The 72,089-nt window shown below is 42.7% G+C and overlaps 1 protein-coding gene across 1 annotated transcript; it reads right to left on the reverse strand.

The window, feature by feature from the left end:
• Positions 1-46,307: 46,307 nt before the first annotated feature.
• Positions 46,308-59,125, reverse strand: MGST1 (microsomal glutathione S-transferase 1). Its single transcript, XM_027822999.3, has 4 exons — positions 58,975-59,125; positions 51,190-51,337; positions 49,886-49,980; positions 46,308-46,725 (listed from the first exon to the last, which is right to left on the reverse strand). The coding sequence occupies exons 2-4, from the start codon at positions 51,313-51,315 to the stop codon at positions 46,479-46,481; spliced, it is 468 nt and encodes a 155-aa protein (XP_027678800.1). The 5' UTR covers positions 51,316-51,337; positions 58,975-59,125; the 3' UTR covers positions 46,308-46,478.
• Positions 59,126-72,089: the final 12,964 nt, after the last annotated feature.

The raw sequence follows: 72,089 nt of genomic DNA on the forward strand, positions 1-72,089 counted from the left end.
AAAAAAAGGGGGGGGGGGTGAACAGCTGGGTGAAAATCTTTCCACAGACATTTGCTGGACTTGTTAGATGAATTCACATCAGCCATGCTTGCACCTTTCTATGTTCAATTTCTGCAAACCACCAAGAAATGAATACTGCTCTTCTATAGTGAATTTCAAACTGGACTTCCCTGAATAGTCATGCAAAATGCATTTTGAATTCATGCCTGATTTGTTCATGCCAGAACGGCTTGCATGATCATCCAATTATTTACGAGAAGCTATACCAAGTCACTTATCTGACCATCAGACCTAAACACAGATCTCATTTCAAATTTTCAGTCTCAAATATTCTCTGTGAACTGTTTGTAATAGGTAGAAAAAGTCAAGAAAAATTCATTGTCAGACCAACTTAAATGATGAATACACATTTGAGGAAATCCTCATCTATTTATGGGTATACCAGGTAGTGCTAGACTCCTCAAGAGATGGTGGAGTGGAATTCTAAGGGCTTGTCTTCACTACCGGGAAGACTGATGCTGCTACAATCAATGCAGCGGGTATTGATTTAGCAGGTCTAGTGAAGACTGACTAAATGACAGCAGAACGCTTTTCGGTTGACTCCATCGGAACGAGAGGATAAGGTAAGTCAACGGGAGAGCGTCTGCTGTCGATGCAGCACAGTGAAGCCACTGGGGTAAGTTGACTTAAGCTACGTTGACTCCAGCTACGTTATTCACTTAGTTGGAGTAGCGTAACTTAAGTCAACTTACCCTGGTAGTGAAGACAAGCCCTAAGTGTAGCACACGCTGCTTCCTATGAAAAGGATTATTAGAGGCTGCTCTTCTCTGCATTACCTCAGAGGCACTTTGACTACCTGAATGCCAAGGCAACCAGAATGCTTTTAGCTGCTGCAAAGCAGCTCCTCAATTCACCACCCCAATGCCCACCATGGTTTGTATAGCTATGTGATAAATCCACAAGGGTCAGATTTTTCCCTCATGCCCCTTTCCTACTGTGGAAGCTACTTCTTAGCACAAGGCAGCAGAATCTGGCCCATAATTAGCATCATATCCTTTTTTTAGCTGTTCATTTGTGAAATCCATCACATACCCTTACCTTCAGGCACAAGGGAAAGACACCTTCTGCGAGTTCCTTTTGCTACTCTGAGCCATCCGTGTAACATTATCGTATCCTTTGTTTCACCTTAAGCCAGAAACTACTCAAACTAAATGCCAGCCTTTACAGTGTTTCAAATTTAGAATCTTTTGGAGGCGGTTGCTCTCACAGTGCATTAGCCTGCTGCATGGCTTGATTAGCAATGCTCTTTCTGAGTGGTATATTTACTCCCATGAGCACTTTATCATTTATCATACTTATGTTCATTTTACTCTTATCCCAATTGTGGCAGCTTTCATGTAAAACGAGGTGGGGGGGATAAAACAAGATTAATTCCTACTTAGTACACCTTTAATGCCACACACGCACTTCAGAGGCAAACACGTGCTCTGTATCCTTTTTATATTTGGCCTTTTTGGTTTCCTCATCAGAATTAGCTGACTGCAAATACTAGACAGAGCTGTGGGAAAATAGAAAGCAATCTAGAAATCAGCATATTCACCAGAGAACAGAGAGGAACAATGGAAATTCAGGCCAACCATCTGGCGTAAAGCAATGTTCCATTTCAAAGGCACCCACTGGAAAAACCCACTGGCGAGATGTATTGTAATTTTGGGGCACAGTAATTTTGACATTCTGTTTTGTAGGTTATCTATTCTCAGCTCGGACAGATCATTGGAATGTAATCCAGCAAAGACATACACATTCTTTTCAATTCATCTGACAGGAAGAACTCACACAGGCTGCCTTTATGCAAAACTGCTTTTCTTGGCCTCCCATGGGTCAGATTGGTCTTCCCCAAGGATGCAGAAGGGAATGCAGAAGAACCACACTGGTTCTATAATACGAGAAAACAGGATTCAGAAAGATTGTTGGGCATTAAGGAGCACAGTTCTAGGGAGACTCCCTGCACCCCTTCATGCAGATGGAGTTGTCAGAGCAGGCTGGGGAAGAGATAGATACACTGATCTGCCAAGCAACTTTGCCTAGAATAAGGAAGACTAACAGATGTGAAGACTGCTGCAGACCACAGGCAACAGTAATACCCTGACAGTAATTTTGCACTGTGGAGGAAAAGTCTGTTCCCCATTCACGCAGCTCCACCCCACTGAGTTCCGTCGGGAGTATGTGGTGCCCTGGTTGCAGAGACACAGCTCTTCAGAACCTAACAGCAAGAAATGAGCAACTAGAACTGAAAAAATTATTTGGAACAAAATGTGGTGTTTCACTCCCCCACCCCCCACCTCCTTCCTCATTTGGGAACTATCTGCAGCTTGTGAAATTCTCAAACAGAACTGTTATTTCAAATGTATGATTTTTTTTTCCAGGGAGCATTTCTTGGCCAGTAGATTGCTCACATGCAGATCATTGCGAATCTTCTCAATTCACATGGTGCTGGTTAGTTACATAAATCCCCTGCCTGGTACTGTTTCTGGTCCCTGACTTATAACAAACCCACCCCTGCACATTTTGCTGCCAAATACACTAGTGTGAGATGGTGCCATTTCATTTATAAGAAAGGAAAACAGTAACAAGCCCTTACCAGGTGGAAGGAGGAATACAGCCAGTGGCAACAGCAGCAAACAGTTACAGTATGGCCACTTCAGGGCTGCAGCTTTTTGGCTCTGCCAGATTTAAAGGGCTAGACTAGCAAAGGATGATGGGAACATATTTCCTACAAGAGAGCAGCCCTGTCCTCAGCAAAGTTAGAAGGGACCACTAACTTACCATTTTGTTCTTATGGTACCACTACTATGTTACAACCAGCAGTATTCCAAATTGTGGTTTGCAGCTACTTAAAGGGATCTGGCTCCTTGCCTTGTTTCCAGCTGTTCCCTCAGATGTGCAGCCTCTTCATTGAAAAGAAGAGCCAGAAGACTGTAAAAACAGCTGGAAATAAAGAAAAGGGCCAATTTAGCTGCCTCCTTTGGAGGCTGCTGGTAGATAAGAGGAGGATGAATGGGTGAAGAGTTGGTCTGTAAGGGCAGGGGCAGATTCTCACTGGGTGTAAATTGAGATATTCCACTGAAGTCAATGGAACTGACACCAATTTACACCAGTGGAGAATTGGGCCCAATATCTCTATTAAGTAGTGGTTCCCACTATGGAGAAAAAATTGAGACCCTTACAACATACACGTGAAATTTATTTCAAAAATATTCAGATAGTTGAGCTTAATATTCACCTTTTATGAATAATTGTGCTACCAAACTTGAAGAACCAGAATGCTGATGGAAAGTGAGCATGAAAGGGTTGTGAACATGGTCAAATTAATATTTACTTTGGGATTCAAAGAAATATTCTGAAATGCTTACACACACACACACACTTTTCTTTTCACTGTATGAATAACCTCATTGTGTTTTTGCCGAGCAAGTTACAGTACTTTCATTTTTAAGCCATCTCATTTCTTCTCATTCTTTGTCTCTTTCCCATTGGCTCCATACTGTTCTCCTACTCAAGTCCTTTTCTTCTGTTCTTTGTGTCCTCTTTGTGCCCCCCCTCATTCTGTTGTGCCTCCGGGGTTTTCCCAGTTGCTTTTTCTTCCCTCAGCCCATCACCCTGGAATCCCCATCTTTCTTCCATTCCCCCCGTTCCTAGGCCCATGGCCCCAGGCTGCCTTCTTTCTCTTCCTTTCAGTTGGGGTTCCCATTCATCTCACTTCCCTCTCCTCAAGAGGGGCTGCTACTGTTGAAGGTGGTGGTAGTGGATACCCCATGTTGCCTCTTCCCTTCCTGAAGGGGAGGTGCTACTCTTGAGCATCTAAATGAGGCCATTTCTACTCTTTCTCTCTTCCTTAAGTTCCATAAGCCTCTTCCTAAAATACCACAAGCCAAGCCAGCTCCTACAATAAGCTGCCCAAACTTGTGGCCAAAGGCTGTGTTGGCAGCTTGAAGGATGAGCCTCTGAAGGGCGTTATGTGGCCAATGGGCAATGAGTGCCCAGCAGAAAAAGTGGGCACATCTTGGAAAAAAAATTGAAACTGGCAGCCTCAACAGAGAAGGTGCAGACTGATTTTGTGTGGAAACTCAACTAGGTTCCCATTCCTAGGGGTCAGGATCAAGGGATGTATGGAGAGCCCTACATGGCTGCTGCCTGCACTGTATGATGCTACATATTCTGATGGAGGGGAAGGGACCTCCATCTCCTGCACCATCCATCTGGCACCTTTCAAAAAAGTATTACATTCACTTCGTTTCTTTATATCTTGACCTGCTATTAAGCACACAAGACTCAAGGCCGGATCCTCAGTGTAGCACCATGGAAGTCAAAGCAGCTTTGCCAGTTTACACCAGCTGGCAGGATCCTGACCCTCAGCATTTAAATAAACTCAACCTTTCATTCTCAGAATTTGTGATGAATGGTCATTGTCAGCTGCCTTCATATTCACATAAGGGTATTTGCAGGTTATCAGTCAAGGACAGCATACCATTTTAGCAGGTATGTGTCTTAACCTTTCCATATACAAACAAGAACTTTCTAAGCAACGTATCTGAAGGTAATGCAACAAAGGCACAAAGATGCTTAAAAAACTTTTACCTGATGCACATTCCAGCTCTCAGAAACATTTATCTTAATAACGTTCAGATCACAACAGCAAAAATGCTTTGCTGAAGTTTTATAAGAAACATTTTGATATTTTGTAATACTGTGAATGAAACTACTTCTGATGCCAGATTATTTAATCTGGCAACTTCTGAGCCATCAAGTATAGCACCAGTGTTTACTTTATAATGGTTTGTAGGAGAAATAAAGACAAGAAGCAGGGGTCGATATTGGGATGAGTGTTATAATGCTTTTCTGTGAAATGGGCCTGCGATGCAAAATTGTGTGGATCTGGATTTCAGATCACATCCCCATTACAGCTACTGTGTTCTGAATGTACCATAGCCAAGGTTTTGGTTCTGCTCATTATAAAGAGAGGGGCTAGCTGAACATTTTTGATTCAGATCTGGCTTCAGACACTGAACCCCACCCAAAAACATGAGGAGCCTCTTTTTAAAGGCACTTATATAATCCTCATTGACATATTATCTGATCACCTCACCATCTGTGACGTATTTATCCTCACTGTGAGGTACGGAAGTACTGTTCTCTCCAATTTACAAAAAGGAAACTGAGGCCCAAAGACTAAGGGTCAGATTTGGAAAGGTATTTAGGCACCTACAGATACAGATAGGTGCCTAGTGGGATTTTCAAAAGTGCCAATGCACCTAATTCCCATTGATTCCAATGTGTGTTAGGCACTTGGCACTTTAAAAAAATCCCACTAGGCACCTATCTGTATCCATAGGTGTCTAAATACTTTTACAAATCTGACCCTAGCTGATTTGTCCAAAACCACAAAAGAAATCTGTGACAGAGCCGAGAAATTGAACCTGACTTTCCCAGACCCTAAGTGAGCACCTGAAAGACTGTCCTTCCACTCAGCCTGGGCTCTGGATCTTGACTTTTTGTTTTGGTCTGACATTTATTAAAGTTTTAGAAGAAAAAATTAATAATGAGCCAGTGACGTTTGCTGATGAAACCAAGTAAAATGATAAGGGGTTCTGAGAAACCCCACATGAGGGAGGAGTGGGGGGAACACACAAGGTGGTTGAGCAACACAACAGCAGACAAAATTTAACACGGACAAATGTAAGACAAGGCCTGTTGACCAAAACTAGCATTAGCTCATCCTCTGATGGACAATGACTATTACAGTACCTCTGGGGGTGGGGGGGAAAGGATGTAGAAGTTCATTTGGATAGCCTAGTGAAGATATCTACCCAGTCTCCAGCATCAGTTAAAAAAGAAAACTGGAGGCTTGGCCCATGAAGAAAGGAAGATAGAACAATATAGAAATCATCATCATTACCATTTAATAACGATATTGTAGCAGACAATGATACGTCCCTATCTGGAGTATTGTGTCCAGTTTTGGTTGTGTCAAAGAAAGACTGGAGATTGCTAAAGGGCCAAATAAGGGTAACTAATATGGGTGAATAAGCAGCTGGGTTAATACTTTGCAGCAAATAATTTATTAAATTCAATTTCACCTCCTTTTTGTTCACCAAGTCTACGATGTCCTCAGATTTATTCATTATTCAAAATAATCTGCCAAATAATTGATAAATAAATCCTAAACTGCAGATAACTCACAAAGAACACTTCAGGAACATTCAGCATGCGGAAGTCAAGTTGTGTTCACTAGTTTTAATTGGATACAGAGGTCACAGGTATGTTTTTCTTTCCTAGTTAGATGAGTTGGTGGAACACTGAGAATCAGCTTTCCAGTGCAAAGAATCACTTTTGCAAAGTCAAAATTTGCTTTTGAGAATATTCTCCAATATTTGACTACAATTTGCAATTTCCATGAACACTCCTGCCAGAAAACACTGTCACTGGAATATCTTTGGAAAGCAACACAGAAGGAATGCAAGCTCAGAGAAAGTGAATCCACTGAAAAAGTCAAATGAATATTTGTAGAAATTGTTTTGCAATTTTCATTTAATTCTAGTCAAATAAAGGTTGGTGAGAGACAGCAAAATTTAGGAATAAAAGTTAGAAAGATGTGGATTAAGGTATCCACACTGATGAAGGGTATAGTGGAAACTAATCAACCCCTTTTTTCCTCCTGGATGCTCTTAATATAGACAGGGCTATTTAAAATGAAAGGGCAGTAACAACAGAATAAATAAAAGAAAATACTGCTTTATGCAGTGTATACTCAATGCCTGGAATTCACTAACACAAGAGGTGGCAGAGTCAGATAATATGGCTGGATTTGAAGAAAAGCAAGGTGAATTTTATAGTTACAATAGATGGGCCAAAAACTGCAAATTCCTGGATCTGATTCTCTTGCTCTGGTTTTTGTTCTACATTGGATCCAAACCAACGGATTTCTGGTTACCAACAGTGATGCAGCCAAAAATCTCATTGGTAAAGCTGTTCTGATGAGATATTCTGCTCAAGATGCTAGACATTTTGCAAGGACAGGTGATATTGTAAGAATTCTGCTGTTGAAGAAGTCTCCTGAGAACGACTCACAAAATGATGGAACTGTCATCAAACCCAAATTCTACCCTAGATCAAAATTTAGCCTAAACCTAATTCGGAGCCATAAACAACTTCCTTTGCTTATCTCTAGTAACAAAACACGTAGCACTGGCAGCTTTAGACTTAATGCAAACTATGCAGTCTCAGGGGGTCCTGCTTTTCCAGGTATCCTGCACCACGCACCTGCCAGTTTGATTGCTAACCTCAGTTCTCAACTTATAGTTCCAAACCATGGAAAATTGAATTCCCAAACTGCCCTGTCCTAATCCAGGTTTGCACTTTGCGTCCCTGGTCAATAAAAGAGGATCAACAGAACAGACTGAGTCTCACACACAAATCAGATGGGGGTAGTTCATAGCCTGAGGGCAATTGCAGGCATAGAGGAGGTAGCCAAGGCAGGGAGGAAGTGTCATCACAAACACGTGGTCTTATTTTTGTCAACCTTGTCCTTCCTTCCTCTTCCATCCCCAAATCTGGTGTTCTCACCACCCTTGTTATTTATTGCCTTATGCTAATAATTCTCTCTTCATGATAGGGACTACAGCCCAGATCCTCAAAGGTATTTAGGTGCCTAACTCCCATTGATTTCAATAGGTGTTGGGCACCTATATACCTTTGAGGATCTAGCCTTCATCTTTAGTTGTCTTTAAAGTGTTCGGCAACCTTATGGGACTAAATAAATACCGAGTAAGTATATAGGCAGGAAGACAGCCGTAGGTAGGGAGGAGACTCAGAGTAGGATTTGCAGGTGATATGCCTCAGAGGATAACTTCAAAAACTAGTTTCGACTTTGTATGCAAACTAACATACCCAAAACATACCCATATTTTCACTGCACAGCTAACCCACGTGCTTGTCAACCAGGTCTGAGCACCTGGGTTAGCCTAGCCCACGTGTGAGCTTCCCCACAGAAAAACCTTACCCACGTTAATGTGTCCTTACTGTGCTGCACTTGCCGATGTGTGTCTGGGGACATGTTCTATGTGCTGTTTCACTCTAGGAGTCTTTCCCAGTCAGTTGTGTCAGTTGTCTGTCCTGTAGGGGTAATTGTTGGAATCACTTGTATGATTTTACCTGCATCCTCTCTGCAACATGATTGTTCCAAAATGACTTAAACCACAGCTCTAATCTATACCCCCAGTTAGGTCAGCTAGCCTGGGCTTAAAGCACTTCCAAACTTGGATCAGAGGGTTTCCTGTGTGGATGGTAGGGTGTGGGAGTTGGGCTAAAACCCAGGTAAGAGCCTGGGTTAACTGTATAGAGAAAACATTCCCTCAGTGTAATCCAATCCTGCTTTGGGGTTTAAAATAGTTATCTAAAGGGGAAAGAAGGCTTTTTTTCTTTCAGCCTAGGAGTAGCACAAATAGACCTATTCATTAGGTATGCATGGAGGAGTAGAGGTAGAAGAAAAGGAGTACTTGTGGCACCTTAGAGACTAACCAATTTATTTGAGCATAAGCTTTCGTGAGCTACAGCTCACTTCATCGGATGTATACTGTGGAAACTGCAGAAAACATTATGTACACAGAGACCATGAAACAATACCTCCTCCCATCCCACTCTCCTGCTGGTAATAGCTTATCTAAAGTGATCACTCTTTCACCTTGTTCTGAATGATCTAGGTATTGGCCACTGTTAGGGGCAGAAAGCCAGGCTAGACAAAGCAATGATCCATTATGGCAAATTCTATTTTCCTGTACTGGAATGACAGCAATTACTGTATGTATTTTTTACTATACTCTTCCATTATGGCAATAAATGGTTATTTAAATACCATCAGGTACAAACTACTCCACTGGAAAATGCAGCAGGGAAAAGTAACAAAGACATAGAACTTTTAAATCAATCTCATCTTTCCACCTGCCATATGAAGCAATTTCCATGCCAGATGGCAGATGTTTATGATGGTGCTTAAAACAAGTAAAATTTAAATGAATCTCAGAACTTAATTGTTTTAGTGTAAAGGGCTCTCAATTAAAAGGTTTTCAAAAATATTTTTGTGGTTAGAATTCCTGGTGGAAGCTACCTGAAAACCCTCATGCTCCTTGACATAAAAGAAAGGATAAAGAGATCAGAATCTCCAGAATTAAAAGAGACTTTTCTTACCCCAATGTACTTTGATATATAGTCTCTTAATCATGCTATCATATCAGAGAATTCTTCACTCCTTCAATATAACACTTAAACTGTACAGGTGGAATTTTCCTGATACCAAGGCATGAGATTTTATAAGTGGTATAGATCTATCAGGTGCATTTTCTCCCATTTACTGTTAGAAATGGACCTGAATTGGAACCCAAGAGCTAAACAAACTTGGTTGAAATCTGAACTTGGCTCTGCCTTTGAGTTTTGCAAAAGACCGTATTTCTTTTTAAATGGCCAAGTCTTCTTCATGCAGCGGTTTCCACAAACTGAGGGTAAAAGCTCATCAGAACTAAGCAGAAAGGATTATTGCAGTTTGGTCTCATTCCTAGCACGTATGAACAGAGGTGGGCCTGAACTGGAACCTCTAACACAATACCCCACTTGAATTTTTGAGAGGAACATGGAATTCTTCAGACTAATGGAGATGACCTTGCTCCTGGGGATTTGTCTCACAGTAGATCAAAAACAGGAAGTAGCCTGTTTTCCAGATCTGTTCAGATGTGTCCCATAGTGGCAGAGATCATGAGAAAACAACTGAACCTGTTAAACTACCACTACTAAGGAAGGCAGAAATCTCATAGGATCATCTGATCTCACTAAAGGCCAGACTGTGCTATTAAGGCATTATCTTGTGTTGGGGGGCAATGGGGAGCAACAGGAGAGGCTGTGTGAAGCATTGTACACTGAAAACCAGTCCTTGCCAATATTCTGGGGAAACACACCTCTGGAAGGGTGCATTCCCCTTCATGACGGGTCAGCTCCCAGGGAGCTCAGCTCAAGCTCAACTTGAATCTATGTCCAAACCCACAGATAATGGATCACTGCCAATCTCTAGAGAACAAACTTCTTCACAAACCTACCCCTGAAGGGTTTGCATAACTGTACTTTAAGGATTTTTGGATGTTGGGTGCCTGTGTGAATGGAACCTCCAAACCTCTAGGAGGTTTGCCCATCTCTACTGAAAACTACCTTAAAAAAGGGGGCATCTGCCCAGCTATGGATTTTACTCGTGCTTATACCAGAGCCACTGTACCAAGTTTCTACCTTTCACTTTTTCCTGAGCAAACTGAAATCATAAGCCCTAAACACCTGATGCCCCTCCACTCCATTTTATATCATCATAACATTTTTATCTACTTCCTGCCTCTTACTCTTTTCCAGATCACTGGTATTGTAACCCTCACCTATTCAGTATATGCTCTGTTCCCCTCTAGTGGTGGCTCAACCACATATAGAGGTAGATGATCCTGCTACAGTGAGCACGTCCTTTTAGCTCAGACAGTAGAGACTCGGGCATTCAGATGCAGAACGCCCAGGTTGGATTGCTGCTGTCAACTACCCATTTGGGAGTGTTACAATATAAAGAGCAAAGGTAGCGCCAATGGACCCTCAGCAGTGGCAGCGGGTGGGATTGAATCTGGGACCTTTGGAGCTAAATGCATAAGCCTCTACTACATGAGCTAAAAGCCGCATGGCTCTTAGCTGGGGCTGTAGCACACTCATTAATCTCTAATTGGTCTCGGTGCCACGAGAGGGAACAGAACATCACACCCATGAGGTGTGCAGGTTGCATAAAGAATCAATGATAATGCTGATTCTTCTACTAGTCACCTCCCATCATACTGAAACTTCACTATCACCAAGTATCCTCTTCTTCTAGCCAGGTTTTTATTCATTCAAGTGGCTCCAATTTAACGATTCATGAATTAGATTCTTTTGCTGTACAATATCACGAACTTTCCTAAAGTCATGGTAATAGTACCCATAGCTAGTCAATGTAAATGTACCCACTGATCGATAACAGGCATAGGGATATTAGCTCCCCTTATCTTGTGAAATTCCAGTTGGGTAATTGCCCCAACAGCTTCAGTTAAATGTGGTATTTTTCCTGTTCTGAGTGTGTAATTTTGCCATGTTCCACTCCCAAGAGCCATGATGGAAAACTCCTCTGGAACTTAATAGAAGATGGTGATCATTTCTATATAATGTTCTTTAAACATAGTCTGTGTGTGTGTTCACATATGTGTGCGTGTGTATATATACACACACAAAGAGAGACCATGTTAAAAGAACATTATCAAGCATTCCAAAGTTAGGAAATGCCAGAATTAAGGTTTCTGGTTTAACCCCCTATGCACATGCATTATGATACAGACTTTAATTTTATGATCACATACTATTTTTTTCCACAAGACTCTTGCCTCTTTCATGCACAGGATGAACAGTGCTTACCCAATATTTTGTTGTACCCTCATTGTTCAATGTGTGGTTCCATACACTACTAGCCCTGTCTGTAATTAACCATCTATACATTTTAATAGAGAAATATATTTCCTCTCTGTAGGAATATATAGGACAGTTTAAAAAAGCCTATGGAAGGGTTATAATTTTCTACGTAGTTTTATAGGATATTAAAGTAATTTCTACTAATGTCTATTCAATTGCTATAGAATCCTATTGGTTTTATTCCTATCAATTTGTATACGATTTTTTTCATAAGGGATGGCCATATTGCTACGAGCAAAGTAATTTATATATAGGTTTTGAAAGTCAGTTTTGTTCAGTTGCACACATATTTATGCATACTTTTTTCCATGTGGAAATGCCTGTTTTGCTCCCATTCTTCACATCTTTGCACGCACAAGTTAGAAGCACACAAAAAGTATGAATGCAAGCACGTGCATGTTATGGATGAAATCCTGCCCCCTGTTGACATAAACAGAAACTTTCCCATTGACTTCCCAATGGAGTCAGGATTTCAACCACATTTTACAATCTAGCCTTAACGGTTGAAGTCGTGAACCACTGAAGTCAACAGAAGTCAGTGGCCCAGGATCTCACCGAATGGTTGTACAGTATTTTGAATCTTTTGAAATGAGCAGTTCTTATGTAGTACACAAGCAGACACTTAATTAGTTGGTGCACATAAACTGCTAAACATGATGGTTCCACTATTGTCACTTTTTGGTGGGCTAGATTGGAGGGAAATGATGGTACTTTCCCAGGCTCAGGATTACTCCACTAAAGTTTGTGGGGGTCAGGCTGATACCACTGTTGAACATGCTTACCAATATTGTCTCAGTGTTTCCTTGTACTCCCCCATCTGTCTGTCTGTATCCATCTGTTATGTCTTATACTTTGATCGTAAATTCCTGGCTAGGCCTGTCTTTTTGTCCTGCGTTGTTACAACGCCTAGCACAAAGGGGTTCAAGTGCATGACTAGGGATCCTAGGCTCCACAGTAATACAAATAAATAGTAATAATAAAGGTACTTTGAATGGGTGTCATGAATAGATCTAGTAACATAGTGGATATTGTAAAAACAGAGGCAGCCACAGGGAGCAGGGAAGGAGCAGATGTTCTAGAATTTGAAGTCAACTCCTGTGTTTCAAAGGTTGAGGTTAACTCACCCCTATTTGAAGCCATTGAATTTATCTTTGGGCATTGTCTTCTAAGCTCCCACACATGTCCTGGGTCAGTCCCACTTTTCAGTAGAAACAAACAAAACAAAACACAAGCAAACAAACAAACCAGCTGGTATATGGGTAGAACAAACAACCATACAAAACCAGAAATAGAGAAGCCCCGTCACCCACTTACGCAGCTCATCCACACTCTCCTGACCTCTGTTTCTACTCTTCTAGTGTGTACTGAAGCACCTTGCTGTTCTCTCATAGCTGGCACAGTGTCTTCAGGGAAATCATGGAAGTACGGTAAGTGTTTAATAAGCTGACCACTAACATCAATGTTGGAAGTCTGAAACTTCCAAATACATATATATAAAACTGAAGTCCACTGGTCTACTCAAATGAGGGAATTTGACCCTACGTTTGGAACCCTCTTATAGTGAGCTGAGATAATAGTATAGTTTATATTGAAACTCCTAAATTGGTTCAGTGCATTGCAATTAACAAACTCCCATTCCAGTTACATGGGACCTCTGTTTATATGAAAGGAAATTGGTAAAAAATAAATAAATCTTTCTTTGCTAGGAGTGCGCTCATATATAGAGCCTATATGATCATTATTCTTATGCAAGCTCACGAGACATACAAAAACAATACTTTTCCTTGTACAACCAAGTTTCATTGATAAAACAATGAAGTGAACTAACTCCTTTCCTAAATAAAGTTTCACCAATAGCACTGTACGTTAATGGAGCTATTTCATTGCTAATGTGACTGACTGCTTATTGATTCTTTCAATAATCCAGCAAGGGCTTCAGAGTACAATTTAGTTTGGAGAGCTACGGGTCCAACATCTATGTTCAATTACAACTTTCAGAAGGATAGATCAATAAAATTTAAATTGCTTATGGTAATCACAACTTCAAATCACTGCGATCAGCATAAGCAATCTGCTGACCCCAGCCAAGCTCCTAAATTGAAACTTGTAATGAGTGGTCATTTAGTCTGGGTCCATTCATATTATTTTGGAGGCAGGTGACTAACAATTAAAGATCATCCAGCACCTTCCCTATCCAATATTCCCATCTGAATTCCCGAAGTACTAATATGCAGTAATCCTGGGATATAGGCCTTTGCACTTCTTTAATGGGTATTCTGTGTGAATAAGCAATTATATTTTCTATTAAACAATTTCAGTGTAATTGAATTAGCAGTTATAATATTGCTCAGGCAAGCAGAAGCTTTCCTAGGAAAAAATTAAGTGATATTGGGTAATTCAAATTAATTTATAGTACTGAAAAATGTAACCATTAAACAGAATTGCCTCCCCTCTGAAAAAAATTACAATTAACCAACACATTGTTTCTATGCATAAGTTTCTTAACAATTTGTTTTTTGGTCATTATTGCCTTTTCCCAGTTCATTATAAAAACCTGTCTATTACAATGAACATTTCATAGGCTGTTTTCTTTAACAAAGTAGGTTGCAAGTTTAAACAAAGATAGCCTGCAGATTACTTTCACAATAAGGAGTCAACTTAGAATTACATTTTAATAGATCATTGACAATAAATCTTCTGCATTATGGCATAAGGGTTTAGAGAAGGCGGAAAAAAGGGCAAATACAGGGAAAGCGATCAATGACAATCCCCTTCTGCCAATGTAATAGATTGACCAACTCTAATGTAAAGTTTGTTACACACAAAAATAAAAGCCCCACAAGCTTTATTTAAAGAAGATGCAAGAACAATTGCCAGAGAGTTAGTGGACAGAAATGGGATTTAATTAACACGCCCATTTACTATTATTCATGTTATACCTCAGTAAATTTTGCATAATTTAAAACTCTGGTCCAAATCCTATGGACCTTACTCAGGACTAGAGTTGGATGGATAGTTTAAAAAAAACTCATCTGAGAATATTTTCACTATTAAAAATACAAAGGTCAGTTCACTAGTTCATAGTATTTGTTTTTCAGAAGTATCTGAAAAACTGCCAAACATTTCATAGTTGAAATTCATAAAAAAGTGCGTGAATTTTAGCATGAAAGATGCCTTGTCTGAACATTTGAATCTTTGCTATTCATTATTCTTCTGTTTAAAACATTTCAGTCATCCAATCAGGGAGGAGGAACAATTCATAGAGTCTTTCATGGATTCAAAGATTTTAAGGACAGAAGGGACCACTATGAGCATCTAGTGTGATCTCCTGAATAACACAGGCCAAAGAACCTTTCTCAGTCATTTTCTGCATCACGCCCATAACACCTGTTTGAACTGGAGTGTACATTTTAAAAAGCCATCCAGTTTTGATTTAAAGACTTAAAGTGATGGAGAATCTACCACATCCCTATATAAGGTGTTCCAATGGTTAGTTACCTTCACCATTAAAAACATGCACCTTATTTTTAGGCACCACACTATGCCTAAATAATTGTATAAATTACTGCAACACCACCCCATTGTATAATTACTGCTAGAAGAAATAATACTTTTCCATTTATGAACCCTTTTCATCCAAGGATTTCAAAGTATTGTAAAAACGTTAACCAAAACTTACAGCATTTTTTTTTAAGTCGGGAAGCATTCTTGTCCCCATTTTATGGATGGGGAAACTGAGACACTAAGGTCCTGATTCAACAATCCATCACTCTTCTTCAGCAAAGCACTTAAGCACTAGCTTCAATGGGACTTATATGCACACTTTAGCGTTAAGCACACACTTATGTGCTTTGTTGAATAGGGATGGTCTTAAGCAGGTATTTAAATGTTGCACTGACTGGGGCTTGGGAGATGAAGGGGGGAAACTCAAAAGCATTCACAGAGTTTTGGGTGTCCAACTGGATATATTTAAGACTTGGTTATCCGAGGTGCTGAGCACCCATAACACAATGGGCGCTGAGGGTACTCAGGAGCTCTGAAAATCAGGCCCAGTTGTCTCAGGCTGGGCACCCAGAAAATGAAGCAACCATATTGCAAGCACATTTGTAGATATTGGCCTATGAGTCTTTCTCAAGTTCACACAAAGTCAATGGCACAGTCAGGCACAGAATCCAAAAGACCAGCCTCCCTAACTGCCTATATCCATCACTAGAATACACTGCTCCCACTGTGGGATGGACCTCAGACCTGGGCTAAACTTAAAAGTTTTGCCAGCATTAGGGTGACCAGACGTCTCCTTTTCAAAAGGACAGTCCCGTATTTAAGCCCTCCTGCAGGTGTCCCGACTTCTTTTTAAAAACTGGCAAATTGTCCCGTATTTTCTGTCTCCCCCCGACCAGTACAGGTGGGTCCTGCTGCTGGCCGGATCCCTGCTCACCAGATGCCTGCCCACCCACCAGCGGTGAGTGGAGGAATCCAATCGCCGACGATGGGGGTGGGTATGCAAGGCTGGTGATGAGGTGAAGCTGCATCACACGGGGCCGTCCGCTCTCCCTGCTGGTCCGTCAGCTCAGCCCCAGCTGCGGGCTGGCTCTCGGCCAGCAGGGCCCTACCCTCCCATCCCGTTTCTGGCCGGCACTGGTTGCATGCTGTGGTGGCTGGTAGGGAGGGAATTGCCAGGCGGCAGCCAGTTAAGTGTCACCTCTGCTGCCCATCCATCCCCCTCTCGCTGTCCTCTCCCCACTTTGCCCCTTCACCTTCCCTTCACCCGCACCCCCCAGCCCTGCTGCGTCCTGCTCCCAGCGCTGTGCAGAGAACCAGCCCCTGGTTGGAGCGCTTAGCTCACCAGCAGCTTGGCTGGCAGGCTCCTTCCTTCCCCTACTGCCTCTGGCTGGGCCGGCGCCCTGGGAAAGCCCAAGACCCTCCAGCCAGAGACGCTAGCCAGGAGGAACCAAGCCCTGCATGTGCCAAAGTCACGCACAGGGAAGCCTCTCCGTCTCTCAGCTAAGCTCTGGAGTGGCAGGGGAAGCGATTTTCAGCCTGTTCACGCCCCGACCGATCCACAGCAGGCCCTAGGGAAGGGGGCTTAGAGCCCTCTTCACCCTCCTCCCTCCCACGCACCCTGGGTCCTGCCCCCAGGGAGTGTGGGGCTGCTCCATCCCCTAAGCACCCTCCCCTACTGAGCCACCTCTCTGGCCAGGTTCACTGAAGCCCCTGCAGTCAGGTTCCCTGGGCCCTGGTGCACAATGCATCCTTAGGGCTTAACTCCTTCCTGCCTGTGCTGTAGCCGGCAGACAGGAGGCGGCTGGGTTATGTCTAGCAGCAGCCTGGAGGTGTTAGCTGCCTTTCGACACTGTGCGGGCAGAGAGGGTCAAGGTGCTTCCAGGAACACGGGGGAGTGGGGGGACAGGGGGTGGAGAGAGATGAACTCTGCAAAGACACAGGCCAGGTCATCTCCCCCCAGCAGCTGGAAGCAGCTCCCATCCCTTCCCTCCTGCAAGGTATCAAAGGCTGCTGATGCCCACATTCTGGTGTGAACCCTGGCAGAAATCTGGGGGGGTATGTGACCCTGCCTCCTCCCCGCCCCCAATATGTTGCCTCAGGAAAACATGGACCAGGTACCAGGAAATGCAGGTCTGTCCCGGGGACCCACCCAGGCATGGAGGGGAGAGTGTGTGAGAGAGGTGTACAAGAGTGTGTGTGTGTGTGTGTGTGTGTGTGTGTGTGACCTCTCCCCATGTGAACCCTAAAACCTTAAAGATAAGAAGGTAAATAAAAAGAATTCAACTACACGGTACTTCTTTTTAACAGGGGCTCAGTCAACTTGATGTTAATCTGAACATTTATACTGCATAGTTCCGATTGCCATTGAAGTCACTTGAATACAAGTAATTTTACCAGGTGTCTCGTATTCAGCATAGGGAAATATGGTCACCCTAGTCAGCATAGTTGTGTTGGGTAGAAAAATCACACCCTTGACCAACGAAGCTATGCTGGCAAAAGCCTCTGTGTAGATCTAGTTTTACTGGCATAAAAGTCCTTTTGCCAGTATGGACTGTTTCATTTGGGGAAATGGTATAAGCTATAATGGCAAAAGAACTCTGGTATAAAATGCATCTCCACTAGAATGGTTTGGTGGTATAGCTATACTAGTACTGCTATATCAGAAAAACCTTTCTACTGTAGAAAAGGGCCAGTGTTTTTTCCTACCTTGAATACTTATGATATTCTGAAAATAAGAGGCAAGAACTATAAAGAGCAAATCGTAACTGAGATCCTGTTTAAACCACAGCACAGTGTAAAAGTGTGCCCTTATCTAAGGTTCTGAGGAATTTATACACTGTCCTGGTTTATTTCCTCTGTCAGGCATGTCAGTTTATGTGTACTATACCACTGCTTAAGAGTATCAATCTTTTAAAAAAGTATGCTGATATTTCACAGCCACTCCTGCTTGCAATACAAATGGCATAATTACGTGTTTCTGGCTGGAGGGAGTCCAGTGCTTTCAGTTCATTTTTTAAATGCAAATCTTATTAAGCATTTTATCCTAAAATGGCTAATGCAAAAAGGGCAGTCTTAGAGTAAGATGGACAACATTCCCCACAAAAATAAATACAAGGCAAGGAATGAAACCTGAATTAAAGCAGCATACTGGAAGCTGAACTGATTATTTATTGAAATATTTTAACATAGTGTAATCGGTAACTGCCAAAGTCAGATGGACGATAACATTCTGTGTATCATTGTAAGATGAATGTGTGACTTTATAAATAACAAATAAAGACTAACTAAAGAGTCCTAGTCACAAAAATAACCTAGAAGTTCATAATAGCTTTGAAATGACCTATTCAAATATATTCAAACCAACTCCTGCCACCTAAGGCTTCATGTTCATCACGCTAGGCCAGATTGTGAACCCTCTACTCACAATGGCGAGCAGTAATTCACATGCAGGGCAACAGTGACTCCTGTGAGTAACTGCTCGCCAGTCTGAGTAAGTTGTTTACAGCCTGGCCTGAAGCAGAAGACTGTGGCCATTCAGAAACTACCAACAGCGGCTAAGATAGAAACTAGGTCCTCCTAGACCCAAAGCACAGGCCCTTACTACTTAACTGAAAGCAGACTCTCCATTAGCTGTTATCCCTATGGAGCATATGACAAATGGTGCAGAACTTCTGATTCTATTCTTCAGAGGTTAGTGGTACATATAAATTAGCCCAGTGGTTCCCAACCAGGGGTATATAGAGGTCTTCCAGGAGGTACAGCAACTCATCTAGATATTTGCCTAATTTTACAACAGGCTACATAAAAAGCACGAGCAAAGTCAGTACAAACTAAAATTTCATGTAGAACAGGGGTCGGCAACCTACGGCACACGTGCCAAACATGTCACGTGAGCCAATTTTTAATGGCATGCTGCTGTCTGCCGGACCCGGGCAGGCAGCAGCGTGCCACTAAAAATCCTGCCCAGCCCAGCCTGCTCTTTTCCGCCCCCCGCCCACCGCTCTGTCCTTGCAGGGCAGGCAAGCTTTCCCCTCCCCCCGCCTCTTCCCCCAGCGTGCTGGGTTCCTGCACCTCCTTCTCTCCCTCCCTGCAGCCAATCAGCTGACGGCCCTTCCTATGGAGCGGGGGTGAGGGAAAAGCGGACCCGCAGCCCCTCTCTCTGCTTCGGGGACCTTGGGGAAGAGGGTGGAATCAGGGCATATCCCCTCCAGCCCCCTGCCGTAAGCCATTCAGGGCAGGGGACTGGGAGCACCCCCACGACCCCAGCCCACACACCCAGCCCTCTGCCCTCACCCCTACACCCCATCCCTGACTCCGGCACCCCCCACACATACCCAGCCCCTCCACACCCTATGCCCTGACTCTTGCACCCCCCACATCCCCACTCCCACCCTGAGCACCAAGCGGGAGCTCCAACCCGCCCCCCCCATTCCCACCTGCACCCCTCACACCAAATGGGAGCTGCCCAGGTAAGCGCTCCACACCCAAACCTCCTGCCTGAGCCCCCTCCCTCATTCTAACTCCTGGCCAGACCCTGCACCCCAACCCTCAGCCTGCTCCTTCACCCCCAGCCCTGTGCTCAGTGCCCTCCCACTCTCAGCTCAGTGCAGAGAGAGAAGAAGAGAATGGGCTAGAACCAGGGAGAAGGTAGGTACGTACCCACTCTATGTGGGCAGGGCCGGGACCTCAGACCAGCAGCAGGCTGAGCGGGGCCGACAGCCGGGACCCTGGCTGGCAGGAGGCAGCGGATGGAACCCCTGAGTGGCAGTGGGCTGAGGAGCAGCGGGCTGAGCCACTCAGCCCACTGCCGGTCTGGGGTCCCGGCTGCCGGCCCCGCTCAGCCCACTGCCGGTCTGGGGTTCTGGCTGCCGGCCCGGGGTTCTGGCTGCCGGCCCCTTGCCAGCCGGGGTCCCGGCCACTGGCCCCTCTCAGCCCGCTGCTGGCCTAGGTGAACGGAACCCCAGGCTGCAACAGGCTGAGCAGGCCGGCGACGTAAGATCAGCATTTTAAATTTAATTTTAAATGAAGCTTCTTAAACATTTTGAAAACCTTGTTTACATACGACAATAGTTTAGCTATATAATATACAGACTTACAGAGAGAGACCTTCTAAAAAAACGTTAAAATGTATTATTGGCACGGGAAACCTTAAATTAAAGTGAATAAATGAAGACTTGCCACACCACTTCTAAAAGGTTGCCAACCCCTGATGTAGACAATGACTTGTTTATACTGCTCTATAAACTATATACTGAAATGTAAGTACAATATATATATTCCAGTTGATTTATTTTATAATTATTTGGTAAAAATGAGAAAGGAAGCAATTTCTCAGCAATAGTGTGCGGTGACATTTGTATTTTTGTCTGATTTTGTAAGCAAGTAGTTTTTAAGTGAGGTGAAACTTGGGGGTAGACAAGACAAATCAGACTCCTGAAAGGTGTACAATAGTCTGGAAAGACTGAGAGCCACTGAATTAGTCAACTCTGTATGGCACTGTATGGAAATTTGGGAAATTTCATGTCAATAGGGAGTTTGTACTTGGAGCACAGCAGACTCAGGCTTTGACTAATTACTGTCCACCTACCTAAATTCCACCCTGAAGTTTCAGTTGAATAAGTTGTTAATCATTATCTATCTTAAACAGTTGTGGAAAGTTATTCTGAACTATCACATTTCACCCCAGAGGCAGCTGCATTTCAGTGGTAGACAGTCATCTCTTTGTGTACTGTTTGTAAACATTGTTAGGCACTTTTAGATCGTTCAGGGCAAAAGATGATTGAAGTGCAAGCTATTAATACTTACTTACTTATGCTGGCTTTTCAGACACATAAATGACACGAATTTAGTGGTCTCACTCTAGGTTCCAGTGAGCAAGTGTCCACATCACAAAACCCATCACCAACAGTGCTAACTTATTGTCAGTCTCAGTACAGAGGCCAAAGACTGAATGACCATGCAGGGAATAAGCTATCCTCTTATTCCTAGAAGTGGTCCCTGCAAGTCAGGGATGACACACATTTGTAGGACAGCATGCAGAAGCATGCATTGCTGCCGGCTATGCAGTGGTTGTTTTATTGCTATAGGGATGAGTTCAGACTCCAGGGTTGTCAGTCTAGCACTTTTCAGGCTCTCTGTGACCATGGAGCCATTTTCCTTGCACTCATTCATATGGTGCATCTGGACAGAGTTCCACTGGGCAGCACCCACTGACTTCCTTGATCTCTTGAGCAGAAAGCACTGGCCAGTATCCCTTACTTGTTCTCTCCTATTATACCTTTGACCTAATACTTTGCACCTGACCCTGCCCTTTAGATTGGTCCCAAGAAATGAGTTGATCTCAGCTTCTTTTTGGCTCCCTCCCTCTTCAGAGGGGTAGTGATCATAGAACCTTTTGTAGTGATCATAGATTATCAGGGTTGGAAGGGACCTCAGGAGGTCATCTAGTCCAACCCCCTGCTCAAAGCAGGGCCAATCCCCAATTTTTGCCCCAGATCCCAAATGGCCCCCTCAAGGATTGAACTCACAACACTGGGTTTAACAGGCCAATGCTCAAACCACTGAGCTATCCCTCCCGCAGCTACTTGCTTTCTGTGGGTTGGCCCTTTTCAAGGCCCTCTTTCCCTATGCAGGATGTCAAGTAGGCTAGCACCTCGCATGAACAACAGAATATTAATGGACCAAATCCTGACATCCTCACTCCATTTTTCCTCAATTTTCACTAAAGCAAACTCGCATTGACCTTAATAGCAGTGTGATTACAGAAGGACTGAGGGTTAAATGGTACCCCTACACAGATATAACCTCCACAAGGCCAGGAAACTCCATCAAGATCTCTTCATGTAGTTTCTTCTGCCAAGAGAATAGCATTTGCCCTCTTGTGGTAGCAATCTGGGCCACAAACTTCATGCATTCCCTGGGAGGTGTGGAGGGCACAGGACCACTGAATGGGTTCTGAGCCCTGTATAGCACTGCCCCTGCTTTTTGGCAGTGTGGTCATACTGCCAGTCTCCCCAATTTTAAAAAGTGTGGGGCTTCTGACCTGTATTAAATCCTCAGCTTTGGTTGCATTAACTTTCCTCTGCATTACCTTCTGGGCTCACAGGAGGGATGATACATGTCCCCCCAACTCCACACTAGCTCACCCACTCCTCCTTTGGCTTGCCCACCTATTCCCTACTCGTGGTTCCCTCGACCCATGCAGAGCCCTCCATGGCACCCCGGAAACAGGTAATGGCTCTGATTCACCCCTCCGTCCACCCTTTCAGAGGACTGGTGTTAGCCCCATGCAAAAGAAATCTGCAGTGGGGAAGGGGAGCTCCAGATTCATAGGGCATATGTGGAGCCAAAAGGAACAATTTGGGCCTGCATAATAACCTCAGGATTTGGCCAGTCATTTGTCATGGTAGCAACAAATTTGTATCTGTAAATTTACTGATTTTCGAGTCCTCCAGAAATCACAGCTGTCATTTTTCAGTCATTAGTGCTTTTAAATATTTGAAGTTCTTAAGAGATTGAGGAAAGTCACAAATAACATGTATCCTCTCTCTTGGTAGATTTTAAGGCTCTTTCAAGTTTAAAAACAATATGTTATTTTAAAGATTCATGGATGTCTTGAAAGAAAGCTGCAAAATTAGCCCAACAAATCCTTGATCCATATGGTGCAAATGTTACATTGCTACTCAAAAAGACCAACAATCTGTAAACTATTAATCTCCCACTGTTTGTAGAATGGGGAAACAAGCTGAGGCCAGGTTCTGATCTCAGTTACTCTAGTATAAATCTGGAGTAGCTCCACTGATTTCAGCATTAACTACTTCAGATTTACTCTAATGTGACTGAGATTAAAATCCTAGGAGCCAGATTTTTAAAAAGATATTTATTTAGGCATTGCTACAGTCAGCATTTTGACACCTAACAGATTTAGGAGCCTAAATCTCTTTTTCAGAAGGGATTTAGACATGCAGGAACTAAGATCCCATTCACAGTCAATGGAATTTTAGGCTCCTAAGTGCCTAATTCCCTTCTGAAAATGAGATTTAGGCTCCCAACTCATTTAGGTGTTGCAACAGTGATCACAGAAATGTCTAAATGCCTTTAAAAATCTAGGCCTAGGACTTTTGTTAATTCTGTATATAAGAGGGTCAATTTCATCACAATTTGAATTCTCCATGCTTCACCATTCTCATACATTTGGCAGGAAGGCTGCAATAAACTTTGTTTCATAGAATCATAAGACTGGAAGGGACCTCAAGAGGTCATGTAGTCCAGTCCCCTGCACTCATGGCAGGACTCCGTATTATCTAGACCATTCCTGACAGGTATTTGTCTAACCTGCTCTTAAAAACCTCCAATGATGGAGACTCTAAAACCTCCCGAGTCAATTTATTCCAGTGCTTAACCACCCTGACAGTTAGGAAGTTTTTCCTAATGTCCAACCTAAACCTCCCTTGCTGCAATTCAAGCCCATTGCTTCTTGTCCTATCCTCAGAGGTTAAGAAAACTTCTTCTCCCTCCTCCTTGTAACAGCCTTTTATGTACTTGAAAACTGTTATGTCTTCTCTGTGTCTTCTCTTTACCAGACTAAACAAACCCATTTTTTTTTCAATCTTCTCTCACAGGTCATGTTTTCTAGACCTTTAATCATTTTTGTTGCTCTTTTCTGGACTTTCTCCAATTTGTCCACATCTTTCCTGAAATGTGGCACCCAGAACTGGACACAATACTCCACTTGAGGCCTAATCAGCACCAAGTACAGCAGAAGAATTACTTCTGGTGTCTTGCTTACAACACTCCTGCTAATACATCCCAGAATGATGTTCACTTTTTTTGCAACAGTGTTACACTGTTGACTCATATTTAGCTTGTGGTCCACTGATTCCCCAGGTGCCTTTCTGCAGTACTCCTTCCTAAGCAGTCATTTCCCATTTTGTGTGTGTGCAACTGATTGTTCCTTCTTAAGTGGAGTACTTTATATTTATCCTTGTTGAATTTCATCCTATTTACTTCAGAGCATTTCTCCAGTTTGTCCAGATCATTTTGAATTTTAATCCCATCCTCCAATGCTCTTGCAACCCCTCCCAGCTTGCTATTCTCCACAAACTGTATAAGTGTACTCTCTATGCCATTATCTAAATCACTGATGAAAATATTGGACAGAACCGGACCCAGAACTGATCCCTGTGGGACCCTACTCATTATGCACTTCCAGCATGACTGTGAACCACTGATAACTACTCTCTGGGAATGGTTTTCCAGCTAGTTTTGCACCCACCTTATAGTAGATCCATCTAGGTTGCATTTCCCTAGTTTATAAGGCTTCCATTAAACTAACGAGATGTGAGTTAAAATCACCAACATCGTCTGAACTAAAAATAGTGCTTCTGATTCAGATCTTATTTACACGAGTATAAATCAGGAGTGAGTTCACTGAAGTCAGTGGAGTGACACTAGTATGAGGTCCAAAGCAAAGTCAGTATCTTCTACAAAGAATAGACCCGATGATAATTAGATTAACAAGGAAGCAAATATACTGGTAAGAGACTCAACCCTGCATTCCCATCACACCCAAGACTTCCGTGGTGTGCCTGAGGAATACAGGGATCAGGCCCATGATCAAACCCCTACTAATGGGCAGATTGCAAGCCCTTTGGGGCAGGGAACCATCATTTATTATATGTTTGTAGGGCACCTTGCACATTGGAGTCCAACCCAGTGGTGGCCTTTGGTGCTACCATAATCTAAATGTTTAACATTACGATTGGCAACAAGAGGGAAATTCTGGTGTCCAAAATTCTCATGTCTGAGGAGTGCTAATTCTTTGTCAAGGCCATATTCAGCTACCTCATGCAAGTGCAGGAATGTGGATGGAAATTGTGGGGGTGCAGCCAAGAACAGAATTTGCCCTAAAATGGAAATCTCCTTTTTTAGAAATCTTACCCCCATAAAGCTGGATTGTGGCTTTAGATTACTGCCTACACTGGGGCAGGGCAGCGAGGAGGGACTGTGCAGCCACAGCCATTCTCAGGATGTGCTTCAGGAGCACAAGCCAGAGTGTCACCTGCTACATCCTTTTACAGGCTGCCATGGGCAGTTCCCCCAGTGTTACCAACTCTTGTGATGGTCTCATAAGCCTCATGATACACGGGTGTTTCTCTTAAAGCCCTGGCTTCTGAGTCATGTGCATACAAGGAAATCTCCGCTTTTGTTTTTAAGCCCCCAAGTTGTAGATAAAAAGCTTAAAAATGTAACCTAAGAGCAGCCTAAAGCCTCAGAAACCAGAAGGCAAAGAAAAAGAACGGAAACATTGGTTATTTATTTTTAAATCTCATGACTTTTAACCCAGCGTCATGATTTTGAGGGGCCCGACTCATGATTCTCGAATGTCTGAGGTTGATAATACAGCATCCTCCCACTGCCTGCCTTCTGCTCCTTGCCCCCCCCCCCCCCCAGTCCTTGTGCACCCACCGAAATTAGGAAGACTCCATTTGACTTCACTGGGCTTTGAATCAGATTCCAAAAGCATAAGGATGAGGGAAATACAGCCTAGATGGAGCTACTATAAAATGGGTGAATAACTGTTTAGAAAATCTTTCCCAGAGAATAGTTATTAGTGGTTCACAGTCATGCTGGAAGTGCATAATGAGTAGGGTCCCACAGGGATCAGTTCTGGGTCCGGTTCTGTCCAATATTTTCATCAATGATTTAGATAATGGCATAGAGAGTACACTTATACAGTTTGCGGACGATACCAAGCTGGGAGGGGTTGCAAGTGCTTTGGAGGGTAGGATTAAAATTCAAAATGATCTGGACAAACTGGAGAAATGCTCTGAAATAAATAAAGAGGATGAAATTCAACAAGGATATATGCAAAGTACTCCATTTAGGAAGGAACAATCAGTTGCACACATACAAAATGGGAAATAACTGCCTAGGAAGGAGTACTGCGGAAAGGGATCTGGGGGTCATAGTGGATCACAAGCTAAATATGAGTCAACAGTGTAACACTATTGCAAAAAAAGTAAACAGCCTTCTGGGATGTATTCGCAGGAGTGTTGTAAGCAAGACACTAGAAGTAATTCTTCTGCTCTGCGCTGATTAGGCCTCAGCTGGAGTATTGCGTGCCGCATTTCAGGAAAGATGTGGACAAATTGGAGAAAGTCCAGAGAAGAGCAACAAAAATGATTGAAGGTGAAGAAAACATGACCTATGAGGGAAGATTGTTTAGTCTGGAGAAGAGACAGTTTTCAACTATATAAAAGTTTGTGACAACGAGGAGGGCAAAAAAATTGTTCTTGTTAACCTCTGAGTATAGGACAAGAAGCAATTGGCTTAAATTGCAGCAAGGGAGGTTTAGGTTGGACATTAGGAAAAACTTCCTAACTGTTAGGATAGTTAAGCACTGGAACAAATTGCCTAGGGAAGTTGTGGAATTCCCTTCATTGGAGGATTTTAAGAGCAGGTTAGAGAAACACCAGTCAGGAATGGTCTAGTTATTACATAGTCCTGCCTTGAGCCCAAGGGACTGGACTAGCTGACCTCATGAGGTCACTTCCAGTCCTACACTTCTATGGGTATGTCTACACTACAAAATTAGGTCGAATTTATAGAAGTCGGTTTTTTAGAAATCGGTTTTATATATTCGAGTGTGTGTGTCCCCACAGAAAATGCTCTAAGTGCATTAACTCGGCGGAGTGCTTCCACAGTACCGAGGCTAGAGTCGACGTCCGGAGCGTTGCACTGTGGGTAGCTATCCCACAGTTCCCGCAGTCTCCGCTGCCCATTGGAATTCTGGGTTGAGATCCCAATGCCTGATGGGGCTAAAACATTGTCGCGGGTGGTTCTGGGTACATATCGTCAGGCCCCTGTTCCCTCCCTCCCTCCCTCTGTGAAAGCAAGGGCAGACAATCGTTTCACGCCTTTTTTCCTGAGTTACCTGTGCAGATGCCATACCACGGCAAGCATGGAGCCCGCTCAGCTCACTGTCACCGTATGTCTCCTGGGTGCTGGCAGACGCGGTACTGCATTGCTACACAGCAGCAGCAACCCATTGCCTTGTGGCAGCAGACGGTGCAATAGGACTGGTAGCCGTCATCGTCATGTCTGAGGTGCTCCTGGTCGCCTGTGTGAGGTCAATCAGGAGCGCCTGGGCAGACATGGGCGCAGGGACTAAATTTGGAGTGACCTGATCAAGTCATTCTCTTTCGTCCTGCAGTCAGTCCTATTGTACCATCTTCTGCCGAGCAGCCATGAGATGTGGATGGCATGCAGTCCTTCTGCACTGTCTGCTGCCAGCCAAAGATGTAAAAGATAGATGGAATGTATCAAAACAAGAAATAGACCAGATTTGTTTTGTACTCATTTGCAACCTCCCCCCGCCCCCCATCTAGGGACTCATTCCTTTAGGTCACACTGCAGTCACTCACAGAGAAGGTGTAGCGAGGTATATCTAGCCATGTATCAATCAGAGGCCAGACTAACCTCCTTGTTCCAATAAGAATAATAACTTAGGTGCACCATTTCTTATTGGAACCCTCCGTGAAGTCCTGCCTGAAATACTCCTTGATGTAAAGCCACCCCCTTTGTTGATTTTAGCTCCCTGTAAGCCAACCCTTTAAGCCGTGTCGTCAGTCGCCCCTCCCTGCGTCAGAGCAATGGCAAACAATTGTGCATCTGAGTTGAGAGTGCTGTCCAGAGCAGTCACAATGGAGCACTCTGGGATAGCTCCCGGAGGCCAATACCATCGAATTGTGTCCACAGTACCCCAAATTCGACCCGGCAAGGCCGATTTAAGCGCTAATCCACTTGTCGGGGTGGAGTAAGGAAATCGATTTTAAGAGCCCTTTAAGTCAAAATAAAGGGCTTCATCGTGTGGACAGGTGCAGGTTTACATCGATTTAACGCTGCTAAATTCGACCTAAAGTCCTATGTAGACCAGGGCTATGATTCTAGGGTTGTGCCTGGTCCCCAAAGAGGGTAGAGTGATGGTTGCTTAAGTCCTCCTCACATTGCAAACTAGGGCAGGGCTAAGCACAGCCTGGCCTTTAATGTCATTGTGTCATCGTAGCTAAAAGCCTGACCCTGCACTCACTCTACTTCTTTGGAAGATTAAATAAGGATCTAGGTGTTTAGCTTTACGAACCTGCACATGAAGATGTTGGCCCTAGAGGACAGTAGAACAGGAGGTATAAGCAGCAAGGGTTTATAAAGAAGAAATTTTGCCTAACAAGCCTGCTTCCAAAGAGAGTGGAAAGGGGGACTGCAGTAGGACTGTTACGTTAGGAATAGGCTGGCATGGAGGGAGTTGGATGTTTGCTAAGTTAGGGTATGTCTACACTGCAATTAGACACCCACAGCTGACCTGTGCCACCAGCTGACTCGGGCTAAAGGGCTGTCTATTTGCAGTGTAGACATTCAGGATCAGGCTGCAGTCCCACCTCTCAGGTTCCTAGAGCCCTGGGCTCTGGCCGGAGCCTGAATGTCTACACTGCAATTACACAGCCCACTAGCCCGAATCAGCTGGCACAGGCCAGCCACAGGTGTCTAACTGCAGCGTAAACATCCCTTTAAGGAGCCACACGCTGTGCATCTGTGTGAGTCCAGTAATTCAAAATACCCACAGAGGACATGCAGAAGGGCAGCAGATGCTATTTCAGTCCACAGGTGAGAATACAAGCTAGGAAGGCTGTATCGTAGCCCCACAAGCTGCCTGTGGCGGGGTTTGGATCACTCAGGCTTTCAGCCTCAAGATGGTTATATGTTGTGTTTGACAGTTCTTCACGTTGTGTCTGTCCTATTAAAAATCTATACCAGGGACAAATCCCTTCTCACCAGGGATAGTTAAAAGTATCTTTCTTTTGTACTCACAAAGGAATCTAAACCCAGCACATTAAGAGAGGCATCAAAGAGTCACTGCTGCTTCATGTAGGCACAACTAACTCACTTCTGAGTCTCCCACTTCCTAGTGCAGAGATAAGCCATGCAAAGAGTTCATTTTGACCTTTTCCCCCAAAAGAGTTTCTTCTGAAATGTGTGATGCACTAGAAAGATAGATTCAGAAATCAATATAGCAAGATTTAACAGGCAAGCATGCATACTGGATAAGACCCAAATGTTTTACTATGAGAAAAAAGTTTTATTTTCTTATAACAAATATTTTCTTTATGTGTTTGTGCTCAAAAAGTGTGTTATTTTTCTCCTTCTGATTTATGGACAGACAAAATGTGATACAGACAATTTCTCCCCCCCTCCAATCTCGAAAAACTTCTCTACTCAGCAATTTCCAAAAGCCTTTCCCTGGAATTAGAACCAGGATCCAAAATGATTTGCCTATTAAGCTGCAAGCTTTATTGCCACATATTTCAGTTCAAACATCAAGGCTACTTAGAAATATGGGCCCAAGCTACAAAGTTCAGATCCAAATCCAAACATCCTCAGACTTTGGTAGGGGAGGTTTGGACAAAAACATCTGCAGGACCACAGGCTAAGACTACAGTATAGCCATACCAGTACATATAATTACATATTTCAGCTGATGAGAGCTACTAGGGAGACAGTGGGACTGATGGTAGTGCTACTGTCCTTTCCAAAGACACTCTTAAGGCTTGATCCTTTCTGTAGATCTGGGCATTGCCCCACTTTGTAAAATGTGCTACTACATATAAACATTCACAAACAGAAGCTGCCTGTTTAAGAAACACAGCTAGTTACACCCATACTAATGGGCAGGATTAGATTCTAAAGCAACAGACACTTTGCAGAAGTCAGATAGCTAGAAATTAGCTCTTTCAAAAGTTGGGTGACTCTCCAGTGGTACAGAATTCAGATTCAGTTTACATAAGCACCTCCAAGCTTGGCCAGGGGATTTGGGCCACAAGATCAATATAGTAGTTCAGTTTGAGACTGGACATCCTTCAAACCTACCCTCTGTAGTGGTCATCTATTCAGAAGCTTCATGATGCTCCCTCCACAATGTGTAGATGATACAGAGGCACCGCTGTATAGTTACTTTGCCTATAGGTCATACGCTGCAATGCCCACACAAGGGTCCTTTTACTGGCGCTCCAGATGGAGGTGATGTTCACTCGGTCTGCTCAAATAAAATTATATAGTATGTGTAAGATTCCTGATAACACTTCATAATGTGATCACGCTCGGCCCCTTATAAGCAGGGCCTCTGCTGACTACATTAAAGCCTCTCCATTAATTTCTGAAGTTCTCTAGCACAGAATTGCCTTCTTCAAATGGAGAGTTAATTTTGAAAACTAATTCTTCAGTTTGATTATGAAAAATGAATATCTGAATAAGAAACGTTGGGTCATTTTCTTGTGTACAGGAGCCTCCCTGTGAATATCAATCAGTGCCATTTTGGGGCAGTGTCATTAATTAAATTACCACAAAGGTGGACTAGAAAGGAGTAGATTACTAGTACCATAAGGGAAATCCTGGATTCACTGATGCCAATGGGAATTTCACCTCCTCACCATTTTTTTTGGCTGAAAAACCAAACCAGTTAAATATTTTACTATTGCTCTTCTTGTCATCAAGTAGTTTAGATCAAAATCCATGTACTCTATTTAAAATGTTGTATAAAATCATACGTACATTTTTTTGGGGGGTGGTACATGTTAACATTCTCCTACATGCTCCTGTCAGTGCTGAATTGTCAGAGGACAGCTTACGCTAGTATACAGGAGCCACAGAAAGTGTGCCAGTGTGCAAGACTAGTGAGAATCTGTCAAAGCTGAGTGAAAGGCAACAAAAAGTAAACAACATCAATGGTAAAATATATTCTGTTCTTAAAATTATTATTAGAAAGAGATATAAAATAGACAGATATATTTCTCTCTCCCCCTACAGTTTTAGTAATATTAATATTACTATTTGAACCTGATTTTTGAACGGGACACTATTAGCATGAAATGTCATCTACTTCAGAATATGAATTAAGTCATTTCAAGATCTATTCTTCCCCACCCCCAAGTTCCCCCACCAGATTTGTTTTATACAATGCCATTGTCCTATTTTAAAAGTGTTTTTTAATCTTCTCTGTTATATGAAAAACCCACAGAAATATTAGGGGAAACTGACTAGCTAAAAGACTCTGGGCTTGATTACCAAGCTCTGCGGTCTTAATGTACCAAAGCAGCTTAACATGTGCTTAACTTTAAGCATATGAGTAGTTCCATTTACTTAATTAGGACTATACACATGCTTAAATTTAAGCAGGGGCTTAACTGCTTTGATGGAGTATGGCCAGGCCACTTGGCACTTTGCAGGACTGAGCCCCATAAGTGGAAACAGTTGAACTGACCATTCACAAAGTGGTGTCAAACACAGAAGATAAATAAACTGAAAATAAAATATTTTCTCTCTAAGTATTTTCAGTTAAATAATCTAAGTAACTTGTAATTATACTAGTTAAAAATATGCAGACAGAATATGTTTTTAAGCCGTGTCCCTTTAAACAGTTAAGGATCAAATTGCATGTGAAAAATTTGCATGTAATTTGCACATGCAGGTCATTGGTTGTGTAAATTGGTAATTATGACAATACGCTGGCACAGTGTCAATAACTATATGTCAGATTGGTCATGCAATTCTATGGCTAAACCTTTGATATACATTTTCCTTAGACCTATTTTGAATTTTTGTAGGCCCAAACAGTTTAGTTAAGTGTTCCTGAATAAAGTTATCATAGATTATTTTTCAGCTATATAAAGATACTGATGGAGTTATGATGCACATGAAATGAAGGATTAGCACAGAGGTTAGTTCAGTGAGAAACTCTGCAACTTTCTTCACATGGCTCTGACAAAGTATCTAAGAGTATTTCTACACTTAAACTGCTAGAATGGCAACACTACGTATGCTGACTGGAGGGGTTCTCCCCATTGGCATAAGTAATCCACCTCTCTGAAAAGCAGTAGCTAGGTCAGCGGAAGAATTCTTCCATCCACCTAGTGCTCTCTACTCTGACTTACCCCCTGCAGTGTAGTTATATCTCTCAAGGATCACAACCCTGAAACAGGGGTGCCTAAACAGGGGGTCCAGGAGGCCATGGCCCCATCACTTTTTACTGTCCATAAGGGTGAGTGACGGAGGGAGGGGGCGGAGAGGAGCCAGTGGGGGGCAGGGTCTTGGGGGGAAGAGGTGGTGCAAGGTGCGGCCTCTGGGGAAGGGCAGCACAGGAATATAGGGCCACAGTTCATGTGCTGGTGCCCCCCCTCACACTTTTAGGGAGTTTCTGTTGCTCCTGCTCTGAGAGATGTAGCTATACTGATGTAAGTTCCCAGTGTAGACCAGCCCTCAGTCGAGAACAGTCATATCCCAGGCAACTAAAGTTATGTGGTTTTGCCTAGTAAGAAAATATTCAGTACTATGAGATGTTATATTCATTTCTACCTCATGCCCTTTATATAATTTGAACCCACATTTCCAGAGACATCTTGTCCAGAACCTCAGGTATGGCCATTTAACAGAGCCTGGGGTCAGTTTTAGCCTTTGCAGCCTTTTCATCCTCAGGCCAGCAGACATTTGGCCAGTTGCAGGAAGAAACTTAGAGCCATCTCAGGGCTGTTTGAAGTCAGACCAGCTGAGGTGGCAGCTAAGGATCGCTGGAGTGCAAGGATCGCAGCCATGCCTCCTGGCCATGTCCCCTACACTGTGATTGGGTGGAGGTCTAGCTCTACCATACCAGAGAACTATAAAAGGAGAATCCCCAGCTGGATGCTTAAGCTAGCTTTCCGTCTGTTTTGCTCTACTGTAGCACACAATATAGACTTAACAGGATCTGGCCCCTCTAAATCCAGTTTCCAACACCCGCACAGCTTGATTTGGCATCTTAGTGAAAGGAAATACTCTCAATCTGAGCTTCTCATGAACACTACTGAAACAGCCTCATTTGACTCTTGTGGATTCACTGCACAGAAACTAACTCCTTGAAATTAGTGAGTCCCAAAAGAGGAAAAACACTTTCTTTGCTGTTCCTGTTATGGAAAAAGTTTTGCCTGAGATGCAAGAGAAACCCTGAAGATTATAGGGTAGCCAACATAGGATCTGTAGCCTATCCTCATTTAACTAGTATAGATACCTACTTTACTGCATGCAACAGAAATGTTTAGCACAATGGAACTCAGACTTCTTAATATTGTGAACCACCTCAAAGACAGAAACGTCTCTTGTAAACATTACCTTCCCAAACTATTGACCTTGAAGACACCTAGCCTGCACCCTAAGGGAATTGGGGAAAGGTGATATAGGTAATGGGATAGCATGGATCCTGCAGGCACCTAATCACAGCAGCTCCTCCAAAATCCACATGGATCTTGGGAATCAATCACCCCTACATATTGCACTGGGAGTAGAGAGGGTTCGCAATCTCCCTGCCTATATGTGGGGGACAAGCATATGATGTTACACATGGAGTGAAATCCAGGCCCCACTGACGTCAATGGGAGTTCTGCCCTCTGGAACCACCCATTGGGGCACATCCTCCGCTGGTGTAAATTGTCATACTGCCTTTCAGTGGAGCTATAACAGATTATATTGTCCTCAGCTGAGTACCTGCCCCAGATCTTTAAGACCCTGAAGTCAGATCTCCTCACCAATGTTAATCTCCATTGAAGGTGAATCCAGTTAGTGGAATGGGGCCTAAAACTAGATTCGACAAAGTACGAGTAAATATATAGTAGCAAACAATCCTATATTGGCACAGGGCTGCATTAAATAGCACCTAATAGGTCTTTTCCATCTCTAACTTCTGTGATTCAGTCACTTTCATTTCTCCAGCAATAACTAGGGAACTAAAGAGCCTCAAAAGACCCTACTCTTTAGCTAATATCCAAAATGGTCTTTGTATGCGTAGAAACAACGTAAAAAGACATAAAAATAGATCTAAATTAGCATAATGCCAAATTGGCCTACTGTAACAGTTCTTTGAAGTCTAGCATGCTGACTGATTCCCCAAAGCAAGTTGAGCACTCTGAAAACAATTAAAAAAAAAAAATCATACTCTTGTTAAATTAAGCAGTGAGAGTCTTGGAATAGTCTAGGGACTAAATAAGCCATTGAATGACTTAATAACCGCTCTTCCTCAACACAGGACACAGCAAGTGCCAACCAGATTCCTCCAAACTGAGACAAGACTGATTGAAAAAAAAAAAGAAAGCAAAACAAAACCAGAATTAAATAAATGAAAATTATTTTGGAATGTAATAGGAGATAACAAGGCACCAAAACTGCCAGTAGTTACTGTAGCTAACCCTGTATTTTAAAATTGATCCTAATGTAAAAGTACTGTGCAATTTAAGAAATAAAAAGTATTTATTATGTAAAATGGCAGGGATTATGATGTTTAACTATGCTCCCCATTTGTATAAAGCCATTGTATTAAAGCAATTTTGGGTGGTGCAAAAATCAGAACAACATCTTTGGGAAACAAACATTGTGATACAGAGGAATATATTTTAAGGGGGGTTGTTAAAACATATTTCATGTGCAATACTGAGTAAACATAATTATATCCTGAATCTGTACGTACCACACAAAGAAAGACCTTCTGTATATTAAACAGTAAATATATTACATTGTGAAATGTATACTGTGTGGCATTTAAACCATAGTGAAATGCATACATTGTGTATTGACAAAGTGTTATTATTGCTATTTTATTAGTAGTATTATGGTAGTACCTAAGAGTACCATTGTGCTACATATACAGAAAAAGTAACTGTACCTGCCTCAAAGATTTTATAATCAAAATAGACAAAACAAACAAAGATGAGGGGAAAGAAGTAGTATTATCCCCATTTTACATAAGGGGAAGTGAGGCACATACAGATTAGCCCCTAAATTAATGGGAGTCTTTCCATTCTTTGTGATGGGCTCTGGATCTGGCCCGCAGTCACTTGTCCAAGGTCACAAATGACCCTGCTGGTGCTTGTTGTTTAAAAAACAAAAACAAAAAACCACACACACACACACACACACACACAAAAACAACCCTACCACAACTATACAACAACAAAAAACCCACACAGTTCAAAAAGAGGAAGCAAAACATAACCAGTCAAATAACTTTATTTTATATGCATTCCTGCCTGATACTAAGTGTCTCTCTCTGGGTAGCAAGTTAAAATATAGGGGATTTTAAATGCTTTCTCCTCTCAGAAGAAAAAAATGTCTCCAAAGCAATCAAGCCTAACTGTGAGAATTAAAAATATCTCTTCCATATGTTCAAGTCTGCAAGTAAAGTAATATTAAGTATGTATAAGAAAGTTCAGCTAGGAACAGCAAATGATTAAAACAAAGTCCCTAGGGTTGAAACGCAACAGGAGTGGACATAGACAAAGTGCCAGGGAAGGGAGATGAAATACAAACAGGATGTGCTGTGGTGTCCAAATGAGATACATTACTTAAAAAAGGTTGGATCATTAACCACTCCATCAACCAGGTCTGCTAGGGCTGCAATGGACTTTCCATTGCCAACACCAAGTTCACTGGCAGCAGAGTCCTTGGAGAATGTGAGGATCATAGTGCCACTGTTCAGCATGCTTTCTATTTCTCACTTTAATCCTTTAAAACACTTGAGAGAAAAAGTTTATAGTTCTTACTTTAAAAGAAAAAACTGCTACATTAGCAGTTAAGAAACTACTTTATATCAAACATTTGGGGGTGGCCCCCTTGTTATACAGGTCCCATTAAAGGTCACCCCAAGAGAAGTCAGATATTGCTCCAGAACAGAAGCGGCAGGGGGTGTTAAATTCTATGAAGAACTAGCAACAACCAGTGGATACAGACTAACACGGCTACCCCTTTGATACTTGACACCATGCAAGGCACTGAATTTCATCATATGAAGTAGAAATCAACCTCATCAAAAAACTCGCACAGATACAGACAGACATCATCTTCCTCTCCAAGTGCAAACAGATGGGCATCACACCAAATGGACTGAAGGTAAAAAAAAAAATCTGTTAGTCTTTAAGGTGCCACTGGACTCCTTGTTGTTTCAGCAACAATTGGTACAATGTCACTGGTACTTGTCTGGCCATTCTCTGCAATCCTTATTGTTCCTTCTGCATGCTATCTCTCTAGCTTAGGGTTTGCTCTTTCAAAGTACCACTGTTGTGGGGTAGGTACACACCATCATGGGTGTCAGGTCATGGACGGTCAAAAACAAGGGATGTGCTGGCGGCGACTAGATTCTATACTGGTGACCCTGACTATAAAGCAGGTTATTATGGTCTACTGGTCAGAGTCACTTGGACTGCCCTCACTCTCAGGGAAACATGGAGTGGTGGCCCTAGTCAATAGACAGCCCTTCCTTACAGGGCTGTGTTGGCCTATTGGCCAGAGTCACTAAAGTTGCCCCACCCCCTCTATGGGTCTGTGTGACCTATTGGCCTCAGTCCATAAAGTTGCCCAACTGCATGGGGCTGTGTGGCCTATTGGCCCATCAGGGAAGTGGGACACCACCTAGGGGTGTGTGGCCTCGAGGATAGGAGGACTCAGGCCCTCCCTGCTCCTCTGAGTCCCAGCCCATGGCCCTGGCAGTGGAGAGGGTGCTCACCACTGAGTCAGCAGGGATCCCCCCAAAATATTTCCCATGATGGCAGTCTCTCAGTGGGAGGGGCTAGCCACCAGAGCTGCACCACTGCAGCTACATTCTATTTTTAGTGTGCTAGCTTGAGCTGCCTGGGTGTGTCTACTTGAGCTGGGACTCACATCCCCAGCTTGAAGCATAGACATACCCTGTGTCTAGTCAGATTCACTGGTCCCCTCTGAGGTAAGTTAATTCACACAACACCTTAGTCTTCCAAGCACTGTAATACTTGGGTCTAATTTCAGTTGGCGGGTTTAGTGTGTGGTGGCCTGTGATACAGAAGGTCAGACTAGATGATCTGGCCTTAAACTCAATGATTCCATGAACGAATTAGTCTCCCTTTTAGCACGGTTTGTTCTTGAAAACAAAAACAGAGAAGGGAGAGAAGCATTTTAAAAAAATAGAAGTATCTGATTGCAATCCCACAAAAATTGGCATGAGGACTCAGGGGTAGTACCTGAAACTACATTTGGCTTGCTGTTAATCGACTATATTTCAAATTGAGAGCATCCCTGTAACATTGTACCAAACAAAACAGCACCACATGGCCAGAAGGGTACATTTTCAAGTGGCACTCTCTCATGACCGCTGCTGAAATATGACCCATCAGTAACATGAAGGCAAAGGCCACTTGCTGAGATCAAAAATAATAAAATGGACTGGACATTTCTAGTAACAGTAATTAAAACACAGGTAAAGCTGAGATGTGGTGGAGACTCCATGACAGATTTCGGATGAGATTTCACAATATAATAGCTTGTCCGTGCATTGCTGTATGTGGCAAGGTATTTTAGCATTATGTAAATAAAGGGAATACAGTCTAGAATGCTGGGCCAGATCCAAAGCCCACTGAAATCAGTGGGAGTTTTTCCAGTGAATTAACTGGTCTTTGAATCAGGTCCATGGTGAATACATCCATGGTGATGGGAACTTAGCTAAGTTAGATGGAGGTGTGTATTTTTTTCAGTATATGAGATATTTATCATGGTAAAATGTGTGAATTTTTGCATGTAGTTATTTGCAGTGTTGTAGCTGTGTTGGTCACAGATTATGAGAGAGAAAAGGTGGGTGAGATAAAAAGTATTATCTCACCAACCTTGTCTCTTGCACAGAGCTATGCATTTCTGGGCCACACTTCTCTTCTTGAAAGCACCTATGCATGGGGCTCAAAAAATACTACAGTCAGAGCTGCATGAACTTGGGATGCTATTTCAAATGGGAAAGCTCTGTAGAATTTAATAGAAAATTATAACTAGTCTGTAGGTTGCTTTTTTTTAAATCTCCTTTAAAGAATTCTATTACTGCTATAGGATGGTTCCAAACTCCTATGGGAAGAATGTCATTCCTTAGTAAATTTGTGAGTTTTTAGAATAGTATCCATAGATCCCTATCAGTTTCATTCTGTACATTATATGGGACTTCCCCAGGAGGAAGATCATACTAGGATTGGATGAACTGGTTCAGAGAGGAGGGGGGAGGGGAAAAAATCCCTCCATGATCCTTCTTCCCTTTCTAGAGGAACTAAAAGTGAACCTTTGCACTTTTTTATTATAATTTTGTTCTCTTACAGCAAACAGGTAATTGGCCATGAAAAGTTCAAATCTATTAAATAAAAAGCTCAATTGTAGGTATTTTCCCTCAATCCATCCAGGTCCTATTCATTATCTTGATGTTGTGCTGCATCCCTCTGCCAAGCAGCTCACTCAAAGATGCCCCCAACCACTTTATTTGGCATTTGGTGTGACAGGTAAATCTGCTAGACATACACTATATTAAAGGGCAGCTCCATTTTACAAAAACTCAAGTCATTTTTTTTACATTATCTTTAAACTCCCCAGCTTGAACTCTGTGTATGGCCAGAGTCTTCTAATGAAACCATTATAGAAAAGAGTTTCTCCTCCTAATCTGGCACTAAAAGCCAGGGAGAGGGAGTCAGAACTCCTGGGTTTTATTTCTGACTCTGACTTGCTGTTGGATTTTAGACAAGTCCTTTTTCCTCTGTGTCCTTCACTTTACCCCACTATGCCATATTTACCTACCTCTCAGGGATATTGTGAAGCTTTTTATTTTTTTTAATAAAGATTTGTACACCAAGAGCCTCAGATAAAAGGAGTTATACTTTGCAGTTACTTATTAGCTTACTCATTTAACAGCAAATTTAAAAATTGCTCCAGAGCTTCAGCTGTAGGTTAAAAATATTTTTCCATGTTTTCCCACACCAGAGCCTTCTCCCGAGGTTCTTCGGTATAAGGCTACTGTAGCCAGGCACCAATTTGCCTTGACGTCTGTTTCGAATTTGTTCTTTGCAGCAAGCGAAATATTTGTTTCCTACAACCCAGTCTGCCAGGACAGCAGAACAGCACTGTTTCACTCTTTACAGATTGACTTCTGTTGCAATGCTGGTTTCCAAAAGAAAAGCCAAAGAGGGACATCTAGTGGCTGCATAACATCAGCAATAGACACAACAACCACCATTTAGGTAGCCAAGGGGAAAAAAATTGTCGTACCTATGGAATGGTGAGCCAGAAAAACTTCATTTGTCCCTAATAAAATAATAATAATAATAATAATAAGGTGTCTGCCCCTGGGCTAATCTAAAGAGAGATTCCGGTGGAGGGAAGGCCAACACTACTAATTTCATCTGCTTTGGAGCAGCATAGGTGAGACACAGCCGCTCAAGTACCTGAAACCTAATTAACTGCTTTCTGGAATACCAGCAGGACCTTCGATTACATACCAGATTGACAGGACTTTCTAAACCCACAGAGAGAGCATAATCCAAAGCATACCTTAAAATCTGCACTATGAACCCTTCATCAGAGGATCACAAAGTGCTTGACACATATTAGTGAAAAGCCTCATGACACCCTGTGATGCTGGTAAGTATTATTAGACCCATTCCACAGATGGGGACATGGAGAGGTTAATTCCTACCTTTACTTGCTGAAGACATACTGAGCAGGGCTAGCTCCAGGATAACAGGGGAACTGCATAATGGGATATGGATGCTTTAAAGAAGAACAGCAGGCACCCCCAAGCTAGCATATGAAGTGCCACGCCATCTATGCTAACCCACTAGGTCCCAACTTTGCAACAGAAAATAAACCTTGTGGGCTTCTGCTGGGCCAGCAGCTTTACTAGTTGGTTTGCCTCCCAGCACTAGGTGACCCTGCTGCCACGTATGTATGTTTCTGGGGGCTGGGCGTGATAGGACGGGGAGCCTATGCCCTCTTCAGCTTCTAGTGCATTTGCATCACACAAGGTAAATTGTGCTCCTAAATGACACATCCACACGGGAGCAGAACAAAATCCAGGATCCTGATTCTTAGTCCCCTGCTGTAACCACTAGCCAGACACTCCCACTGCTTGGCTCTTTGTGGAACATCTTGAATAAGGGGACTGTGAGTAAGGAGAGTTGGGCTTTCTTCCAGACTCTGCTACTGACCCACTATGTAACCTTGGTCAAATCAGTCAACCTCTCTGTATCTCACTTCCCCCATTGTACGGATAGAGATCATTCTTACATCCCATCGAGAAGCACTATGAGATGAAGGTACTGTACAAATATTAAGTATTATAAATTCTACAGAATTGCCTTTAAGATCTTAGGGCAGGGACAGGGTCAAGCACACTGTCTGCACTTAACAAATAATTAAGACTTGACACAAAGTAAGCCACATTGCTGACCTGCTGATCTATGACCTGTGATCCTGCAGACAAAGATTTGATGAGGGTTAGTTCTTGGTCATGCTACCTGGAGTGGTCTGAAGTTGTAGCTAGAGTAGGATGACATTGACCGGAGTAAAGTCTTAAGAAAGAGTAAGTGTAATGAGGTTCACTCACCGCTAGTGTGCCTCGTCCTGGCTGCTCTGGGGATTAGCTCTTTCCAGGTCTGACACCCTCTTCCACCACTTGTTGTGCACTCTGCCACCTCTGGCCAGGCCACTATGTGTCTTCCCCCTTTCCAGGGTATCAAAGTGATTCTGTAGAAACTGCCTGCAGCAGTCTTCTCATTCACTGCCCAGATGATGCCACCTCCCCAGCAGCTGGTAGGGGAACCCTGGCTTGCACTACACTCTGAGTTCCAGCTCAGTGTCCCTCTAATCAGCAGCCAGTCTATACCACCTTACACCTTGCTGCCATTTCTCTGAGCCTTTTCCTACATCCTCCCCACTATGTTTCCCTCCTTCTCTCTCTAATGTCCAGATAGTGGCTACAGACTCCCTCACTGTAGCCCCTTTCTGCTGCCAGCTTCCTGGATTTACACTAGTCCCACTGTTCTTTCACTGTTGGGTTCCATAGTCATTCAGTGGACTATTTAGGCCACCTATTTCCCCTCAACTGTGATCTATCCAGTTAATTGGCTCCTTCTCAGCCACATTAATCCCTTCTAGGGTAGTGTGGGGTAAACACCCCATCACAGCGATGCTTTTTCCAAAATATGGTCCTGGCTCTCCATGGATCGCCACATGGCAAACTCCTGTTATTGAAATCAATGGAACCACATGCAGGTGCAGGGATCCACCCATACAGAATCACTAACCTGCAGGATCAGGGCCCATGAGTACAGCAGCTGGTGTGAGGACTGCAACGTTAGGTTTCACTGTTTACAGCTGGCTTTTCCATGGGCAAGCAGATGTGTGAATAAACTAAAGGAGAACTTAGATCAATGTGTAATAAAACAATTGTGTCTTCCCAGAATTCTGACTATGCATAGCCCACACGGAGTCCATCATTTTATTATGAAAGTCATTGTGGCATACTGGAATGAGCCCCAGGCTGGGAAGAGAGAAACCGTGCTCTAATCCCAGCTCATCCACACCGACCTGCTGTGTGTGGTCTTGGGCAAGTCACATCTATGCCTGCCTCGGTTTCCCCATCTGTAAAAATGCAGACAATAGTATTGACCAGACCTGTGCATAGCCTTGTTGTGAATGTAAACTAGTAAATGACTGCTCAGTACTTTGAACATCATAAGAGGTCAATATTATAATTATAGACAGTAAAGATACATATTAAAAATAGCTCCACAGGATGCTCCAGTTGCTGGAAAATGTACACATTTTTATGCCACTTTCCATCCTGATGCACGTCTTACAATTATATATATGTGGGAGTCCTGGCATGCTCCTAGACTACAAGGAGATCTGCCTCATCATAGATACTTATATGGCCCTTGTCACCATAGTACCTGAGCTCTGCACAATCATTTATATATTTGTCTTTACAAAGCCCCTGTGAGATAGGAAAGGATTATCTTCATTTTACAGATGGACAACTGAGACACAGAGAGACTTTGTCCATCATCCTTCAGGGCGTCTGGTCAAGCAGGAAAATGAATGTTGATCTCCCAAATCCTCAGGTAGCACCCTAATGCCTGGGCCATCCTTCTTCTCTGAAGGCCTGTCATGTGACACTTGAAAGCCAGTGTTCCATCAATTTGCAATAAAGTCTCCCATTCAAACAATACTCTAAATGTCCTGTATTAATGATTACACTATACAATAATATGTCAGTGATCAGACTGGCTTGGTAAAAATATCTCTTTTAATTAAAAGGAATAAAATCATTTAGTAGAACTCTGCTTCTAAAAATTTGGTTTCTTTGTCTCTTTCTCAGATAAGTAACGCGACTGGTTTATAATTGCCATCTAGCACTTTATCAAATGGGCCATTTGCTTTTGGGCTGAGTTATCATTAAAATGTTTTTTTTCTTCTTTTCTTAGTAGTTCTGTTTTCTGCAGATCTGCCACTACTCTATGAATTAATTCCTTCTGAGCGGAGCCACAGCACCTACAGTAACAGGCAAAACTAGAGCTCATCGGATGCTTTTCTTCAAAGCAATGCTAACTTTATGAAACCTTTTCTCCTTACAGTGTCCCAAAAGCATATCAGCATGTCCAAGACACAAAATAAAGTGGTTACTAATTGACACTAGCGGTGAGGCAAATTGGGATACGCCAATACAGCAGGGTTAACAAGCTAAAACATTAGCTTGTGGTGCTAGCCTGCCCACTGTTAGAATCATTTCACCTTTAATGCAATGAAAATAAATGGCTCCCAAATCTGACAACCCTCAGAAAGGCAGATTGTGGATGTAGAAGCAACTGCCATGTAAGGGGCTATGGCCCCACCCCAACAGCAATTTTTGAAGGCGTTCTGCTGGGGAAGCTAGTTGTTAACCCTTTAAAAGGATCCAGCATGTACAGCCTCCAGCTAGCACAGGAAGGAATGTCCTGCACCGCTCGTTACACGATTACTCAGGGAACACACGATATGAGATGCTGGTTGCCGCATGTGCCAAGAAAAACATAACATGGGCCTGTATGAGCGCGTACATGCCCACACATACACATCCAAATGCAGTACTGCATCAGCAATGTTAAGGTATAAAACTCAGATAGCACACCGGAAATTTCTCCTGTCTGCTCTTAAAGCAGAAGTGTATTATTTCTGCAAGTGTGTGGAAAGTTCCTCAATAATCTGTTAGGCTGGTTTTCATGTTTCTAACAGAGAGTGGGGAGGGAGGGACGCATGGTAAGAGAAATGTGTCCCTTTAAAATGTTACAGAGTTTTTCTTGCGCTCAAACCTGGCACAGCCTGAAAGAGAACTAGTGCCTTTGTCTCCTTGAAAGAATGGCGGAGTCTCCATCTCTGCTGTCTTCAAACCAAGACCAACCGTCTTTCTGGAACATATGCTTTAGTCAAACACAAGTTATTGGGCTTATTACAGGGGGAAGCATGTGAAATTCTATGGCCTATGTTACATGCACAGCAGGTCAAATTAGATGATCTAATGGCCCCTTCTGGCCTTAAAATCTATTAAGTTTGGAAGCAACTAACAAAGTTTTGGACACCTGCCCTCCAATGAGACTGCTATGTCTACCCGGCACACTCCTTACGGTATCATATAGAGCATCATAGAATATCAGTGTTGGAAGGGACCTCGGGAGGTCATCTAGTCCAACCCCCTGCTCAAAGCAGGACCAATCCCCAACTAAATCATCCCAGCCAGGGCTTTGTCCAGCCTGACCTTAAAAACTTCTAAGGAAGGAGATTCCACCACCTCCCGAGAGTACATACACTGCAAGGCCCCCTTGCACAGGTACAAATAGCAGTGTAGACCATGAGACTTTTAGATGAGTAAAGGCATCCTTGAATCCTTAAGTGCTCTACCACCCAAGTGGTGCCCCCTTCACCCATCTACACTAGCAATGGAGCGTCCTGCTATCACTACCACAGTGAAAGGCTCTGGCAGCTCCCTGTTGCAGAAGCCTTTCCCCACCTCAGGGACCTGCCAGAGTTTCTTCCTGCCAGAGCCTTTCACTGCATCATGTAGCTACACACTGCAGTGTGGGAGCAGCCTGCTTTTCACTGCAGCATGTAGCTATGTGTACACCACATGTTGCTGCCAGTGCAGTGTAGACATAGTCTTGGATGCTTACAGGCACGTCTACACTACAGACTTTTGCCGACGCAAGTTACGTCAGCATAAAGCTGACACAATTAGTGTATCGCTTGCGCGAGTGCATACTTGGCTCATTGCATCGGAGCTGTGGTTACTCACCAGGAATGCTTGTGTCAATGCACAGTGCAGAGCACCTTGGGTAGGTGTCCCAGTGTGTAAATTGCCACCGACCAGCACACTGTCTTTTGGGAAGTTTTGGCAATGCATAGTGGGGCAGAAATGAGTTTCATAGGGGGTGATTGGGCTGTGGGATCAAATTCCCATCATGCAACGTTCTCCACCCCATAATGCCATTTCTATCCCATAATTTTCATATCTATTTTGAAAATCTCATGAACCCACAATGGACTTGTCAGTGTCCAGCATCTCTGACAGAAGCATGGAGCCTGCACAGCTCTACGGTGTTGTCATGAGCACTGAAAGCACAGGTCACATGATCTTCCCATGTTTGCAGAATTGCAAGAAGAGATGTGGGGAACATGACCATTTCCAGGAAGTCAGATTGCTGTGGGACATAGCGAGAACCAATTCAAGATTGTTAGTGGCATTCATGGAGCAGCTGTAAATGGTGGGTCATTTTCATGCAAGTGTGCAGGGCCATTAATTGGCTCCTGCTACACAGGACTGCTGCAGAGGAAGGCGAAAAACCCCCAGGGCCTCTGCCAATCTGCCCTTCAGGAAAATTCCTTCCCGACCCCAAATATGGTGATCAGCTAAACCCTGAGCATGTGGGCAAGACTCACCAGCCAGATACCCAGGAAAGAATTCTCTGTAGTAACTCAGATCCCACCCCATCAATAGCCTGGAAGCTGTAGGATACACTGCAGCAAGGAACACTCCAATTCAGAAGCAATGCTGCAACTCTGTCACTTTGCAACTAAAAGAACACAAGATAGGGCGGGGACATTGGAAAATGTCAATTGGCTGCAAGAGTCACTCCTGCCTGCCAGGCTATTGATTTTCTTGAGCATCGATAATTAACATGCCTCACAGCACTGCAACCTCACTCATGCAGAAGGGAGGGAAAATAGCAGTCTCTGGAAAGGGGAAGCAGAGAGAGTTCTCAGGACACTGCCTGGACTGCCTTTCAGCATGGCTCTGCTCTAGTGTGAGAGAGACCACATTTTGGGGTAAAGCCCCAGCAAGATTAACTAATGTCACTATTCAAAAGGCAGTTACATAGGAGACATTGGCTTCATTCATGCTCATTCTTTGTAATGACCTATGCACCACACACTGTAGGTTAAAGAAAGTAGCCATTTCTTCAAACACATCTGAATGTGAACCCAGTGATCTTATTTGAGTAAGACCTACAGAAACAGACGTGAAAGATTCAAGCACTGCTTTGGTATTGTATGAAACATTTGTGACATTCACACATTCAGATTATCATCATCAGCAAGTTTAAGCTTTACTCTGCACTTTCAGAGCAAGATCTTCCATTATTGATCTATTTTTGAAACACACCACAACATATGCATTCAATAGATAGCCACCTATATATTGTCTGGGAATACACATAAGCAAAAATCTAGCTCCTTCTCTTATGCGGATCTCTCCAATTGTGAAGACAGACCCTCCTTAAAAGGGCTGCTACACAGCCATAAATCTGGAGTAACTCCAAAAAGTTAATTCAAATTTTCACCTGTGTAACAAAACAGGACCTCGCCCAGAAAAAAAACATATATACACAATATATTAAATATGCTATTAGCCTGAGAAAATTGATCTGCTGGAGTTTCATTTTTTAATCCCATAGTGGATTACACCAATACCAATTTCATCAAAAATTCTTTACAAGGCCTGGCATTACTTGCTATATCTTATTATTAAGGTAAACATTCCTCAAAGAACTGTGTGATTTGAATCTCTCTCTGATTCATTGTGACATCCTATTTGCTGGCTGCAGTTAGAGGAGTCAAAACAAAAACAAAAATTCAAAACACACTTTTTTTTCCTTGTCTTTATTGATTTAGGCTTCGGAGATACAGCCCAAAAGAATGCATCTGTAGAAAATCACTACACATGTTATCGATACAGCACTGTCATATTTTCAGAATCTTAAGCCTTCAACAAATCACAGAGAGAACATTCAAACTAATGTTTTTTGGCAAAGCAGACTGAATAGAGAGGACATGAGGAGGGAATTTTTTTGCTTTGAAGAGAAACATTTCAAACAGGAATGAAGAGCCTCTTTGTTAAAAATGCAGCCCTAGCCACCATGTAAAAATTGTTACAAAAATTAGACAGTTCGTTTAAGATAGCCATGTTTAATCTAATGCACTGTTAGAAACTTCATGTGGAATGTCGAGGGGGTGATGAGGCTGTGTTCTAGTTACAGGTACAATCCAGTTGTCAGCAGCCTGTATGCCATTGAGATAGTAACTGCATACCCAGCTGCCCAAGACAAGCCTCTGGAAGGCTGGGGGAGAGGTGTCAAATACGCGATAGTGTGAAAGATTCTAGCCCCAACGAAGATCCTGAAGTGCAGCAAAGCTGTGGACAGAGCAGGGCCACTCAGGGCATAGAGCAGACCAATGCCAATAAATGGGACAATGTTTTCAAGGTCGTTCAGGTGGCCTCTGGGGAAAGAAAGTTGTTGTACAGTGTTACACTTTGCAGAATAAAGCACTGGTTTAAAAAAGACTTAGAAAGTTTTACTGCATCTTCAAAGCAGGGTTAACAATCAAGGACCACACTAACACACATTTATCTTTATGTACATGAATAGTCTTAGCAAAGTTAATATGAAAAACATATTTTCTACCATTGCACGTCCCTCAATTCCCCTCCCTTCCCCCTTGGCTTTTATTTTGTATTTTAAATTTTATACCTGTCTGGAGTGCATTGGAGGTACAATTTAACTGAAAAGCAGTCCAAAATATTAAAGCTGTATTGGATAGTCGGTCTAACGATTTCTTTAGAAAGTACTTTAATAGCCATCTTGCAGAACATTCTTTTTTGAGCACTCTGACCTAATGAGCGTCCTGTTTGTTCCTCTTCTCCAATGCTAGGCCACACCATTTTCAGCTATTGTTATTTTGATGCCATAAATCAAATTATTTGAAATGGGCCCCAACCAAAACCCCAGATCTGGAAATGCTCTTCCACACCTGCCCTTAGAACTCTTCCTCTCATTCCACAACTATGGGAAAATTTAATTCAAACAAGAGCCTTGCTGTTTGGCACTACCACTAATAATTTTAGGTCTCCCTGCTAGCCAGTAACAGATTAGGAACGGTTTGCATTGCTTTTTATCCTAAAAGCAGAAACAGACTCAAAATATGCATTAAACATAGAAATGTCATTAGGCCTCTTCTTATACTAATAAATCCAACTAAAGATAAATCACTCTTACAGTATGCTTCATTCTTCAGTTGTCATGAAGTTTGCAAAAGAAAAAACCCATAATAACTGTCTGCCAAGAGCATATAAAGTTAACCACTGTTGTAAAAAGAATGTGTGTTGCAATGTTAATTGAGTAAGTTGACCTGGTGTGAGTTAACTGTTCTGTGGAAGCACCAACACTGGAATCAATGGCCAGGGCCATAACCAGGGTGGGGCAAACAGGGTGGAAAGCCATGGGGGTAGAAAAATAATGGGGGGGGGAGAACAGTAGGGGGCATAAATATGCTTGCTCACCCCGGGTGCTAAAATGCCTAGTTACGGCTCTGTCTATGGCTTCGGGGGAGGGGGGCTTAGGACAGAATTTTAACACTGATTTGTGTGTGTAATTCTAATAGGTTGTTTGTTGTTGTTTTTTTAAAATAACAGTGTATCCTACATGGACAATTTACTATGGTAGTAAAGTTAATATTCTACTTTCACATGGCCCTTTTCATCTTTTTGAACCTATACACGTACAGGAATGACTTCTCACTGAAATGCAGCCACTTTTGTGACCATCATCCAAGTGGACACCTAGCAAACAACTCTACGCACAACAGAGGGGGAAAGGGGGAACTTTTGGCCAGTGTCCTCAGGGAAAATCCCCAGGCTTATAAATAATTGCCCTGGACTCTTTAGTGGCCACTCAGAACAGACTTCAGGGAACTACAGTAGATTCCACTTATTAAAAATCCCTCCACTGCCAGGAAAAAATTGCTACCATCCAGCAGGTGCTAATAAGCAGTCTGCTAGTTTGCGAGGCTGCAGCTAGAGAAGGTAGTGCTGGGACATGCCTTTCCTGGCTGCAGCCCTACAGTGGTAAGAAGGAAGGCTGCAGCCCAGATGCCAGGGCTTTCTACCTGGAGCAGGGGCGACGGGGCCACACCGTACTTCTCCCTGTGCTCTCTAGGCATCAGGGCTCAGCAAGTCCCAGCACTTCCTTCCCTGCATACAGTTCCCCAGGAGCTGGGACAGCTGAGCACTGGCCACAAGTTTGCAGGGCTGAAGTGACGGAAGTCGTCCCAGCACTTCCTTTCTTGGCTGTTGCCTCACAAACCTTCCCTCAACTGGGGGCTTTCTTCCCAAAAGAGTTGGTAGTAAACCGGTGCCAATATCCAAATCCCATTCACAGCGATGTTAATGGGATGGGATTGGTTCCCAGCAATATGTTGCCATTAACTGGAAATTGCTAATATCAGGATAAGTGGAATCCTCTCTACATAAATCTACCTTTGCAAGGATGCATTTGATTCCTAGCGATGGTTCCAACAAGTCTTGTTGCTTATGTTAAAAGAGTCTTCCCCATCACTGACATTTGGTAGCTTGCTCCCCAGCGGCGGGAATAAAGACATAACTTCATATTAAAGCCATTAGGAGAAGGAGTTGTGGGCCATGTTTATTAGCCATTTCTATATTGATAAAATCCCTTTTGCTTTATTTTTTTTTTTACTATACCACATAAGCCACTAGTCTTCATGAAAGCCGAATGAAATTAAAAATTTCCTTTTTGGGGAGGGGACAGCAGGGGGATTAGCAATGGTTTGTCAAAAAGTATCTGTAAGTAATATTTTTGTGAGAGTATAGAGGAATGTCACCGCAAACTAAATAAAAGCAAAAAAAAAGTTTCAAAGCAATATTCAGCCCCTAGAGAAAGACTCAGGGCAGAATGGAAATGCTCTTAAATTCTAATAAATTGCTAAGTGACACATTACCATTTTTTTTTTTTTAAACAGACTATAGGACCACAAGACTGATCCATCTTCCTGTATAACTAGTGCAAGGGTAGGTAACCTATGGATTCCACTATGCAAAGAAAGAAGAGGCCTCAACTCCCACTCAGTACAACACCTCGCCGGGCGGGGCCCTGTGATACTATCTTGAATTCCATGATTTTAATAGGTAATACACCTATTCCTCTTCCCCACAATTTCCTTTGCTTTATAGCAAGAGTTGAAAAGGAAAGGTCAGAAATCACAGCTGTTCCTGTGTAAGTTGCACAAGAAGCATATTTATACTTACTATAACCCACTAAAGTTCAGTCCAGTTTTTAAGCTTGGTTTACAATCCCACCCCCCAGTCATACACACATCGGATATTGTTCAGGATCAGGCTTTCATCCACAATCAGGGCCCTTGCCCACCCAGGTAGTTAATTTTATATATTTATTCATATATTATTTAATACATCTGCTGATCCGATTATGTTCTTTTTAGACACTTGTTCAATTAGATTACCACATAAAAAAAACAAAACAAAATATATATAGGACCTAGAGAGAATGGGCTGTAAATAATTCTATAAAATAGCTTTATTCTGCTATCCAAGAATCGTTCTGATAGACTTCTGTGGTATTACCTGCGCACACGTTCAACGTCTGGGTCAGTCCGCAGGAACTTCTTAGCATTCTCACCTTTGCCAAACGTTGCTGTATCTTCTGGGTTACTAAAGGCCTGTTCAAACAAACAAACACCCCAACCAAATGCATTAGAAAAAATGCAGCTCTTCTTGCTAAGACATAAAACCTTCCTGCAGCTTGGTGTAAGTGTTCTCTTAAAGAACATCCCTAACATCCCAGTAATCCTAACTGACGTTACATACATGCACCAAAGCCTTTTAAAACGCCAAACCTGAAAATCAGGCCTAGTCTACAGAACAGCTTTTGTACTAGTATAACTACGTGAGTGAGGGGGTAGGTTTTTTTTCCCCTATGTAGTTATAATGCTACATGCCCTAGCGCGGAAGCAGATATACTGGTAAAAATGGTGCCTTATACCAGTACAGCTTATTCCCATTTGGGAATAGTCATATTGGTATAAAGGAGCTGTATACCTGTGCCCACACGAGTAGAGCTGTACTGTGCCCACACGAGTAGAGCTGTACTGCTCTAACTATACCAGTACAGTATAGCTTAAAGTGATACAATTTGTGTGTGTGGATGAGGCCTCAGTTACAGTGAGGGCTGGAGGAGAGCAGAAGCTGACGGAAGCCCAACCTTGCCAAGACAGAAGTGATGTGACTGGTCTGGGAAGCCATCTAGAAGAGATGGTAGGTATAATTGCTGCCAGCTTGCTTGCTTTCTTCCCTCGGATTCCCATGTGGCAGCAGTAGCCAGGTGGGCTTCTCCCCTCCCATCGGCCTTTAACTCGTTAGGAGGCTGTTACCTCTCCTCTCAGGTAATTATATAGTCCTTTGTTACTTCCAGACTGAATACTGCAAAACACACAGCTTGGAAAAATGTGTATTTCCTCCCCACCCTCCCACCCCCAATTATTCTTTGGTTAGCTTGACACAAAAATCACACAACATCTGCTTTATAAGGTGCGTGCTCAAGAGACAGCGTGTTCTGGGCAACGAGAGAGAATCCACCAGTGAGAAAGGATTTCTATACAGAAGAACGGAATAGTTTCAGGAGCAGAGAGATACAGTAACTCAAATGTGTCTGTAAAAGAGACTGCCTTGTAATTACAGTGGTAAGCATTTTCCATAAGTGACATTAATTGAAGCACCATCAGACTAAGGAAAGTAACTGAATATTATTAGAATAATAGTTTTAAAAAATCAGTATTTAAAGCAGAAAAGGGAAGAGATACTTTTGATACTTTTGTATTTTTATGTGAATCTCAACCGGTTCTGCCACATTACATTCCTGTTTTTTTTACCTTTCTTGTCATTCTGAAGTATGCTGTTACAAGACTCATTAGCATCATTTTTAAAAGGACAATGGTTGTATAGGTAGCATAAGCCAGGAACACCTCACTGTCAATTAGCTGGGAAAGTTCAGCCATTTCTGCGTATCTCACTGAAGACCTACAAGAGAAAATTTAGGCCAAGAGTGTAACAAACAGAAGTATGATGATACTTTCACTAGAACAGCTTTCCCTAGTAGCGCTGTAGCGACGCCATAATTAAGGCGGAGACTTAATACCTCTACACCAAATCCCTCTATCTTCACTAGGCTGTAACTCTAAAGTCCTCTTGGTGCCCTATAGTTCTCCTTTTCAAGGAATTGTTCATTGAGGCATGAAAATATACAGCCAAAACATTTAACAACCAACCACACAAATAAAAACAGTTTCATTACAGAACGTAATACACCTTCAGTCATCAGCACTATAAACACAGTCAAGACTTTCCCCTGGACATGAAATTAGACTGACATCTTCAATGTCTTTTCCCTAACAAGTCCGGTGGGTATGATGAGACAGTCCTAAGTTTATCTTTCCACTTAAGATCATAAAATGGACTTTTATTACTAGCTGGATAATTAAAGTTGCATGCACTTGAGCCTGCTCAGGATATAGATATGTGTTATCAAAAGTCTCCACCAGACCATCATTGGAAGAAAAGACAGGAGAAGAAATGTATCTAATCAGTCTTGTTCATCAAGAACACACCGTAGAGACTTAGGTCTACTTGGATCAGAGGCCCCAAAGAACACTCCTATGAGCTGTAAGAAGTTGTGTTGGGGTGGTTCTTGAGTCAGAACAAAACAGATACGCCAACACAGCATTACAGGGCATTGTAGTGGCAGATAGGGACTAAGGCACTCTCTTATAGAAGTTATATAGTATTAAGTTCTAACAACTTCTTGTCAGAGATTCCATGCTATTTTGTGTGTTTAGATTTTAAGAGTAGGAGTGGTAAACCAAGTGTCCCAGGCAAAAATCAGAACTATATCAAAGCTATTTCATATTTTCTGGTGGAATATTTGAAACTTTAGCCACTTTTTCTGTTTTGTCCACGAATAGGATGATTGAATTTATTTGTTATTCAAGATTATTCACCAAACAATTTCTGGAAATAAATCAAAATACGTTGGATAGCTATGGCTGGTTACATGGTACTGTCTATTGCCTGACTGGGTGAGTGTAACTTTTATTGCATGATCTTTCTGGAACAAGTTCTTACATTCATAAGTTCAAAATATGCTTCCCAAAAACACTCATTTACAACTTGTTTTTCCCATAAATATCCACAGGATCATAAGAATGGCCGTACAGGGTCAGACCAATGGTCTATATAACCCAGTGAGGGGTGCCAGATGCTTAAAAGAACAGGGCAATTATCGAGTGACCCATCCCCTGTTGTCCACTCCCAGGTTTTGGCAGTCAGATGTTTAGGGATACCCAGAGCACAGGGTTGCATCCCTGACCATCTCGGCCAATAGCCATTGATGGACCTATCCTCCATGAACTTATCTCATTCTTTTTTTGAGCTCAGTTACACTTTTGGCCTTCACAACATCCCCAGCAATGAATTCCACAGGCTGACTATGCACTGTGTGAAGCAGTAATTTCTTATGTTGGTTTGAATCTGCTGTCTACAAACTTCATTGGGTTCTTGTGTTCTGTGAAGGGGTAAACAACACTTTCCTATTCACTTTCTCCACATCATTCATGACTGTATAGACCACTATCATAGCCCACCTCTTTTCTAAGATGAATAGCCCGAATCTTTTTAATCTCTTCCTCTTATGTTTCATACCCGTAATCATTCTTGTTGGCCTTCTCTGTACCTTTTCCAACTCTAATATATCTTTTTTGAGATGGGGCAACCAGAACTGAATGCAGTATTCAAGGTGTGGGTGTATCATAGCTATATATACACAATGCAACATCATCATATTATCCGTTTTATTATTTATCCCTTTCCGAACTGTTCTTAACATTCTGTTTACAGCATTGTTGTAGCCATGTAAGTATCTTATTGGACCAATTTCTATTGGTGAAAGAGACAAGCTTTGCAGCTACAGAGAGCTCTTTTCCAGGTCTGGGCATTCTGTAGCTTTGCTGACTGGTGCTGCACATTGAGCAGATATTTTAAGTAAACTTGCTTGCTAGTACAGTCATTACATTACAAAAAGCAAAAGTAAAAAAAAGAGTGTGAACACCAGAAGACAAGACGTAAAGGAAGACGAAGAGGGGACATAACAGTCTTCAAATATGTGAAAGGTCATTACAAAGAGGACAATGATCAATCGTTCTCTATGTCCACTGAAGGCAGGACAAGAAGTAATTAGCATAGTTTGCAGCAAGGAAATGTAGGTTAAATACCAGGAAAAACTATAAGGTTAGTGAAGTACTAGAACAGGTTAGCTGAGGGAGGTTGTGAAATCCCCATAACTGGAGATTTTAAAGAACAGGTTAGACAGACAGTTGTCCGGGATGGTCTAAGTATATTTAATCCTGCCTCAGATGGGTGGGATGGACTAGATACCTCTTGAGATTCCTTCCAGCCCTGCATTTTTGTGATTCTATTTATTAAAAAAAAAAAAAAAAAAAAAAAAAACAGAACTAAACCACTCCCTCCCCCCCCCAAAAAGAGAACTTCAGTCTTTGGTATAAGAAGCAGGGTGCTAATCCATTCCTCCCCACTCTGCTTTGTTGGTGACCTTTAAGTGTGAGCAGGGAAAGCATGGGTAACTGCCAATACACTCTTAAAATACTTACACATACAAATTAACATTTATACTAAAAACAAAAAGAAAAGGAGTACTTGTGGCACCTTAGCGACTAACAAAGTATTTGTGCTTTTAGTGAGTCATTGTCTTGTGTGTTTGTCTGTCTGTCTGTCTCTCACTCACACACACACACACTCCCTCACTCTCCCTTCCCCTCCCCACATATAAACTGCTTGTACCCTGTAAAGAACAGAAGCGTTCGATTTGGTATTTTTTGTTTTTCTAAATTGTTTAGGAATCGGAGCCGGATACAGGGCACATGATGGTAGCCAGAAATAGGTCTCTTCTGGGTTGAAGAATTATTTTATTTTTACTTAAAAGTATCAGCAACATACTATATGTATTAGTATGATCTTTATATAATAGACATGAGTATCTCATTTTTTGCAATAAAGCTATTCACATATTTGAGTGGATTATCAGTATTTGAAGGTAACTGCTTCATTTCCATCTACTCAGGGACACACTGACCCTGCTTTGTAATCAAAACAAAACTTGCCTAAGTATTTTACCCCTTTAGAAAGAATTAAGAACAGGTTTTACCACCGTTTGCAGGAAAAGAACACACTAAAAAAAAAAAAAAAGTTGGTTAATGAGAAAAGAATAGATTCATAGATACTAAGGTCAGAAGGGACCATTATGATCATCTAGTCTGACCTCCTGCACAATGCAGGCCACAGAATTTCACCCACCACTCCTGCGAAAAACCTCTCACCTATGTCTGAGCTATTGAAGTCCTCAAATCGTGGTTTAAAGACTTCAAGGAGCAGAGAATCCTCCAGCAAGTGACCTGTGCCCCATGCTACAGAGGAAAGCGAAAAACCTCCAGGGCCTCTTCCAATCTGCCCTGGAGGAAAATTCCTTCCCAACCCCAAATATGGCGATCAGCTAAACCCTGAGCATATGGGCAAGATTCATAGGCAACTGTAATTCTTTTCCCAAGGCTTTTTAAAGGAGTTCCAAGGAGATTGCTCTCAACAGCATAATGCTCTGGCGAGGATGGAACATTATGTCAGAACTATAAATTACATAAAATAATCAAGATTAACTAACACATTTGTATTGCAGTACTGCCTAGGCTCCTCGGATGAGGTGGAGGCCCCATTGTGCTAGATACTGTACAAGTATTCTGCAAAAGACTGTCCCTGCCCCGGAGAATAATTTGAAGAGTTATTTTGCTTAAAGTTTTCTGTTCATAAATCACAAGAGAAAAGTCAGGTGGCTTATAATATCAGGAGGATCCTTGATGGACCTACAGCCCCTAACCAAAAACAAAAACAACAACAACAAAAAACCCCACCACCAACAAAAATCTACATTAAGGCCACTATTATTTGGGTTGCAAAATCATGCACTTGAAAGTTAGTAAAGGTTAAATTTGTGGTTGCCCATGCAGCCATAATTCTGACCCCTCATGCAACCAACCTATGCATTGAAGGAGGCAGGGGTCCTGTAGGAAAAATAGTATGTGATAATGTAATTAAAGACTTTATCAGAATACACACACACCAGGGGGTCAAAGTAAGGTTGCAGGGGCAACTGTAAATCTGGCATTTCCTAACTTTCAATTATTATTTTTAGCACAGCTCTTTTGTAGGTGATTTCGCAGCGTCGGTCTTTATTTTTACAAAAGAGAGAAAAAGTTCTATTATACATAACCATCTTGGCCTGAACCTTCAGCATTGCAGCATAGACTGCTTCTACTTGAACTACAGAACTGCATTAGCTAGAAGCAGAAGACTATTATCATCCCCAGTTTTGTGGGACATGAGCAGCTGTGTCCACAGGCTAGTTGGTGGATGGGGGGACCCTGATCAGCCAGTGTCTGTCCATTGTCCCACACATTCATTAGGTGGTGGTAGGGCCTCTACTCTATACGGTGCTCCCAGACTGGGGCCCAGATCACTGGGACCAAATGCTAGGTCTGGAGGTGAAGGAGCCAAACCCAGCACCCTTTCCCCAACACACCACTAGAGCAACTCTCAGATGTGCCCAGTACAATGTGGCACGCTCGCAACAGTCTCTCGAGAAAACGTTGGTGAGAGAAAGGAAATAGTGATTCTTTAACCATTTGTCTCTCAGCAAAGATTAACAGAATTTCATGGGACTGTAAAAAAGAGAAAAATGAAAAAGGGCACTTCTGCAGCCTGCTGAATATCCAAGGCCTGTTGCAAACAATAGAGGTATGACAGTTTCTCAAAGAAAGGGTCATAATAGTCCTAAATATAGGAGTCACAACCAGTGCTCACTATAACACTGTATTCACCTATTTTCCCTATTTGTGAAAACTGATCTCAGAAGCTCCAAGTGTCTGTTAAGTGTCTATTCATGGGGCGGTTGGGAAGGACGGAAGGAAAGGTGAATTCTTATGCACTAAAATCCTAGTGAAGACAAGGCAGTTTGCAATTTTCACATGTGTTATCAGATCCAGGAAAACACTATGGAGGAGTTTAGGGTTTACCTTGACCTGCTAACTTATGGTAAAACTCCAATTGTCTTGTCTTTACTAGGATTTTAACACTTTTTTTCCTTACTGTGGACATGACCTTAGGGTACGTCTACACTGTGATAGAAGACTCACAGCACAGCTGTCGCCAGCTCATGTCAGCGGACTCAGGCTCACAGGGCTTGGGCTTCAGGGTAGATGTTCAGGCTTGGACTGGAGCCTGGGTTCTCAGACCTTCCCCCTTTATGGGATCTCAGAGCCCAGGCTCCAGCCCGAACATCTACCCTGAAGTTTTATAGTCCCGCAGTCCGAGCCCAGGTGAGCCAACATGGGCCAGCGGCAGGTGTTTTAATCGCAGTGTAGACATACCCTAAGAATTGGTTGGATTCCACAAAGCTCTTAGATTCCATGTGCTGGTTACTAAGAGTGGGCAAATGAGAAGATCTCAGAGATCTTGTCCACGCTGGGAGCAGAACCATGCTCACTCATGCCAGTCTGTCAACTGAAGAGGGGCAGCATGCTGAGATCCAGGGCTCTCAGCTCCCCACCGGGAACCCAGCTGCCCTCCCCCCCAGGCTCTTGCCTCCCTGTTCACCGTGGGGAGCAAGGTGCAGCCACCTCGGCTTCTCGCTTCCCTGAGCAGGGAGCCAGGGGCAGCCAGCTCTAGCTGCCTGGCTTTCTTGTCAATTTCAGGGCTTTAGCATGAAGCTGTGACTACACAGACACAGCATCGCAATAATTACACTGACATAAGCCCTACGCCTCTCGTGGAGGTGGAGTTACTATGTCGGTGTAACAGGGCACTTACATTGGTGGGAGCAACGCTGTAGTGTGTATACTAGCACAGTTAAATCCATGTAAGCTGTGTCACACAGATCAGGCCCAAATTGCACTAGTTTAACTATGTGTGTGCTTTTACAGATCGTTTAGTTAAATTAGGGCAAAACCACACTGTGGACACATTTAAACTGGTTTAAAATTGGCTTATATCAATTGATCTTGACTGAATAAAGAATCAGTTAAAACTAGCTTGAGATAAACACATTTAAATTGATTTAAGAGTCTCTGCATGCGGGTTTTATACCTAAATCAATTTTAAAAACATTTTAACATGTAATATCAACATGGCCTCAGCAGCTCAAGAGCAGGTTCCCCACCATTTTCCCCTCTTGCACACATGGATAAAGATCTTGTGGCCCCCCTCAACCCTGCAGTTCCTCATACCACCTATTTTGATTCTCAATCCTTTCTCATTCTCTGAACCCGCAAAAAGGACTTTGGATACCTCACTACAATCACCATCTGAAGTGAGCTGTAGCTCATGAAAACTTATGCTCTGATAAATTTGTTAGTCTCTAAGGTGCCACAAGTCCTCCTTTTCATCTGTCTAAAGAATGCCACAACTCTAGCACAATACTCCCGCTCTGACATGTGCCTGCTTATCTCCAAACGCCCCGGTGCACTTGCCCAGGGCCATGACTCTGCAATTTCATACTAATGCTCTTTATCAGCCTTTTCCTTGCAACACCCCTGTACACAAGGGGCATAAGGATAGGTCAGTTTACTCACATTCATGCTGCCTTGGTTGAACTTTTTTTTTTTTTTTTAATATACACAATTCATTCATTTATGGCAAAAAGCATTGAGAAGGATTACTGCTTTGCCCTGCATCTTGACACCATTCCAAGCACTGAGTTCTTCCTCAGGTCCAAGTTTCACATGTAATTACACTAACTTTCAAAGTTCGTTTAATTCATGTGGGGACGGGGCAATGAATCCTCAGGGGAGGCTTTTTTTTTTTTAAAAAGTCATTTAAATCATTTGGGGCCCTGTTGATTCCAGAGCTGAATATTTGTAAGTAGCTTGCAGACTCCTTAAAAACATTTCGGGTTCACCCACACAACCCTAGGGGTCTGGTTTGTTTTGAAATATACAAACATGAGTCCCAGTCCGGCAAATGCCTAGGGAAGGGAGCAATTGTTGCCCATGCAAAACAGCCTTATTAAAACGAAGGGAGAAACGGGTGGGGAGAGTTCCTTCGGCCACAGGAGGAGTCCCCCCCATTTGCTTGGGAGTGCGTGCACAGGGCAATAAAGCGTGTACTGGCAGTCACCAGAATACCACGATCATCCCCGAGGAAAACAGCAGCCTAGTTTGCAGAGCACTGAGCCAACAGCACAAGGCACTGATCGCTGCTCCCCGGCCCCTTCTCTTACAAGCCTCAGCCAAAAAGGCAGAGCCCCGGCCCCGGCCCCGGCCGCACCCGCTCGGGATCCAGGCGCGGAGCCCGGCCCAACTCCCCGCGCCCGAGCACTCCTCTCGCTCGGAGGAAGTTGCGCCCCGGAGCTGAACTTTGCGCCTGGGGCCCAGCTCTGATGCTCAGGCTGAAGTTCGGAGCCATGCGGGGAAGGCCCCTGTTGCTGGGCGTCCCCCGAGCCCCCGCCCCCCAGCACACCAAGTGGCAACGGGCAGACCCCCCACAGCGTCTGCCCGGGGCTCCCCCGGCGCGCCCCGGCCCAGGGGGCGCACGGAACGCACCTGGCTTCCGATCGGCTGGGCAGGCGAAAGGTTCACACGCACCGACCCCCACTGGCTCGGCGCTCCCAGCTGCCGGCCCGCCCACTGGAGCAGCTCGCCCTCCTTCTTGGCACGCCCCTAGCCGAACTCCCCTCCCCGTCGGCCTGGCCCTCCCAGCCTGGCTTGTTGCCTTCACTCCAACCCACTTTTCCTCACCCCCTGGTTACTTTCCTCGGCCCGCTCCCTTCTTTTCTGCCTTGATTCCTCCTTCCTGCCTCCCCCCCCCCCCCTTAATCTGATCTGCTCTTTGTCTACTCTCCTGCTATCACCGTCTCTCCTTCCCTTCCACCCACCTTCATTCTCCTGCTGCCCTCTACCCCACTCCCTCGCTTTGGAGCATGAGGATCACCCTTTATCTCTGAGGATCACGCTTCTCTGGGTGTGCTGGAAGAGGCAGGGTTTGGATCTTTTGCAACAGCTCCAGTGTTTCAAGGTTAGGAAGGAACCTTGAGGGCACTTGGCCAACAGCATGCACCATTCCGCTCTGGGAGTTTGTTAAGAGTGTTTTGAATTGTCCTTGCCTTTTAACAGGCCTTGGGAATGTTTCCATTATGATTGGGTTACAAGTCCATACCATATGGTGAACCCCTTACTCCCACTGGTGAGTAGGTGCCTGCACAAGCAGTCTCACTGACTTCAGTGTGACTACACCTGCTAGTGATGTCTTTGCAGTATGAATAAGAAGTTCACTGTTTTTTCCTGAGAGCTATGCCTGAATCATACCCTCTAAACACCAGTCTAAACACCCCAGGATTTTGGGAGAGGGTTGAAATCCAGTATGAAATCCAAAAGGTGCAATTTGGGCCCAACTTCATTACAAATATACAATGGATAATGTTTTCAAAAGACCCTGAGCGACTGAGGAGCCTAATTTCCATTTTCAAAAGTGACTTGGGCTCCTAAGTGACTTAGGTACTTTTGAAAATTTAGCCCAGCAGCAAAAGTTTCCTTTACAAAACAGTGAGCCAAGTTGCTCCCAATTAGGTTTTACAGGAAGCAAAAGGCTTGTACTAAAAGACAGAAGAGAGATTCAGCATATGCCATGGATTTTATCAGCCAGTGCACTCGGACTTGGAGAAGAAAGAGAGAAACTGGACTTTGAAACTTCATTTCTGTTTCTCCCTCAGCGTCAGTGACAATGATCCGGTGACTGTGTCATTCTGATCATTGTTATGCCAAAGTGTTTAGACTAACCAGGTCAGAACAAGGAAACAAAACTGCAGTCTATCCAACTGTCAAGAACTGAAAAAAGAAGAACTAACTCTGGGAGAAAAAGATTTCAGAAGCAGCCTCACCAGGATGTGGCAGATCAGAAATAGATATAAAATGGACACGTTGCATAAAATGCCAGCACTGCTGTCAAACTTGTTCTAGGCACATAGAGGCTAATTTTAAAGGGATTTAGATGTTGCTGGGCCGAGCAGACCAATGCTTACCTCCTAAGAAGCTTGCCACTTAGTGGAATTTTCAGCCCCGAGTTAGGCATCTCCATGCCACCAAGGCTCCCTGTAAAGTTCATGGGGGTAGTTAAGTGCCTAGCAAAGGGATCCTCAGAAGCCAGCCAGCTGAGCCAGGAACTGTGCAAGCGAGCCAGGTATGAATACCATGGAAAGGGGTGAGGAGAGGAAAGGGGCTTAGGCCTGGTGCACCTGTCTAATGGATCAGAGATAGGCACTTCCCCCTTCTCCACCTCCTGCTCAAACTTGACACCCCTCTCACACTCACCCTATATTTCCCCAAGCCCTGGTTGTCTTTTGTGGGCATGCTGTGTTGCCCCCACACCTATCAGTGGCCTGCATCTGTCCCTGGTGCTGCAAGATCTGACAGATAACAGAGCATGCCTAAAGGACTGAGTCCTGTTGGCAAGATAAGCCACCCTGTCTAGTTTAAGAATTCTGCTTCTGGGCCTCTGGGCTTTGGCTTGAGCTAGGACTCTGAGCAGTTCATTAGATGTAGGGTAGCAGCAGCGCTTAGGCTGCTTTGAAAATGCAGACAGAGGGAAATCTAGGGAGAGTAGGTAGCATCTGAGCTTTGAAAATGCCAGTGGTGCCTACATGGTGGATTTTGGCACCTATCTACCTGTTGAGGTGTCTAAGGAACTTTAAAAGCTGGTCTATGTTCTCAGTGATTCACTGACCTTGCAACACATGTATATCTCATTACACCAATAAAATACCTGCCCTTGCAGCCTTAATCTGACTACTCAATCATGGGACTATTCACTTGAGAAAAGACTGCTGAGTCAGGACTCCTGTTGTTAAAGTTGATACTCAAGGGTGAGTTCTGCAATCTTCGTTCACATTAAGTAGCACCTACTCTGGCAATGAAGTCAATTGAAGTCAATGAAAATACTCAAGCCAGTAAGTGTCACTCAGCAATAAGTAAGGGTTGCAGAACTGGGCCCACAGATCTGAGAGTTACCCCCCGCCCCCAAAGAATGGAGAAAAAAAATATATAGAATTATTTTCGCACTCTTAGAATTAAATTTGAACTCAACATTTTCTATGCTGGCAGAAGTCTGGAGTGTAGACATAGCCAATGTTTCCTACATTTTAAAAATATAAACAAATAGTTTACAAAATAATATGACTCATGAAAACTGTATGGTTCAGTATGTCAGATTTTAAGTCAAAATATTTACTAACTGTAATTCCAACCAAATAGAAAACTGTTGCAAAAATATTTGATAATGGACCAAATTCATCCCTGGCACAACTCCATTTACTTGAATGCACAGTCCTACTCCCTCTAGTTAAAAAATACTTTCATCACATAAGATGTTGAAAACTATGTAATTTCACTGTTGTTCACACACCCCTATTTCAGAGGTCTGCAATCTGCCATCCAGGTACACTGTGGAGTTGTTTCTGAAACATTACTGATGCATCTGTCTTCAATTAGTGATGCTTCTTATTAGTCATAGCCTGGTTAGGTCTGTTTTTGAGGAGTGAGAGGCTTTTTGGATCAATTTATAGCTCAAAAACAGCCAAGTGACTCTACTCCACATGTGGATGCTTGATGTATTTGTTCAGAGTTTCTTTTCTTGTAAGTTCAATCATGATAAAATTTGAGGACAACATCAAAACTGAAGAAATCACTAGTACGCTGGAGGACAGAACCAAACTGCAAAGAGCCCAGTAGAGATGAGAACAGTGAAGACTGCACACAATGAAGGCGAAGTTTGGTACAAATAAATGTAAAGCCAGTCAGACAGAAAACTCAGGAAGAGGAAACACCAATATAAAATGAGAGAATAAACACCAAGAAGCTGAACTAAAAACATTAAAGCACGTTCAAATTCATCTTACCTCCTTCAGTCTGTCCTATTCATTTTCCATGTTGCCACACAGCAGTGAGTGAATACTGCAAAACAGTATTACTTAGATTGTAAGCCCTTTGTGGCAAGGACCAGCTGTTTGTTCTGTTTGTACAGCACCTAGCACAATGGAGACCTGGTTCATGCCTAGAGCTTCTAGTCACTACAGTAAAATACAAAAACAAATAACAATAATATTCACAAATGTTTCTTTTGATCCCTAATAGGCATTCAGTTTGACCACGTTTGTGCCCTTGTTTGCTTTTCAGCAAACATTCATTCATGGAGCTGTTTAGAGAACCTCTCACCTTGTGATATTTACAGATGAATATGGGTATTTTCTATTTGCACTTCTCAGCTGATGTATAAAGTTTCACTCATCCGACCATGGAGCAGAAACAATACTCTGTGATTTACGTGAACAATCACACACTGCAAATAATGAACATCAAATTGTAGAAGACAGAATGACAGCAAATAGTTTGCAAAAAACCACAAAAGCTCAAATACATTCACAAACTGTTTATCTGTTCAGTTATAAGTAATGAATACATTAATAAAAACCAAAGCCTGTTACTAATCATTTGAAAACTGAAAAAGGGCTAAACTGAGAACGAAATATTCACTACAAATAGTTCGCTCACTTCTAGCAGGCTCTATAGTTGCTGTAAGGACTGTCTGGAATTGGGGCCAAGAGCCTGGACAGAAGAACGTGGCTATTGTAAAAAGCAGTCCACCATTTGAAAACATCTGTGAACCATTTCCCTATAGTACTTGACCCTTGTAGTCTTGATTGAGCAACAATTCAGAAGGCAGCTTCAACTTGGTTAGTGCAGAACATTTCCAGACACAGGAACCAAAGGATCTTCTTTCTCCTTGCCACAAAACTCACATTCCTACTTTTCAATTGCTATTCTCTCCAGGAATGCCCAATTTCATTGCAAAATGTGGGGGGCATCAGCAGTGCTGTGTGTGATAGTGGAGGGCGGGAGGATGAACCTTCTCTGTATGTATGCACGTTTGGGATGCTGTTTGCCTTGTTTAGTGGCTCGCAGAGCGTACATTCTGCAGTCATTGTCTCAGTTTGGAAAAAATGCATATGGTCTAACATTATCTTTGCAGCTGACAGCATCATTCACGGAAAGATATATTACAGGCCCCAAAGGACCCAAATTACATTGGGGGTATCAACCACAGCCTGTCTGCAACATTCTTCCAACTGAGCAGTCACGTTTAGTTGGAGTGTGTGAGTTCTGGGAAGATATTTCAGAACATTGAAGGCCACTGGAAAGTAAATTTAGGGCCAAAATTTGTTAATAAAACAGGTTTTACACACACTGAGATTAAGAGATGTGTTTCCTTTTTTTAAAAAAATCCAATGAAAAGACCTTTTTAAAGAAATTTAAATATATAGTGCTTGCAGGCCAAACGTTGCCACATCGTGCTAATGCATACCAGGCAGAAAGCAAAACAAAGCAGACACTTAGGCATTGCAGTGCCTAGAAAACCATAGGAACTCACTGCAATTCACAAAGCCTGAGTTAGGTGTCTAGGTTTGCTATGCAATGAATGGGGAGAGATAGGTCCCTCTGACTGCAATTCATAAAGCCTACACAGCAGGTGGGGAGCTGCCTCAGCTAGCCAATGAAAGGTGCCCACTGGATGGATATCTGCTAAGCCATCGGCCCCTCTCACTGAGATAGGCATCTAAGTCTTGGCTACAGGGAGGCATCTAGTTCAAGGGGAACAGAGGTGTTTGGTCATGTAAGTCACAAGTGACGCCCAAAACAAAATAGCGGGGTGGGGGGGGCGCAGAACAAGGGAGATTCCTCCTGGGAAACGGATCAGTCTGTTTTCATTGTTCAGACTGCAAAAACAAAACAAAATGGTAAAAAGTAAAGGAGATCTTTTTTTAAAAAAAAATCTTTCAATTTTAATCATCTAAGATTGACCCCAATAAGGAACAGTTTGCCCTGTCACTGTTCTGTTGCTCCCCTCCAGTGGCACAAAGGAGACATAGAGCCCATTTCACTAGTTTCATGAGGATTGTTTCATGAACTCCCCAGGGTGCCCTGGAGCAGGCACAGCAGCTGGGGAATTACTAGGGGAAGGAAGCATGGTCAGAGCAAACCCACGCCTTGGGGATTCCTGGGGGCCATAGACAATATGGCCTTGTGGCTGCTGTAAATTACCTCTGGCTAATCAGAGGAATGCAAAAAAAGTGGCATTAAGGCACCTTTCCCAGCCACTTCCAGTCTGGTGTCTAGAACAAAGGATCCAGTCCACCTTTTTTAAACTCAACTGTTTCCCTTTCATGATTACTACCATTACGGAGAATCACCCAGGAAGGACCCTGTAACAATCTTGAGCTTCGTTAATTAACAAACCAAATGAATGAGAAAGGAATAAAACTTTTAATAAAACGAACTGGAGAACTTCTGTAGTGAGCTGCTGCACACAGCCATGGGGCGTGTCCCCGCCTCCAGAGCGCATCTCCAAATTGCTCTGGTCATAACATTGTCCCTTATGAGGGAGTGTCTCTAAATTATAATATTCTACAAACATATCTCTATATCTTCCCTCTTAAAGAAAAACAATTTATCTCTTCTATACCGTATTATAAAATATTATAAAAATTTATATATTTATGTATTATATAAAAACAGCTAACAACTATCTAATAACACATGTATTACATTCTTAACCCATGTAGTACATTTCCATAAACCCAATTTGTCAATTACCTAGAAAGAGAGCTTACCAGCACATCACTCTCCAATGAGTCTTTACCACTCACTTTCCTCAAATACCCCTTCTCTAGGCAGGTTAGCAAGTCTCTAGGAGTTTTTCAGGATGTTTGATCTCCAGCTCTGGTCTTCTCAGTATCAGCCTTTCATTAGAGTCTGAGTTGTTCCCTTGTTTCTTGACAGTTTCTTCTTTGTGCGTCGATGATAAAGGATCAGTCAGACGGGAAATGCCAGAGTCCACATCTACTGTCAGTGTGTTGGAACTTTCTGGAATTATTCGTAGACCCCTTTGATTATGGCTAAATGTGTCCCCTTCGTCTGTCCGGACTACGTAAGACCTTGAATGCAGCTGATTTTTAATGGTATCCCTTTGGCCCCAAGTATGAGAGGTGTGATTCTGCAGGCACGCTATCACCTGGGTTAAGAGATGGGAGATCACGGGCCCTTTTTTCAAAATAATCTGTCTGCTTCCACTGCTGATTTTCTTTCATCTTCCATATGGCTTCATTGTGATGAGATTTCAGCAAGTTATCAGTAATTGGTAAATTAGATCTGATCGTTCTTCCCATTAACATCTGAGCTGGAGGAAAGTCGTTCTCCAGATGTGTATTTCGGTAAACCAGTAATGCTTTATACAAATCACCCCCACTGTCAAAAGTCTTTTTCATAAGGTTCTTTATGTCCGTATAGACCTTTCTACAAGTCCATTTGATTGGACGTAATTTGGATTTGATGTTTTGTGATGAAAATCCCAATCTATGGCAAATTGCCTAAAATCTGTACTGGAAAATTGCAGATCATTATTACTAAAGACTTCATCTGGAATTCCATGTCTGGAGAAGGTTCCCTTCATGCCAGCTATCACTAACTTAGTACTGTGCAGTCTGCAAATTTCTGTATACAGAGAATAATAATCTGTGACTATTAAATAATTATTTGATTGCCAGGTAAATAAGTCAGCACCTACCTTCTCATAAGGCCTTTGTAGAACTCAAACAGGCCTCAGTGTCTCTGCCTGTTGACATGGGTTGTATTTCAAGCATGAAAAGCAGTTTTCTACCACATTAGTAATGTTGTGATTGATCTGCTGCCAAGACAGCACCTCTCGTGCTTGTTGTTTGCATTTCTCAATTCCTAAATGATCCTCGTGGATCTTCTGTAGCTTTTCTTTTGGAATTATAACCTTACTGCCCTTGAAAATCATCCCATCTATCAGTAAGTTCATGTCTGCAGTTCCAATAGCCTCTTACACTTGGACAGTAATAGCTTATTTCTTCAGGCCACCCTTTAATTATCACTTCTTTAAGGATTCCCAATGATTCGTCTTTCTCTGTTTCCTGTTTTATTTGTTGCAGTTTCCTGTTGGCTATGGGAATTGACTTTACAATCAGAGCTACATAGGCTTGCATCTGTCTCTAAAGTCTTCGCTGATGTCATGGGAGCCACTGCTCTGGAAAGTGCATCTGCAGTGAACATGAGTTTACTGGGCGTGTAGGTCACAAGAAAATCATACTTTTGTAGCATTATCATGATTCTTTGAATCCTTCAGGTACAGTCATTTAGTAGTTTGGTAAATAATGCTACTAGGGGCTTGTGATCCATTTCAACTTCTACTGTCTGTCCATAAATATACTGATTGAATTGCTCACAGGCAAACACTATTCCTAGAAGATCCTTTTTGATCTCTGCCTATCTAATTTCAGCCTCAGTCAGTGATTTGGATGTATATGCCATTGGTTGCCAACAATCCTCATGCTTCTGTAAAATCACTGCACCTAACCCAGACTGTGAAGTATCTGATGAAACTTTAATAGGCCCTCCTGGTGCACAGAACTTCAACACTGGTTCTTCTATCAGCTGTTGTTTTAAACCTTCCCAATATTTCTCCTGTTCTGCACCCCAATACCATTCATTTTTATTCTCCAGACGTTTTCTCGAAGCTGCTGCTTTGGTAGATAGATTAGGTATGAATTTTCCAAGATAATTAACAATTCCCAGGTGTGACAGGTTGGACCCCTCTTTCGGGATACCACCTGATGTATGGGATTTCACTGAGCCCACCTGGTGCTCCACTAGCCTGGTCCCCCTTTCCCTGTTTTGCTGAATCAGGCTCTCCGGCCTCTGGCAGCACACACCCACAGGTAGGGACGCACCAGCTGTAGAATCGCACAGAGTCTGCAAGCAGCTCTCTATGGGAAGATTTAGCTAGGAAATTGCCCAGCACTCAAGTGCAGCTCCCCTCTGGAAAGTACACCCAAAATAATATTGTCTTGCACTGTAGAGAAATCTATACAATATAAGCTCATAAATTTGCCTCCTCCCTCAATGTGGAAGAAGATTTGCACAACTTCCCCCACCCCCCGTTATAAATTGCACACACTGGGTTTTATAATAAAAAAAAAAACAAGTTTATTAACTATAAAAGGTAAATTTTAAGTGATTATAAGGGATAGCAAACAGAACAAAGCAGATTACTGAGCAAATAAAACAAAACATGCAAACTAGGCTTAGTACACTCAAGGAACAGATTACAGAATGTAATTTCTCACCCTAAAAGTTGTTTTAGGCAAATTGCAGAGTGGCCGTAGCTTAGAGTTCCAGTTATTTATTTTTACAGAGTAGACTCCTTTGTTTCCAGTGGAAAAGTACCAGCAGTGTCCAAAGTGGTACTTTTTACCAGGTGACATTATCACCTGACCTTGCAGTGTCAAAGCAACTATGAAACCAGGTTTATTTGCAAATTTCACAGGAAGGAACTCCTGGAAGATGAGGGATCCACATCTTTGAAGACTCATTGTCTTTTTCCTAATGGCCCATTAAGGCTGATTGCTTACTGTCTGGTGAGCATCTCCAAGTATAATCACAGTTGTAATTGTTACATAGTCAATATTCTTAACTCCAGATACAGAAATGATACATGCATACAAATTGGATAATCAGATTCAGTAAATTATAACCTTTCCAATGATATCTTACATGAGCCATCTTGTATAAAATATATCTTTGTCATGCCATATTTATAGCATAAGCATATTTCTATAAAGAATTTTGGAGCATCACATCATACCAGAAACCATTGGACATCTTTCTTTGACTGGGGACGTGCATCATTTCAATGACTGAAATCTTCCTCTTAACAGGTTTTACACGTTCACTGGAAATAATGTCCCCAACAAAAGTCAGTTCTGTAACACCTAAAACACATTTCTCCCGATTAGTCTGAGGTTTGAAGCTCTTTGGGACTTCCCAAAGTCTGCGATCTAGCTCCTTTTTCACTGATGATGATGTTATCCACTGAGGTATCAACATCATTAATATGTTCATAGATCATATGTGTGGTTTTGTGCTACATTTCTGGTGCTTTAGCTATGCCAAAGAGTAAGCGTAAGAATCTGTATCTTCCAAATGGGGGTATTAAATGTGCATAGTTTTGAGCTTTCTTCCGTTAATTTTAGCTGCCAAAAACCTGAGGATGCATCCAATTTACTGAAATATTGAGCATTTGCAACCTGAGCCATAATCTCTTCTCTTGTTGATATTCAGAAATGTTCTCTTTTTATAGCCTTGTTGAGGTCTCTGGGAACTAAGCATATGCATAGCTGGCCGTTACTTTTTTCCCACAATGATGAGAAAGCTCACCCATTCTGTTGGATCATCAGTTGTTTGTATTACTTGCATTGCTTCCATCCATGCAAGCTCACCCTTGAGTTTATCATGGAGTGCAAATGGCACTTTTCTACACGGATGGATAACTGGAGGGACTTGCTTGTTTATCCAGATTATATGTTCATGCTGCAAGCAACCCAACCCTTGAAACAGGTCATGATATTCCCAAAAGAGGGCTTCATCACCAGGTTCAGTATGATCTTGTAGTGAAAGCACCATTTTACCAGACTGAGTATCTCACACATGGAACCAGGCCTAAAACTGGTGTCACCTCCTTTGGCACTACAGTGAATTGGAGCCTGCATATGGTGTTTTTCTGGTTGATGCTAGCAATTCACCTCCCCTTCACTGGTATATTTGTTCCAGAATAACCAGTTACCTTTATTTTTGTTGGTCCCCAGTTTTGGTCCTATTTTCAGTCTCTCATAATCTTGTACAGAGAATATTAACCTGAGCTCCTGTGTCTAGTTCAGTGGAATAATTTTTCCATTCGCTGTCATAGGTAGTATCCAGTCCCTCTCATCAGGCTTGGTAGACCCCAGTACATCTATGAAAAACTCCTCAACCAGATTGTCTTTAACTGAATGCACTTGACTTTGCTGCATTTGGGATCTGCAGCATTTTGCAAAATGATTATTTTCCCCACATTTATGCTAAAGTTTCCAAAGGCAACATAGTGTTTGAGTCCAAGCTGTGATCCATACCTTCCACATAACCGTTTGTGCCCAATTTTCCTCCTAGCAGTGGTTTTCATACCGAGTGGTTCCACTTTTTGATTTGACCTATTCTGGCTATATTCTTTAATACTTATTACACGGATAACCACTTCTGGTTTCTGAATTCAGCTCTTTCACTTGAGTTTTCACAGTTTCTGCTGCCCTGCATATTTGGAGAACTTTTTCTAACATTAAATCTCCTTCACGGAGCAGTCTCTCTCTTACCACATTGTCTTTAATACCACAACTGATTCTGTCTCTGACCAGAGATTCTATCAACTCACCAAAGTCACTGGTTTTACTGAGTTTCCTTAATTCTGTGACATATTGCTTTATCAGTTTTTTGCATGCATGTAAAAAATGTGTCTCTCTCAAAGGTTTAATTCCTTTTTGGCATGCAATGTTCCTCACATTTAGTCAGTATTTTATTTAACTTCATGCTTTCACCTTCTTCACACTTACAGTTGTTATAAATATCCAATGCTTCCTCTCCAACAACATGCAAAAAGATTAATTATTTCACTTTATCATTTTTTTCTTCTGCCCCTATGGCTGCTAATACAATTCAAATCTCTGTCTGAATTTTTTCAGTTCTCTGCAACATTGCCTGACAATTGCAGACTGGAAGGAGGTTGCAACACACCCATTCCTGCCCCCCCCCCCCCGCCCGCCTTCTTAAGCTATTCAAGCTACTATTGTGCTCACCAAATACATGCAAAAGCCTCTGTGCCTGGTGCTCCACGTGCTTTTATGGTGTTTACCTTAGTCTCTGCTTTCAGTTGCAAACACAGGAGTTAACTTCAAAATGACGGCACTTTCCTTCTCATTCAGCACTTCTGACACCATGTAATGATCTTGGGATTCATTAAATAACTAACCATATGAATGAGAAAGGAATAAAACTTTTAATAAAACAAACTGGAGAGCTTCTGTCATGATTTGCAGCACACAGCAATGCTGTATTCCTAACCCCCACCTACAGGGCACATCTCCAAATTCCTATGTTCATAATGCTGTCCCTTATGAGGGAGTGTCTCTAAATTATAATCTTCTACAAACATATCTCTACAGACTCCAAAACACATTCTAGATTATATTGAAAGTATCACTTCTCTATTGCATCATTGAAATGGACTCAGTGGAGGGTGGAGAAAACATCAATCATTCTGAGCCTCTAACATTATAACGTAGTTTCTAGGTGGAGAAATTAAGAATACTCTAATGTCTCTAGATAAATTATAAGTAGAAATTTAGGTAGGCAGAATGTAATTACCCAAATTGGAATTTTGCCAGGGATATTAGATTTCTGCATATATCACTGCTGTTTTTCACAGTACCTGCTTGCAGAAAACTGAAACATGAATACCTTGGGGTATTTTGTGGTGCTTGAATGGGATTAAAGTGAATTTTGAGTGCTTGCAATAGATACTTCTAGAAATTTGAAGTCCTCAGTTTATCCACAGAATAGGTCAGTACAAGTGCAACTTCCTATAAACTGCTTCCTAAAATTGACACTTTTTTCTCATTGTCCAGTAGGATAAACTCAACTGTCACAATATGTTGTTATGTCACAATAGGTTGTTATGGCATAAATGAATGCTGTGTCAAAACACCATTATGTTGTGTCAAAGGACACAAATTATTTCAGGACTCGTGAATGTTCTATAACCAGCATTTCCAAGATTCAGAAGCACCAGGTTAATACATTACAAAAGCAGAATTACCATGATGGGTGGCAATGTTGCAGTGGATGTATCTCTGTCTTGAATTTGCTCTTCCAGTGGTGAAAGGATGGTTTCAATTTCCATGACCCATTCAGTCCTTGGCCTCTCAGCTGACAAAACAAAGATGCTAATTAGCGATGCTGTGACAATGGAGTTGATTCTCCACTGCCATATATCTTGTGTAATGATTAGCACCTGTGCAAAGGGAGTTTAAAATGCTCCCAAGTAAGACTGCTAGTTTTTGACATCTATTTTGCACAGGTGTAAGTGATAATGCAAGACAGGGGAGAAGCAGGCCTGCAGGATTTGTCAGCTGTCAATTAGTTTGAGACTTTTGAACTCATTTTGTATACAGCACCAAAGAGCATTCTGACAGTAATGATCTTTGGTCACTACAGATCTAACCTGGATTCACATCAGTGATCTAGTGGTGAAAGGCTTTGTCTCTCATTATTAATCCCTTAAGCCAGCGTTTCCCAAACTTGGGACGCTTGTTCAGGGAAAGCTCCTGGCGGGCCGGGCCAGTTTGTTTACCTGCCGCGTCCGCAGGTTCGGCCCCCACTGGCCGCAGTTCGCCCCTGCAGGCCAATGGGGGCTGCAGGAAGTGGTGTGTACCCGCCGCTTCCCACAGCCCCCATTGGCCTGTAGCGGCGAACCGCGGCCAGTGGGAGCCACGATCGCCCGAACTTGTGGATGCGGCAGGTAAACAAACCGGCCCGGCCCGCCAGGGGCTTTCCCTGAAAATGCAGCGTCCCAAGTTTGGGAAACACTGCCTTAAGCCATCCAGCCCCTTCCTATACCACATCTGAAAGGAATTTCACAAGACAAGTGCAGCAAGTTCCCTTCTGGGAGCAACGGATCCCAAAAGTCCCATCTACCCTGGCAAATAAACAATGCAAATAATGCC

The sequence above is a fragment of the Chelonia mydas genome, chromosome 1, assembly GCF_015237465.2.
Source record: "Chelonia mydas isolate rCheMyd1 chromosome 1, rCheMyd1.pri.v2, whole genome shotgun sequence".
In the NCBI taxonomy this organism is placed as follows: Eukaryota; Metazoa; Chordata; order Testudines; family Cheloniidae; genus Chelonia; species Chelonia mydas.

Bases quoted from the DNA above. Each gene is read 5' to 3' on its own strand.
- MGST1 (XM_027822999.3), bottom strand. From the start codon at position 51,315: ATGGCTGAACTTTCCCAGCTAATTGACAGTGAGGTGTTCCTGGCTTAT. The intron at 49,981-51,189 runs GTAAAAAAAACA...TTGTTTGAACAG, and splicing joins ACTTCAGAATGACAAGAAAG to GCCTTTAGTAACCCAGAAGA. The intron at 46,726-49,885 runs GTAATACCACAG...TTCTTTCCCCAG, and splicing joins GACGTTGAACGTGTGCGCAG to AGGCCACCTGAACGACCTTG.